The sequence below is a fragment of the Rhipicephalus sanguineus genome, chromosome 6 (genome assembly GCF_013339695.2).
Source record: "Rhipicephalus sanguineus isolate Rsan-2018 chromosome 6, BIME_Rsan_1.4, whole genome shotgun sequence".
NCBI classification, from domain to species: Eukaryota; Metazoa; Arthropoda; class Arachnida; order Ixodida; family Ixodidae; genus Rhipicephalus; species Rhipicephalus sanguineus.
Window position 1 is genome coordinate 156,563,109 of NC_051181.1, and position 59,402 is coordinate 156,622,510.

The 59,402-nt window shown below is 44.3% G+C and overlaps 1 pseudogene; it reads left to right on the forward strand.

The window, feature by feature from the left end:
- Positions 1-15,095: 15,095 nt before the first annotated feature.
- On the forward strand, positions 15,096-19,374 carry LOC125758890 (uncharacterized protein K02A2.6-like; annotated as a pseudogene).
- Positions 19,375-59,402: the final 40,028 nt, after the last annotated feature.

Here is a 59,402-nt window from a genome sequence, read left to right on the forward strand (position 1 = left end):
GGCGTTCAACACTCGCCCGTTTCCAACAGATACGAGGCTTGGTCACACGTTTTTCACTATCATTTCTTGGGCGCGGAGACTTGTGGAGACAGCTTGCCATGAACTGTGGATAACCTTAACCCGTACGTAATCACCAACGACGAAGCTGGGTACCTTGGCTCCACGTTTTTCATCGGTGTAGCTCTTCGACATCCTTTGCTTGTTTCTTACGCGCTCTCGCAACTGCTCAATCGCCCTTGACGGGTCCGCGCTGAAGCATTTGTCAGGCAATCCACGATGTCGAGTCTTGTGCGAGGTTGGCGTCCATGAAGAAGAACAGCGGGTGCCACACCAGTAGTCGCGTGAGGCGTACAGCGATATACTTGCAGGTAATCAAGCATGGCTGTTCTTATATCACGGCGTTCAAACAGGGCTAGTTGAATATATGACTTCAGCACCCTATTAAACCTTTCGGGTAATACACAGAAGAGTTGTAATGCGTTATTGCGCGTTCTGTGAGAAATTCTTCAAAGCTTGCTGAAGAAAACTGTGGTCCATGATCGGATACGAGACCACGTGGGTATCCTTCTCGCGCAAAAAGTTCAAGTAAAAACTTCTTTACTGTAGAAGTGGTCGCATCTCGTACGAAAGCCACTTCGGGCCACTTGCTGTGATAGTCAATAACAGTAATGGCAAATCGGCAGTCGGCTGAAGCTTGCGTGAAAGGTCCCACGATGTCGATAGCAATCTTTCCCAGGCTCTGTCAGGAAGAGGAACGGGTTGCATCGGCGCTGCAGAGGTACGTGCAGACTTGTCACAAGACTGGCAAATACACACACGTGCGACAAGTTCTTCAATGTGGCTATCCATGCATGGCCACCAATAGGACTCTCTCAGGCGCGCTTTGGTACGACTAATGCCTGGGTGTGACTCGTGGGCCAGATCCATAAGACGCCGTGTCACAGTCGCAGGCACGACAATCCTGTCACCCCGGCACAGTATATCACTGACGACAGAGAGTTCAGCTCTCACGTAAAAGTAAGGCAGCAACTCTTTGACAATGCTTTCTTGTCAGGCCAGAAGTAGTCGTGAAGTGCTTAACTTCACAAATAACCTGATCATTGGCACTTGCTTCTTGAAGTTCTTGCATGGTAACTACTGGAGACAAAAGACATATAAATTCTTCTTCGGATGTATCGCGGATTGAACTCTGTACGGGTAACCTGGAGAGCGCGTCGGCCACGACGTTTTCGCTGCCCTTCCTGTATTCAACGGTATAGTTGTAGCAGAGCAACCGCGAGGACCAGCGCGCAATCCTTAATGGTCGGTGACCAGTGCCTTTCGTCGAAAGGAGCGTAACCAAAGCCGCGTGATCTGTTTCGTAAGATGAAAGGTCGTCCCCACAAGTTAAACCGTGCCAGTGTTCGCAAGCCCGACGCAGGCAAGGGCCTCACGTTCGCCGACTGAGTATTTCCGTTCATGCGGTGTGAAGTGTGCGTGAGGCAAATGCGACAGTTTGCAGCGAGGTTCCGTTATCCTGCTGAAGTACAGCACCTAGTCCATATCCGGAGGCATCAGTTGTAACGTACACAGGTAAGTGAGGATCAAAAACATGAAGAACTTCGCAAGATGTAAGCAGAGATTTCAGCCGCCTCCAACTGCTGTTTGCTGCCGCACTCCAAACGAAAGGCGCCTTTCCCCGAAGCAAGGCACGCATTGGCTCGACAACATCAGAAAAATGAGGGATGAACTTGGAGTAGAAGCCTGCAAGTCCAGCAGCGAGCGAAGTTCGTTATGGTTGTAGGTGATGGTGCCTTGGTTATCGCCTTAATGGATGACATCAACGGAAATAATCCTCTGGCGGTGACAACGTGGCCTAGAAAAGTCAACTCTGCTACGTCAAAAACACATTTGTGGTTGAGCCTGAGGCCAGCATCAGAAAGACGTTTTCAAAACAGCGCGCAAATTGCCCAAAATGATCCTCTCGGGAGTGCCCATACACGATGATGTCATCAATGTAGAATAGGACACATTTGCACCCTTTCAGGATCATATGCATCATTTTCTGAAAACGCTGAGGGCGCCAATGCCAGTCCGAAGCAAACCCTCTTGAAGCGAAATAGGCCGTCATGCGTTATGAACGTGGTAAGGTCACGGCTCTCTGGACTGAGCGGTAACTGGTGGTATGCAGAAGCTAAATCTAGCTTCGAGAAGCGCTGTGCCCCAGCCAAGCTGTTCAGGAGTTCCTCAGTTTGCGGCAAAGGAAAACTGTCGACTACTACAGCTTTGTTTGGCTCCCGTAGGTCAACGCACATGCGAATCGAGCCATCTTTTTTTCTGGCTACAACAATAGGTGAGACCCACTCTGAAGAGTCGACGCGCTCAATGATGCCCTGAGCTTCTAATTTCTGAACTTCGGCCGAGACTTGCTCGCGAATGACGAGTGGTAGGCGTCTCGACTTGCTGGCCACCGGTTGGACAGACGCGGCGAACTTTGACCTTGTGAGTAAAACCTTTCACAGTTCCCAGCTCTTTTGCAAATAGGTGCTCAAACTCGGACCGTAATTCCGGAGGTAGCACAGGAGTTTCTTGCGTCATTAGAAGACACCTGAGAGGCGACCCGTGAATCTTCATATCCAGAGCCGCGGATGCCATCAAGTCCAAGAATGGTTGTTCCTCCAGGCACAACATAAAGTAGGACAGAAGTGCATCGGCCATGGAATGAGGTCGTAGCAATGAAACATCCTTGTATAGGAATTGCTGACTTAGAATATCGAGGAGCTGGACGGACGTAGACGTCAGTGGAACGCTTTGGAAAAGTGGCGTTGTTAAATGTTCTTCGGCCAAGATCGAAAACCGATGATCCTGTGTCGATCAAGAATGACACAGAAATTCCTTCAATTTCCAACGCTGCGTAAATTCCCTTTTTACGGCTCCAGATTTGACAGACACTTAGGTGGTCGTCTGGGTCAGCTGTGTCGTTATCTTCGGCGACATGCTGAACATGTTTCTCACACTTTCGTAGCGACTTGCACACCTTTTCAAAATGGCCCATTTTCTCACACTTTCGACACTTATGTGCCTTGGCCCTGCACTGCGAGCTATTTGCAAGGTGGGCCGTAGAACCACAACGGTAGCATTCCTGCTCTTTCTGAGATCTGCGACACTGACTTTGCATGTCATAGCAAGTACACGTGCTACAATGCCTTTCTCTCTGATATGAAATATTAGCATCTTTTACACGATGAACTTGTGATTCATTTTGTGCAAGTTCTCTTGCTTCTCTAGTCGCTTGATCGTGCTGTTTCGCAATGGTAAGAGCCCTAGAAAGCGTGAGAGACTCTTCCAGCAGAAGGCGTTCACGTACATACCCACTTGTAGTTTTCTCAATGAGCTGGTCGCGTATCATGTCGTCCGCCAAGTCACCGAAATTGCATGCTCCTACGAGACTTCTCAGCGCGGTGACGTAATCAGCCGCAGTCTCACCTGGGGTTTGCGTACGTCGACGGAAACGGTGACGCGCTGCAGTGACGTTCACCGTGCTCTTGAAGTGACCTTCCAGCGTCGCGATGGCGGTGGTCGAAGTCATCCGGGCTTGGAGACGACGCCAATGTTCCTCCCGCAGCGCTTGCAGCCATAAGGCATGGGTCGTCCGTTGTCGTCAGTGTCTGGAAAATGCGCTGTCCTTCCAATCCCAAGCAGTTGAGCAGGATCGCCTTCCGACGAATAGCAGGTAGATCGGAGGCGCCCGAAGCAATCATGTAGTTCTTGAATGCCTGAATCCATTGCTCCCATGGGATGTCCGGGTGTCCAGGTGAAGACAGGAACGGAGGTGGAGGTTGTAGCCCCGAAATACTCATCGTGGAGGAAGTCTCAGCTGAGTGTCAAGCCGGTAGCACATGGGTTGGTGAATCTTCGTCGCCAAAATATGTTATATCGTGCATAATGATTAGGACAGCATTAGCGAAGACATCACTGTTTATTCTATCTTCTTGCTTCTCCCTGAGGCGGCCGCCAAGCGCGTGCCATCTCACAGCGCCGTCGTCGGTAGCGACGCCTTATATAACATTAACCTCACCTCATTCTGTGCGACGTATCGTACAACCGTGTGTGATGATCTTTGGTAGATGCAGCGCAGGCGAGACGAGAACGAAGAATTAGTTTCGTCATCTTCATCCCGTGTGTGCTGCATCAACCAAAGATGAATGCATACCAACAAGCTCAAGTTTCCATTGTTACTGTCGAGTGATGGTAGATGTCCGCGGATGTCCTCCTTAGCGCGTAGCTCCGAACGTGCGCGCGTGTTGTGATAACCCGCGACACACTTCATGCCAACTCGGAACATTAAGGTGTGCCTAAGGTTAGAACGACAGAATGCATACCAATAGCTAAGAGAAGCAGCTGAGGTTGGAACAAGCCAGAAGCTTAAATGGGATGATGAAATTGTGAAACTTGCAAGATTAAAATGGAAGCCGCTCCCGCAGGACCGTGCAAATGGGAGATCATTTTGAAGTCCTTCGTCCTGTAGTGGACACGAAATAGGCTGCTACTGCGCATGAAGAATAAGAAAAAGGAGGAGGAGGTTAATAACGCGTAAGAGCTCAACTGAGAGAAGATGAATAAACGTCAACGATATTGTGATACCGTATAGGCTCAAAATTCATCGGTGTAAATCTTAGACCAAATTCACAAAGCGTATTGTTCTTAGGTGCCGTTTATTTTTTAATGGTCGCTTTTACTAATGATAAGTTCAACAACACAATTGGTTCGTATAGGACGTTATATACGAGCAGTGAGATTGTTTTTGTGAATGCAGGTCCCATTGTGTGCTGCGGTTTACTTCTCGCCGGACCATAGAGAGTTCACGTTATATCGAAACTGTGTGAAGAAAGCAAGGTACTAATGTGGGCTAGACGGTTGCGGGTATTAGGATATGTGTTTTATACGCCACGAACATAGACGGGAAATACATGCGCGAAAACTTTGTTTTTTTCCTGAAGATATTACATCACCTATTGCCTTCTTCCCCATTCTCAAGTGGAGGGCAGCAAATAGCGCACATTCTAGGTTAAACTCTAAGCCTTCCCCCTTTCGTTTGGCTGTCTGTGTCACTAAAACCTAGACAAAACAGGGTCCTAAAAAACAAAAAAAAAACAAAAAAAAAAACAAAAATGTGGTCGTAAAAAAAAGTCGGGCAGAGAGCAAAAACTACAATTGATCGCTTTACTAAAGCAAAAGGCTGAAATGCTTTTCCTATTTACTGAACAGCTACGACTGAACCAAGCCCATAGTTAGAAATTTTTTGCAGGCGAGGGGGGTGGGGGTGTTGGCTATTTTAGAAAAACACCCAGTTTGATAATTACTTTTGGTAAGACAACCCCCTTTATCAAAATATGGGGGGGGGGGGCTAGACCCCCTGCCCCCTCCGCTCCTACTACTGAACAGCGTTTTTCAATTTCGCGCGGATACCTTCGTCCGAAAGACATTCACTTTCTTGTGTGTAGAGTCGCTCACAGGAACAACTCGCGTTTTTTCTTTACTAGCGTTCTGGGAATTTCTGAAAAAGGCCATCGAAATAGGGTTGAGCGCGAACATAAAGGAAAAATAACCCACATAATAAACCCCAAAAAACTATCTTTAAAAAACACCCGATAAAAGGTGCATGCTCTTTATCAGCGATTTGGGCCTCCCGAGACCTTCATGCAGCTCAAATATTCATGCACGCCATCGGCCAAGATAAATAGTAGTAAAAAAAGCAGCAACCGAGAACGTGAGCCGATAAGATACCTCGCCAATATTTATTGATCCAGTCACCCACTTCATAAAGGAGAATCGCGGAGCCGTTTCCATTTGTTTCTGGATATTTATGGTGAAATGAGAAAACAAGTTATATAATCATGTGTCCTGTATGCCTGCGCTCCGTGTAGATTTTTAAAAGTTTTTTAGTGGTAGAAAAGGATAGAATAGGTGGTCACAACGCGTGAGCGCATCAGAAGTGGAGAAAATATTAAGAATAGAAAATAGAATTTCTCCAGATGAGTTGCCTGAGTCACCCCCCCCCCCCCCCCGCCCTCTCCCTTGGATGAAGAAGGGCCTCAAATGGAGGCCCACTATAGAGAAGGGCCAAAAAGAGAGGCGGTACTTTGTTCCTTTGCGCGTGTACTTTGGTACGAAGAAGCACGCACCAGCAAACAAACCAATTTTGTTGGGATTACCGTTCACCTCAAGAGACGAACATTTGTGCTGTTTTTTATATGTTCACTTCGTCTGAGAGCAAAGAACGTTGGATGAGCTACGAGTGAAAGCTTGCAACACTCCCGTGTGTGGCGCCTTCTGATCCAAGCTTATTTAAAAGGGCACATTTTCTTTTCATTCTAGAAGTGCATGCAGTCAGCGTTGGAACTCAGAGGCTGCTGCTGAGAGCCTTATGCAGATAACGCATGAAAATATTATGGCAGCGACGCTGAAAGTCATTGTAGCTGTCATAGCCGTCATATGGGGTCGCAATAACCCGTATCACTAATGTCTTACTTAAGCGTAAACCATGCCGTCTCGCCTTTGAAAGCTGAAGAAATGAATGCATTCACGTTTACCTTGGTGGTATTCATGTGAATTGGAAATGGCATTACAAACTGCATAACATGTCAAAAATATTTAAGCTGCATTTGACCATAGATACTCCCCAAACGTAAACCATGAAATACCTACTGACAGTTTCCGGTTCCGAAGACGGTTGTTGCACTGAACAAAGACTAGTGGCTTGTACTCAGATTATAGGAAAAAGAAATATATGGCACTATCTTTTGCGACTTGTGTATGTATAAAGAGCTCGTATCAATTTTTCTATTCGTATATCTTAAGCGCAATAGTGAACATTACATGGTGGGCGGAACTATAACATAGAGGTGTTACACTCTCGAACAAATTAATTTTGGCGCTTTTTCTGCTGCTAGTTCAAATTGCATGACATCAGAGTTGAGCTTTCGAAGCCAGGGAGGAAAGAAAGCTCACGATTGCTTTTTTTTTCGCGTATTACTTCCTCCACGTCTTGAAATCGGCAATCTTACCATTAAATACTAGAAATACGAGAAGCACAGAACGATTACATACTTAATTTGCGCCGTTGAAAAGTTGTTCACGTACATGGCAAGAAAAATGACAAATTTAATAGGAATCGCTTAAGCTTAATCATAACTCGTTTAGAAATGATTAGCAAACAAACAAACCAAACTTCTAGCGTCGAACTAAAGTTCATTAAGGAATCTCGCAAAGGATGTCCAACATGAACACCGATAGTTTAGAAAGCGTGAAGACGCTTCTGGTGCTTTAAAAGGTCTGTCAGCCTTATCTGTCTTCCGCTAGAATTTCGCCGCGCGGGACATGGATGTCGCCAAACGAGCACCCCTAATTTAGTTAATATATTCCTTAACTTTTCAAAAGTGCGCATGAAAAAAGAAATGACCCACGTGTCTGTTCGGAACTTGTTAAAGAAATCAGCCTATCTATCTCGAGCAGTTAGATGATTACGCAAACGAAGCTGGAATGATGCCAAGCGGAGTATCTTCGATCTAGCTGAAAACAGCGTCGCCAGCGCTTTGTAATGGAAACAGTGTTCAGTGTTGGGAGAGACTAAGAAGAGCGTTAGCGACTTGCGTGTTTTAAAGAAGCGCTTTCTCCCTGGTACAGTAGACTACACTGGAGCTTTAAAGTTGTGAGCTGCGTGAAAGCATATCTTCGTACGTAGCGTAGGAGTATTAATGTTAAACAAATCTTTTGTTTTTATTTCGAAAAGGAACATCCGCTTGCCTGAAGCTACCTCGGGTGCTCAAACCTGGATGTGCCCTCAGTGGCAGCGTCCGAAATAGTGCGTTGGCGATCAGCTCATGCAAAATCGAATAGTTGTAGCCAAATAGCTCTGAAGAAAATAGCCCGTTTCTGTTACGAACATTTGACATGCGTTAATATAGCAGTCGCCAAGTGGCTTGAACAGGATTGCATAAGGAACGCACAACGATGGTAAGTATATTAGCTTTCACTATGGCATGTATACAACAACAACAACAACAACAACAACAACAACAACAACAACAACAACAACAACAACAACAACAACAACAACAACAACAAAATGAAGCGGGTACAGCGACGTGATGTGATCGGAGAATAAAGCCGCGATGAAAACGTCGATGACAGCACAACGACTGCACGTCAGTTCCGCACCTGGCGTCATTGGCGTAGCCAGGGGAGGTAGGGGGGTCGTTAATAGACGGGGGTTTAAACAATCCGAAAATTTTCATTTTAGAATGTACATATACACCCACACGCACGAGCCCACACAAAAAGTGGCTGACCCCCCCCCCCCTCAAAACAAAAAGAACAACAATTCTGGCCACGTCACTGCCGTCGTTCAATCATGGATAGGTACAAACAACAACAACAACACGAAATTATGACAGAACAAATAGTATTTCTCCATGAGGGTATAAATTGCACCACGTGTGGGAGTGATAAAGCAATCTCTGAGAACAACAGAAGCGTAAGAAAGAATCACAGCGGCCCAATCTGCGCAAAGGTCATCGCATTCCCCTCCAGGAGACTTTTTCCATATTGGCAGCACATCTTGGCATTTTGGCAGAAGCATCAGGCAATGCTCAAAGTATCTTTGGCTAGTCCCACTTAGCGGTACGGCCAAGAAAGCGTTTTGCGACGAGATATACCAGAAGGATAGAGGAAGAGTCAAGAAATCGCTCCATCTTTGTCACCGATGACCGATGCAGCATAAACAGGAGTCCGTGTCAAGACGGGGCACTCAAGCGAGCTTAGGGTGCGGTATCCTCCGCTTCCGACGCGAAAAGTTCGAGTGGTTCTGTCGTCAACGGGGTACGTTTCACCTCACTTGTCACGCAAGCCTTGAAAGGTCACTGAAATCATGGCGGCGACGTCCGCTCATACAACACGAATGTGTCACACGTAACTTTTCGATATTAATACCTTGCGTGCGCAAACCTAATTTTAGCCAAATGGAAGACGTTACTTGCCCAAATCGTCAGCTATACTCCTTACGTCATACAGATAACGATCGAAAGCATGTCGCGGTATCGTTGCACATGTTCTTTCAATGTCTCGTAACTTATTGTAGATATGCCAACATTTTAACAATAGGAAATAAGTAATGTCTCAAGCCCGGGGGAATGCTGATGGCCTTCTCATGAGACGAAACCGCGTAACAGCAAATGCGACACACAGATCATCGCGAGTATGTTATGGGGCGAAAGATAGTCCCGTTATCCACGCTAACTTCCATGACATTAGTGAACACTGTAAGTCTGGACAATGCGGTTATAAATAGCCGTACTTTCATTTTAAAGTTTATGGTCAAAAGGAGTCAACGTGAAAACTCTGTTTTCTATAATGAGTGTTTAACTGCTCCGGAAACGCTGGCAACGTCTTTCTCCGCTACCGCGCGTTAATTAAACGGCAGAACAGTTACATAAACCGATTTATTGCTGCCTGCCTAGGGGACTAGTTCAACTGCGAAAAAGAAAACGAAACAAATTCACTTATAGAGACCACTTCAAAAAATAAGTTAGCACGATGCTCGTCTCTTGACATCGTTGTCTTTTTTGGGTAGCTTTTTCTCTCGGAACGTTTGGAAATTCACGAAAAACGTAAAGAAAACAATCATGGCTTGGATGAAACATCGGGCGAAGTCTAAAAACTTTAAAACGTGTTCCGAGAACATTTGAGGCGTTCATTCTTAGGTGTTGCGGTTCTATTGGTTTCCAAAAATATCTCGAAAGTCGTTCCGAGAAATCCGACAGCAACCGTTGCCTTCACCAGATAGAACGAGACAAAAAGGTCAAAGGAGCCTTGAAGACTCCGTGGAACCAAAGCTTGGCTGTATGACAACTTGCCATTAAGTTTAAAGAAGGAGAGTCAGTGCTGTACTTATATTTTCTCAGTAGTTCCGACTAGCATTCTTTCACATCTTGTCACATTAAGTTGCGAAATTATTTGACAAGGATGACGACAGAAATAATATGACAACAAAAAATTACCGTTCGTTCGTCCATTAAAGCAGCTATGAAACATGTTCGGAGTTAAGTTTTATGACTCGAGCCAGCAAGTTCGCAGAAAAGGGCAAAGTTATTTCTCTGAAAAGTGTATAATGGACGAGCACTGTGCAGAAAAAAAAAAAAACGAGACGGTAATATTACCCCATATTTCTGTGAGTTGCAGCTTGAAGAACCGGCATATTAGCGAGAACAAGAAGAAGCACTCACACGCGCTGATGATAGAAAGGAGAGCAGTTATCTCTAGAGAACTCTAAATAAGCTTTCTCTCCTTTTTTTTCTTTTGTATGCCTGGACGCTTTCCTGCAATTCCCTCTTCTTCGTTATTGCGCTTCATTAGCGCCCGTGCATAATTAATTTCGTTCTGTGCAATCGTCGGCAAACATACAGGCACAGGTTGCCGCTTTTTAAGGGGAGACCCTGTTCACTGCAGTGTTATACGGCACTCCAGTATTATTATAGGGGGGGCATTCTGGCAACCTATATGATGCAGTAGTATACAGCCAGGCCTGTAGTAAGAAAAGGGGGGTGGGGGTTGCATTAGTGCTGCTTCAAAGAGGTGCCTTCCTAATAATAGGTGTTTTCTTCAAATAGTCAAGGCCTTCAGCCAGTGCCACCTCCCCCCTCCCACCCCTTCGTAAGAAATTCCTGGCTACGGGCCTGTATACCGCACTACAGCATTATTACAAGGAGGCAACCTATACACTACAGTATTACACTACCTAGAGCTCAGGGGTGCAGCCAGAAATATTTTCGGAGGGGGGGGGGGGGGAGGGGTGTTCAACCATACTGTATGTATGTTCGGGAGTGCATTTGTATGTGTGCGTGTATATGTATGCAAGCAAAGTTGAAAATTTTCGGGGGGGAGGGGGGTTGAACACCCCCCCCCCTTGCTATGCCTCTGGTTGAGCTGCATTGGTCAATTACGTAGACAGAGTGACGAATTTTAGATTATATCTTGCTCAAGGTCTTTTGTATTCCTACAGAATACCACATAGATCATAAAGTTGGGTGCGTGTAATTTCGCACTATTACACACATGCATCTATAAATCGCTCCCCTTAAACCTGAATGACCATGCGATTTTAAGTTAAATGAGGTGTTATTCTTGAACGAACTACGATCCTATTAGAACGCACGCCGTAGAGGAAGGTTGGGGGGGGGGGGGCATTTGTGATTACATTTGTGACCACATAATTAACGTGAACGTAAATTGAAGTACGGGAACGTTTTCATATTTTGTCCCAATCGATACGGATGAAAGGAAAGAAGACAGCGAAAATTCTGCTTGCTACGCTACACAGGGGAATGGACGAGGGGATGCTGCAACATTGAGAAGATAGAAATGCAGCTGTCCATAGCCGGGATAGAACCCGCGACCTAGAGCTCAGCACGAAGAGCATAGCTCACCGTTTACAATGATTTTTAAGGCGCAAAGCAGGACAAACACAAGAAAGGACACGGGACGGAGCGCCACTAACAACTGAAGTTTATTCGCAGAAATTCACATATAAATATATGTCGTCCTCAGCGCGTGCGTAGAAAGTTGTATTGCCATCAATGGGGGCGGGATAAAGCATGTTCAATGAACTTTTTCTCTGATTTGTACAATACTATAGACGTGTCGCTGACGCACATGTCACCTTTTTCATCGATAAAAAATGCTTCCATTAATTCTCTGGCAGTTTGGTCTGAGCTTTTAGCGATAACCCGCACGTCAGTAAATCGCGGTCCACAAGGACCGCGATTGTGGACCGCGATCTACTGACGTGCGGGTTATCGCTAAAAGCTCAGACCAAACTGCCAGAGAATTAATGGAAGCATTTTTTATCGATGAAAAAGGTGACATGTGCGTCAGCGACACGTCTATAGTATTGTACAAATCAGAGAAAAAGTTCATTGAACATGCTTTATCCCGCCCCCATTGATGGCAATACAACTTTCTGCGCACGCGCTGAGGACGACATATATTTATATGTGAATTTCTGCGAATAAACTTCAGTTGTTAGTGGCGCTCCGTCCCGTGTCCTTTCTTGTGTTTGTCCTGCTTTGCGCCTTAAAAATCATTATGAACGTTCACCAACTTGCCCAACAAAAAGTTCTCCTCACCGTTTACACTATATTTTACTTCGTGTTCAGGTAGTGTTCACTGTATTCCCTTTTATCTTTTTCTATTACAGCATCCCCTTCCTCTATGAAAGGTGGCGAATAAGTGACATCATCAGGGTAACTGGTACTACACTTCTTTTTGCGTTGTGTGCCACTTACGATGGCACCAAATGAGATCTTCCCTGTTGCCGCTTTAGCGTCTGTCCAAGCCCTTCCAAAAACTTAGAAAGAAAACTGATCGTTTCCTCAGGGTAAAGGAGAAGCAAAGGTTGGTCAGGAGGAGCAGATAGATTGACAGGCTGTGCAACCTCCTTTCAGGCTGGACAGGCACCTAATAGGGTGTCAGCGACGGGCGTTGAATAAGAAGAGCAACGAGCGGTTGTATTTACTGGCACGTCCACTGGACAAATAAAGGAGTTTGTTTACAGCGCCCACGAACAAAGCCAGAGCGCTTTTGCTGATAGCCCTTACATTACACGAAGCTATACACGCATTACGACACCAACATCCAGGCTGAAACGGACACCTCGAGAAAAAAAAAAGAAAGAAAGGAAAGATAGCATGGGCAATGACGTTCAGCTATAGGTTGACCGTCCTTGAGAAGAACAAAATGCTTGTATGGACAGGTTCCTGTGAGAGCTACTTAGCGGTTGTAGTGTAAATAGGGTTCGCATGTCGCAGAATATTCTGATGTAAAGGGATGCGAAGTGACAGGAAGGATTGTGTAGCGTAGGAACCGTCCCTCTAATTATGGTCGCCTTAACCACGCTGTTATGGGTTAAGGGTGGCGAAAGAAGATGGTTAGCGGATAACTCTCGGCTTTCGTAACTCTTAACCTTGTACAGCGTGGTTGAAGTGACTTCGTTTTGAGAGACACTCGGATGTCGATCATGCAGTTCATTCGCTAGGCGGTAAACATAGTGCAGATATCTCCTAATAGCAAGCTTGTAGTCCCTACAGCGGAATTCTAGCGTAATTACTGCGAGAATGCGAGAATTCGCATGGTTGTTGCCCTGGGCTACAGGACCACACTTAGCAGCCCGAGCTTAATCAGGCAATTGTTTCATATTCTTTTCGACAATGCTTTCCACCCGACTGTCATGCTTCATGTGGAGTGTTACGATGTACCTTCCTTTTTCCATTCTCTCTTTCGTCCTGTTTAAGTGAACGAGTACCGAGAAAATGTCGAGGAACAACTGCTATTCAAGCTTTCTTAAACATTTCCGAAGAAGGCCGAGAAAGAAAGATAAGTTTATTCACGAAAAGCAAAAAAAAAAGCACAAAATCCAGGCTTCCTCGCCTAAACAATCAACGAAAGCTCAGAAAATGGATCATTTAAATTTAGCTATGAGTTTTCTCCGCTAGACCATATTTTATCTCCTCAAAGTTGGGCATTGAAATTAATGCGGAGAAGACCGATCATTGCAAAACACAAACAGTTGGCGCGTTCTTCCTGGCCATATCAAGCTTTGTCTCACGGTAAGCTTGGCCTTTAATGTTGCACGCCTTGCAGAAATTAAATTGGAATTTATTTCGACTGCATCCTGTGATCATAAAAAAATATTCAGGCAGCTTCACGCTAGCGGTGCCAAGCCCGAAGGAAGTGCGGAGCTGGGCGACCTTCCTTGTTTCTTTTTATTTCTTCCCCTCTTTCTTTCTCTCTGTTTTCCCATCTCATTTATTGTCTCTCTTTCTTTCTCTTTTTCTCTTTCTGTCTGTTTTTCTATCCTTTTTTTTTCTGTTTACTTATTTACATTTCTTTCTTTTTGTCTCTTTTTCTTTCTGTTTCTCGCTCTTTCTATCTTTCTCTATCCCTTTCTTTCTTTCTTTCTTTCTTTCTTTCTTTCTTTCTTTCTTTCTTTCTTTCTTTCTTTCTTTCTTTCTTTCTTTCTTTCTTTCTTTCTTTCTTTCTTTCTATTTCTCGCTTGCTCTTCCTTTCTTTTCCTTTCTCTCCCTCTATTTATTTGTCTCTCAGTTTCTTTTTCTGTCTTACTCTATTTTTTCTGTCTCTTTTTTGCGTCTGTTCTGTTGTATCTACTTCTCTCCGTCTTTCTATCTTTCTTTCCTTTCTTTTTCTCTAGTTCTTTTTCTTTCTTTTTCTCTTTCTTTCTGTCTCTTTGTACTCGTTCCCTCGCCCATCGGAGCTACTGCATCCCACGCCGGACATATCGGTGCACGTGTTCTGGGAGCAAAGCAGAAGACGAGGATGTAGAGGAAGAAGATGAAGAGAGAGCGAGCCGGTTCATGATGATGATAATTTTTGTTCGCGACTAACGGACTTTCTCCGAGCCTAAACAGCTCTGCTGTTAAAATACTTTTGTTCCAGAGATAACGGTGGAGGAAAAGCCTAGGACAAAAAAAAACTGCCCTTTTAGACCTATGCTCAGTACAATATATGCACGAGAAGATTAAATGGGCATAAGTTTTTGTGAAGTATGCTCTGTGAAGCCTATCGTTATTTCTCGTGTGATGCTGGCTTATGTTGCCAACTGATGATCAACTTGTGTATATTGTAATATGCTTTGTTCTGTTGTATGGCGCCAGGGGGCGCCGCCATTTGATATATATAAACACCCTCGCTACAGCCGAGGGTAAGTTGGGCGTGGTGTGGAACTGTGTGTGTGTCGTTCCTTTTCGGAGCACCACAGGTGCTCGGTGCCTTTCCATCGCAAACACTACAATGGCGCAGTCGACATGCGTTTTGAAAGCCTTCCACCCTCCGCCGCTCGCCAACGGCAACCAGCAGCCATGAAGCAAATCATCGGCAACACCAGATGCGGCGATACCCTTTCGGTCCGCTTGCATCGCGCCCTCGCTCTTCGGCAGCCCTCGCTCGTAGCGCATCGCCGCTTATCGCGCCGCAGATAGCGAGCCACCGCCCCCAGGAAGGTCAGCGAAACGCCAGGTGATAACGTAACGCCACACAGCTGCGACATGGCCGACTTGATAGGAAAGCCGCCCGGGTTTTGGAACCATCCGGGAACACCAACAGTACCGTGGACGCGGTGGCTTGAAGATTTTGAAACTTATTTGCTTGCCGCTGGCGGCGAAAGTTTTTCCGCGGAACGCAAAGCCGCACTGCTGAAAACACTGCTTGGAGCCGAAGGTCAGAGGCAGGCACGGGTTGCACTCGCCGCGGCATCGGAAACGCCGGGATCAACCAAAGACGCCTACTCCTCATTGGTGCAAACGCTAACGGCCAAGTTCAGCCCTCCAGAGGCAGTAGCCACAGCCAGACTCTCGTTTCGGAACCTCACGCAAGGCGAGTCTCCACCCCAGGATTTTCTCTTCGAATTGCAAGATACAGCTAACCAGTGCGACTTCGGTGAACTGAAGGACCAGATGCTGCTCGAACAATTACTCATTGGATTGACTTCTACGCGACTACGGGAACGGTTGCTTGTCGAGGAGGCCACGCTTACGTTTGAGAAGGCCGTGAAGATCATCAACGATGCCGACCGCGTCCAGCGTCGCTTCAAAGAATACAAGCCTGAAGTGCTTGTACAGCTAAACACAGCGCCACATCAAAGTTCGGCGCAGCGCCGTCCTTTGCCGCGGGTTGTCACACCTTCTACCGAGCCTCGCCCTTGGCAACTCGCTGCACCTTCGTCGACGTGTCAGCATTACAACCGGCCACCCCAGTCTGCAACTGGCTGCCCCAACTGTGGCTATCAGCATGCTCCTACTCAGAACTGCCCCGCGCGCGGCAAGGTTTGCTACCAGTGTTCCAAGAGGGGACATTTTGCCACTGTGTGTCGCAGCAGACCCTTCGCGCGGTCACCACCAGCATGGCATCAGCAAGCCTCCGGTCCCTCCAGGCCTAGGCGTTCGGATCACGCCGAGTCTATGGCCCTGTCAGACACCCAACCGGACCTCCGCACACCGGGATTTTACGCCGATGTTGAGGTGAACGGAAAGCCTTTATCCTTATTTGTAGACACTGGCTCGTCAGTTTCCATTCTGTCTAAAGAATTGTTTACGCGTTATTTTATCAAACCATCAGGTTCTGATTGCAGACTGGTAGCTCCACCTAAAAAACTGAAAGATTATTCAGGGACTATCGTTCCACTTCTCGGGTGTTTTCAAGCTCTGGTAACGTTCCGAAATCGCACTACTGAGATACTGTTCTACGTTGTAAGCAATGGACGATCCCTTCTTGGTATTGATGCAACCCACAAACTTAATATGATTCTTGCAGGCGACAGCCTTCAATGCTGCGGCACCAGCACATAGCCAATTCCAGTGAATCCCGAGTTTTCTGCGGGCGCACCGGCCTCGCCTCCCCGTGAGTTGCCACGAGTGCCATCTAACACATCGCAAAACATCACATCAGGTACGGTGGGCCACCTACCAGACAGATTCAATCATTTTGAACACTTGTTTACTCCCGGCCTTGGCCTCGTACATGGTGTCACCCATCAGGTCAGGATACGTCCTGAAGTCTCACCACAACGCTTAAAGCTCAGGCGGCTGCCTCTCACATTGCGCGAACCAGTCAAACAGGAAATAGAGAACTTATTACGACAAGACGTCATAGAGCGCGTCTCGGCGTCAGAATGGGTGTCTCCCATTGTTGTTGTTCGCAAACAGAACGGAGCCATTCGAATGTGTGTGGATCTGCGCGCACCTAACCAGGCCATCATTGTTGATAGCTTCCCGTTGCCTCATGCAGAAGACCTGCTGCAGTCTCTTCAGGGTGCTAAATGGTTTTCAAAGTTAGATCTCGCCTCGGCCTATCACCAGGTAACACTACATGAGGACAGTCGCGACTTGACGACCTTTGTAACGCATGAGGGCCTTTTCCGTTTTAAGCGAGTGTGTTTTGGGCTCGCTTCCGCTCCTTCTGCGTTTCAACAACTCATGCACCAAATTCTGTCGGGCTGTTTTGGTGTCAAATTTTACATTGACGACATCATCGTTTTCGGTAGCACGCAAAAGGAACATGATGACAATCTGGGAAAAGTTCTCACTCGGATTGCTTCCTCAGGGTTAAAGCTAAATGACAAGTGCGTCTTTGATGTCCAAGAAGTGTCATTCATCGGACACAAGATTTCCGCTCAGGGCATATCCCCCCTTGAGAAGAACGTTCAGCAGGTTGAGACCTTTAGCCGCCCTTCCAATCCGACCCAACTGCGCTCTTTTCTTGGGTTGACGGAATATTATTCCAAGTTTGTGCCACACATGGCCCACGTAGTGGAGCCACTTCGTCAGTTGCTGCGTAAAGATGTCCCATTCAACTGGGATGTGGCTGCTGAAAATAGTTTTCAGCAGGTAAAAAGTACCTCCGTGATGCGCCCATTTTATCACTGTTTGACCCAACTCTTCCTATTGTGGTGTCCACAGATGCCTCGGATTACGGGCTTGGTGCTGTTTTGCAACAGACCGATGGAGAAAACACTCGAACTATTCAGTTTGCTTCTCGTTCTCTTTCTCCAGCTGAACGCAGGTACTCCACGGGCGAAAAGGAAGCTTTGGCTTGTTTATGGGCTTGCGAAAAGTGGCATGTCTACCTCTGGGGAAGAAAGTTCACACTTTTGACGGACCACCAGGCACTGGCTACTTTTTTGTCTGAAAAGGGCTCTGGGAGGAAACCACTGAGAATAGGTAGGTGGACAGCTCGTCTTCTCAACTACACATTCACCGTCCAGTACCGCAAAGGCGAGCAGAATAAGGTAGCAGATGCCCTCTCTCGCAACCCCCTTGACACTTCTGAACCCTCCTTTGCTTTTGAGGAGGAAGTAGTCGCCCAGGTTGAGGCCATGATATCCAAGCTTGAAGTACAACAGGCCACGACCTGTAACACAGCACTGAGACAAGTCATGGAATATACGACAAATAGCTGGCCCGCAAGGAAGCAACTTCCTAAAGAACTTCATCCATACTATGAGGTCAGAAGCGAACTTTCGGTGGTAGATAGCATCCTACTGAGAGGGGACCAAGTTGTCCTTCCCAGCCAACTACAGAAACAAGCGCTCGCACTCGCGCATGCCGGACACCCCGGCATAGAGAGAGTGCAAGACCTGATTCGCTGCACATACTGGTGGCCAGCTTTTCGCAAACATGTCGAGCAGTGTGTAAGCGACTGTCAAATTTGCAACAGTGCTGACAAGTCGGCCAAAAGTCAACAGGGGCCCATAGAGCCGACCGAATACCCTCCCCGACCCTGGGTGAAGGTGGCTGTAGACATAATGGGTCCATTTCATTCAGCCCCTCAAGACTGTCGGTACGCCATAGTCATGGTAGACTACTACTCGAAGTGGCCCGAGGTGATGTTCACATCATGTGTAACCAGTCAATCTGTAATAGGCTTTTTAACCTCAGTTTTTTCCAGAGAGGGACTGCCCGAGGAAATCGTCACTGATAATGGCCCCCAGTTCACCTCTGTGGAATTCGAAACGTATCTCACTACCGAGGGAATCAAGCACATCAGATCTTCACTTTATTTCCCTCAATCTAACGGGCAGGTTGAGCGGTTTCATTCATTCAGTGTGCCCTTCAGGAACAAAGGCCTCTAAAAAGGACTGTTCTCGACTACGTCGCAATATATCGAACCATTCCGCACACTGCAACTAAGTTGTCTCCCTTTTACTTGCTGCGTGGTCGCCAACCGCGAACGCGTTTGCATATTGTAGGTTTCTCCGCGCACAGTTTTCATGAGAACCCATATAACGAGTACCAGGAACTGCGTCAGCGTGTTGAATGCTATCAGCGTAAAATGCAGGAGGATGCTAATCGCAGACGTCCTGCCTACCACAATTCCTTTCAACCTGGTGACCAAGTACGGGTGCATCAGAAAGGACAAGGAAAAGCGTCCTCCCAGTATTCACGCCCTAGGGTAATTTATTCCAAGGTAGCCCGTAACACTTATCGTCTGAATGACAGCACTACCTGGCATGCATCAAAGCTCTCCAAGAGCACACTGAAAGAGCCCCCAACACAGTCACCACAACGGTACGATTATCCGATACCGATACCCCAAACAGACAGTGTGCCACCTTCGTTGCCACCTCCTGTGCCACCCACTGTGTCACCGCCTGTAAGTCTGCAGGTACCTCGAGACACCCAAGATGCGCAGCTTCGGCAAGACGTGGAGTCATCAGAGTCCCGCCAACGATCGTCGTCCCTCACGTCACGACATCAACCACTACACCGATCGGCACGGCCTCAGCGAGAGCGCCGGCGTCCACAGTACCTGGAAGACTACATAGCGTAATTCTTTTGTTAAGGGGAGGAGAAATGTTGTATATTGTAATATGCTTTGTTCTGTTGTATGGCGCCAGGGGGCGCCGCCATTTGATATATATTTAGTAACGAAGAAGAACAATGTACATGCTGCGGGGGAACTAAGGAAACGATGGAACATGTACTGATTGAATGTGGCGATATTCACCCAGGTATACGTGTGGGCACGAGTCTACATGAAGCCTTGGGTTTTAGGGACAACAATGGAAAGCTGAACACGTCCGCGATAGAAATAAGTAAGAGACGGTTAGAGTATTGGTGGCAGAAAAGTAGAGATAAAGAACAAAAATAAATAATGGGGGAAAAATAAGGTCATTCTGCCTTAAGAGGCAGAGAGATGGACCGTGAATTTATATTTTTGGTATAATAACATAGATTTAATCAATGTAGATAAGGTATTAGGCCAACATGAAACAAGGAAGCTTTTTTTTTTTTTTTTTTTTTTTTTCCTTCGAGCCTGGTGGCAGACATGTCACCGCCCCGTTTTAAAGGGGACGCTCATAGCATCCATCCATATAAACACCCTCGCTACAGCCGAGGGTAAGTTGGGCGTGGTGTGGAACTGTGTGTGTGTCGTTCCTTTTCGGAGCACCACAGGTGCTCGGTGCCTTTCCATCGCAAACACTACACAACTGTTGGCGAATCTTGGCTTATGTTGGCAACCCGCTCTGATAAAAATGCAATGGAATGGTACATACACATTACAGTAATGCGTTCGCCCTTCTCATGCAAATGGCAGCCTGCAATGATAATTCCTCTGTGAAAAGTTGACCTCAGTTTTTTCAACTTCTACAAATAGTTTTTTTTTTATTGCTTATAAATAGAGCTGAAGTTATTTTTTTTTCTTAATAGCACTTTTAGGTCGGCGTAACCACGTGCAAGAGAGCGTCATCATTTGGAGAGACGACTTACGTTTGGCAATTTTGTGCACTATCGGCAAGAAAGAGACCACAGACACTGAGCTAATGGTAAGCTAAGCATTCATGCTGCGTAAAGTTTCTTTATATCTCTTCTGGTTGAAATATTTTGCTACACAAAATCGATTTAATGAAGGCACTATCGTGTTTAACGAGACGTTAGACGTGGGGCGCCTCGGCAAGAGCTTAAAATATTATTTTTTACCTTTTTAGAAATTTGCTGCCAGCTGATAAGTATCGCATCTAATTCGAGCGGGTCGTCGAATTCGCTTTATTAAAGAAATATAGCATGACTGACTGTATAATGATTAGATAATTATTCGCGTTGTAATTTCAAATAATTTCTTCATAGTACACTAAAATTTATTCTAACATTTCCGCTTGCTTTAAACTTAGTCTCCAACCCGCCGCGGTGGTCTAGCGGTTACATTGCTCGACTGCTGATTCGAAGGTCGCGGGATCAAAGCCCAGGCACGGCGACCGCATTTCGATGGAGGCGAAATGCTAAAGGTCTATTTACTTGAATTTAGGTGCACGTTAAAGACCCACAAGTGCTCAAAACTCTTGAGCCCTCCACTACAGCGTCCCTCATAATCATATCGTGGTTTTGGAATGTAAAACCCTCACAATTATTATTAAATTTGGTCTCCGGAACTTTGGAATCAATTTATGTAAATTTCATGCATATATAGACAGTCCATCATAATGCGTGACGCAAAGGGTGTAAGCGTGGACGACGACGTCGTGTTGGCAGGAGGCGTCATTTCTCCGCCCTAAAAGTACACGCTCGCGATCAGAATGGAGAACACGACCGCCGGCCGGAACGTGATCGATTCTCCAGTGTAGTCGGAAGCAGACGCATCGTTTCTCACGACCGATACTATGTTGGGAGTGTCCTCGAGGGGACCGACAGCGTGAGGGGACTACGCGTGTGAGGCTGGAAACTGGAACCGTGTTTCGAACGACCCGAAATGGGTCCCCTTGATGTCCTTTAGCCTTTTTAAATTCGCAGATGTGCGCGAAAACCAAGTATCTCATTGGGCCAGCCAACAGCCCTCTTCATTCTTTTATGGCTTCTTATTTTGTCTTATGCAAATCAACGGTCGTCGTGTAGTATAACGGCTTGCTTAACGGCTGTGCTTCGTTCCGTATCACATTTGAACAGCCATGATCTTAAGTCGTGGAGAGAAAACAGAGTACAATGAATGAGAGGTGAAATAAATGTCAGTGCTCACTTGCAACTAAACGTTCCTTTCTAATGCAACACATTTTGTACGTAAACAGATATGCGCGTGAACCACACTACGGTTGCGTATTACGGGAAATAGCCAATCAACCAGAACCACTGGCTAATCTTTCCTGTCACCAATCGTCTTTCTCTCTCCCCCTGTATCTCGTTTAATACCTCACTCGCTCGTTAAGGTGTCATGTGGTTTCCTTCCGAAAATTTCCTGCATTCTCACTGCAGTAAGAGGAATGTAGACAAGACACAAAGCTGAATTTCATTATTTGTTGTCAAAGACAAGGCTTACAAGCTTGAAAAGAACTGCCAAGAAGAGGAGGAAACCAGGCGCGGAAAGAGAGAGAGAGAAGGTGCTCTGTGTGTCGAATCCGCTTGTTGAGGGCCAGATCGCTCACACGTGCTGACAGATGTAGGTCACGAACAACAGGTGCACGCTTCCAAGACAAGCTCTGGAACTAATCCCTCGCTGGTCGCCACTGATGGGGGCAGACACGCACACCGAGGAGCCACTCATCCGCACGGGGCCACAACACTGCGCTAGGTTCATCACAGAGATTTTTCTTTTGGAGTTAGAAAAACAAAACTGCTGAGCATTCAGTGCCTACTTTTCCATTATTTTACCCCTTTCAGAGATATTAAATTGGTAGTGATTAGTTCGCTTGCACCTTAAGAGTAAAAAAAAATGTTACCAGGTCTTAATGATCTGGTTTATTCTTATGTGACTAAGTGTAACTTATGCGAAACTTCCACCGACACTGTGCAAACTGTGAAGATATTTGTTCCTGAATAACGTCTATACTTTGTTTTGCTCCTAAGTACAAACCTTTGCACACTAATCTACAATATTGCCGCAAAACTTCCCCACATGTTCCTCACCAGTGAAAAACAGCGCTAAAAAGACGGGACAAGAAAGGACACGAGTCTCGCCTTTTTAGCGCTGTTTTTCACTCGTAATCATGAACAAACCAGCCCAAATGCGTACCCTACTAATGTTCCTCACAATCTGAGAATTTATTGACGTCGTTCTGTCGTATGACTCTCTTTAAAAATCGTGCCAATGCTTTATAGCCGTGAAGCTTCTTAAAGTAGTCAACGACTCGTGGCCGCATAGTTTGCGTCATCATTGTTGGTTCGTTTGTTGGGCCTTTCGCCTTTAACAATGACCTTCCATGACCTTCCATGACATTCACGTTCGCAAAACGTATAATGTACAACGCCAGGACGATCGAGTTTCATATATTGACAGACCATATAGCGCTGGCGAGAAAGTTCAGAAGGCGCGAAAATCACAGTGCATAGTGTTTTCTTTTTTTCTCGTTCGTAATTCCTGCGCATAAAACGGGATAAAAGTGTTCTGCAAATGGAAACTGAAAAGAAATCATAGAGCCTATTCAATAGGCACACGAGTGCAATTTTCTTTTCACGTAGCTTTTTCTAGCCTGAAAAGACTGCTGCAAAAGAGATGATGACGTCTTTTCAATAAAACGTATCATAGTAAGAAAACGCGCATTTTAAACGTGAGGCCAGAATTGAATAATTGATTTTTAGGACTTTTACAGTTCTATTGTGTAGAATATATATTAATGTTGACCTTATTACACGTAGTCGATTATGGCTTTTTATAATAAGATATCCTCTTGAAAGTTTGCGTTTGACCACTGCAGGTTCCTTCATCTGTGAAAGTTCGAAATACCACAACGACTCCGCCTATCGCTCTGGACTGACTCTCTAGAACTCATTCGTCGCTTTGAATCATCGCTGAACTGCTGTAGGCAAGGGGGTCATTAAGGTCACAGCGTGATGACAAAAAGATGGCGAAAGAGAGAACACGCTCGTCCTTGGCCGAGCAAATGACCCGGATCCAATGAACAAAACTCTGAACATTGTGGCAACACCACTCACTAATGGATGCCTGTGAATAAAACATACATTTAATCAGTAATACAGCATAGGGCATCAAAATCTGGTTGTGAGAAGTTGGAATATGAAGAGGCGGTGGCGATTATTGCTAAACAATAAAGGTCATTAAGTCCTACGAAACTTGTAGGCATACCTAGGCATAACTCATGCGTATACTTTAGCGCCCCTTTTAGACAGCAACCTCGAGCGCCAAGGAAAGCTCGAATATTTATTGCTTCCCGCTGCGCCAAAAAAAAAAAAAAAAAAAAATATATATATATATATATATATATATATATATATATATATATATATATATATATATATATATATCGTGCTGCGCCGATGAAAGAGGCAACCTATTACAACCTCTTAATGCGGTGCTAAATCGCCAAAGTTTCACGCTTTGGCGGCCAGAAATGTAGCCAATAAACTGTAAAATGTTACTCGAATGTGCTAAAATTGTAGTCCTAAGTTGTTGCTTTATTATTTAGGTAACCTAGCCCAGCTAAAGGCCTTACATCATCATTTTTTCACACTATTGTCCAAAGATTCAAAATTTGGTCTTACTAATAATGCAGTATAACCCATAAAATATGCTTTGTCAGATAAACATTAGCCTTGGTTCACTCACAAAAACATCAGATTATTTTCTGCACCGGACATATCTGCACCTGTCTTTTTTTTGTAATTTCAGTTGTCTTCAGAGCAAGATTGAGCACGTTCATAAAATTTGTCACTGCGCACGTGCGCTCGTGTTCACGACAAGCGCTTACTTGTTAATCAACACCGCAGGGTACCGAGTTGGATCCTTCAGGCGGTAAACTGGCGTCATTTCTTAAACACGCACAGTAGCTGCTGCTCAGCCTTTCTACTTTCATTTAGAAGACCTCATTTAGCCCCTGAGTCAGTAAAAGGTTTTAACATGTTCATACGACACATAAAAGCATTTTACTTATTGTTTTACGAATAAACTGGATTTCAAAACGTATATGAGAGCACATCCTACTTCCAATAAGAGATATTTAATATTGTGGACTCGCTCTTGAAGTACTACTTGGCAGGCGCAATGAATAGCTCAATTGATATAAGCACGCGTACGAATGGTGCTTGATTGAACAATCAAATAATTCCTCGGTGCTACACCGACTACGACAAACGATCATGAAACATCTCGACATATATATTACAAGATAGTGTCCTATCGTAATTCGCTACGCTGTCTCCAGATCTCGGAACACCGTACACCTCTGCAAATAGAAATCGTTCGTATAGTTCTCCATTGCGTGTATGGTTATCCATGACTGTGCCTGCAGTCTGATAGTATTGCGTGTAGTTATAGCCAAGCAAGCGCTGGCTTTTCTGGTTTCTGGTTTGCCTTCCCTGCACGCCATTGCTGAAGCGGTTGCTATACCTCCGGAGGTCGCCATCAGAGGCTGGGTGCCGATGATTACTCGTGCTTTCATTGGCAGGTGACCTAAACACTGGTAGCGAAATAAGGCGCGTCTGTTCTTTTTTTTTTTTTTTACGCGGCCTGTCTCTTTCTTGATTTTATTTCCCTTCTGCGTCTGTCCTTTCTCGCCGTCCCCATTGTGCTGCGCTAAGCCTCCTTTCAGAAAGGCGCAAAGAATAATGACGTCATTAGAGCCGCACGGTTCGCTTCTCGACGCTTGCCACGGATCAGTACATTAGTGCGTTGGGGCGCGGCCCACGAAGATGAAAATAGAAGACCTTCACATGCTCCTAAACGCACCAATTCTGTGGTAGCGTCATGTTTAGTTAACGACAGCACATTTATCAGCGGCTTTCTTGGTTACCGTCAGACGGCTGCAAACAAGGTGGTCGCCAAGCCTTCATTGGTACATTTGCCATGCATCAACGTCCCATGCGAGTTTTTTGTAGATTGCTCTGCCGACTGTACGGTAAACTCCATACAGATGAGAGAGAGATAGAAAAAAGCCAGGAAATTAAGGGAGGTTAACCAGACGCACGTCCGCTTTGCTACCCTGCATTGGGAGAAGGGATGAAGGGGCGAAAAGAGGAACAGAATCACGCACACACTTGGAGGAGCACACCAAGTCTATAGGCGGTCGCGCGGATCTGTTGACATTAGGCATTTCAGTAGATTGAACATGCAGTATGATAATGATGATGATGGTGCAATATAACAAAAACGCCGACCCAAGTAAAAGACACAGTTGTGTTGTGCTAATTCCGTTGATGATAGTATGACTATTACCGCTATGTAAATCCTTTTCTTCTGAAAATATGCTTACCAAAATAAATATTCATTTTTTTTTCATATTAAGAAGAAAGTGTGTAAATTCTTAGAATTTAGCTTTTAAACTGGCAGAAAAAAATGCAAGCAGTGTCTCTAAAAAGTTAGCTAGGAGTCAACAAATGCGACGCAGCACAATAATAATAATAATTGATCGGGTTTAACGTCCCGAAATCACGAGACGCAGCACAAGAGACGCATAACATAACTTTCTAAAGGTTTCGAGGATGATCAGGATTAGTCAATCTAGCTAGTTAAACGGGCAACTAAAGAGAAGGAAGAAAACAGAAAGGGAGAAGCCAGGGAGGTTAACGAATCCGGTTGGCTACCCTACACTGGGGGATTGGGGAAGGGAAGCAGAGAGATGAGAGAGAGAGCGGAGGGAAGAAAAAAAAAGAGAAGCAATGAATTCACTGCAGCGTGCGGGATGTCACCACAAGTCAGAGTTGTTCGCACAAGCCCGTAGTCCTCAAAAAGCACAATAGTGCTTTCACTGCCTTGTGGGCCGCCGAGAGATGTGGACGGTGCTGTAGTAGCACCTGCACGGAAAGTGGCCAATCATGCAGTCGCCGCAGTGCTTTGGGAAGTACTTATCTCTCCGAGGAAAAACGAGGATAGTGGCATAGCAACTGTTCGACGTTTTCTTCGATGCCGCAAATATCGCATGCCACTGTCCGTCATTCCGATTAACGTTCTATACGCCTTCGTGAAAGCAACTCCCAACCAAAGGCGATAGAGAAGCGAAGCTTCGCGTCGGTGAAGGTCGCTGTTGTATTGAAGGGTTCAGTGAAGCAGTGTGGTATGCCCTATGTTGTATGCCCTATGTTGTATGCCCTATGTATGCCCTATGTTCCACACCGTCAGTGTGAGACTGCGGGCCAGTTGTCGAATCTGCCTCGTAGCGTCCGCCCTTGAAAGCGAACTTGGAACGATGGTTCTTTCCTGATGCGATGCGCGAGCAGTGTTACCTGCGAAATAATTTCCACTGGTACCACAATGGCCAGGTAACCCCTGAAAGTCAATATCGTGGCCTTTTTTTATTATGTGGTGGGGAAGTTGACGGTTTCATACGTCAACTGTTCGTGACATCTGCGTCGGAGAACTGACCGCAGGCTCTGTAATGCCGGTTTTGAGTCAGAAAACACAGCCCATTTACTTGGTCTATCAGAATCAATGAATTCTTGTGCACTGCACAGAGCCGCGAGTTCTGTCACCTCAGACGTCGTCGCATGTGAAGTCTTAAGACGCAGAGTTACCCCTCGTGATGGTATAACAACTGCACCACCAGAACTGGACGACGTAGTCGAGTCATCCGTATAGATGTGCACGTGGTTACTGTAGTTTTCGTGGAATAGGAGTAGGTTCAATTGTGTTAGTGCATGTGTCGGTAGGTCTGACTTCATCCGCACTTCGTTAGGAAGCGTTAGGTTAACTCGTGGGCGGCTCAAGCACAACGGAGGAAACAGTGGCTTTAGATCTTAGTATAACGGTAAGCCGAGGAGATTTCGCGCCAAATCTGACACGCCGTATTTCACCTTCGCTACACTTGATTAACGTTACATGCTTAATTCAACATACTAAAAGATTCGTTAACGAAGCACCGCAGCACTCTGAAACGACCCCAGGGATTATCGGGTTTAAGTATTACGAAACCCTCCATCGTGCTACCTTTCCACGCGTCCACATACGCACACACAAATTGATGCATTCGAAAGCAAATATCCCTAATTTCTCTTTCAGTGGGTGCGGCAGGCTTCAAACGTATATTGAATGCATCGAGCTCTCACAAGGTGTCATCGACTCAATTCTGCAAAATAAAACGAAAATAGGCATCATGTACATAACAATGGGCTTGAAATAGAATGGATTTTTATGAACAACCAACGAAGTCATTTATACTGCAAGCTTAAGCTGCTTATTTTTACGTGCCTGTAGAGCGTGCTCTGCCTGCAGCACAATGAAGCATTAGAAGAAGATTGCTTTGTTCAGAAAGTGTTTGTGCTGGTAATTTACGATCGCTAACATTGACCACATAAAGTGCGATGTGATGAGATGTATTCTCTGGTCACGACACATAGCTTTCCTCATTACCGGCTGAAACAGTGTTATATCTAAAACTTTTGCAAGCTTGACTTACAGTGCAGATAAAAATATCGACAAGGAGTAATCCTAACGGTGCGCCTGGAGCCAAAGCTGTTAACCAGCTCGTACATTAATAAACACAGGCCTCGTTCAAAAAAAAAAAGAGAGAGGGGAAATAGAGGAAAGGCAGGGAGGTTGACTAGATTATGTCCAGTTTGCTACCCTACACGTAGGGAAGGGAGTGAGGGGGCAAAAGAGAGAGAAAAAAAATAATGGCAACTTCGCACTAGCGGTGCCAAACCTGAAGGAAGAGCGGAGCTGGGTGGCCTTGTTTCTCTTTATTTTTTATCTTTCTTCTCTTCTCTTTCTTTCTCTTTCTCTCTGTTTCTTGTGTCTCTCTTTTGTACCTGTTTCTTTCTAGTTCTTTCTTTCCCTCTCTATCTATTTCCTTCTCTCTCACGCTCTTTCTATCTTTGTTTCACATTTCTCCTTTTCTTTCTCTCTCTCTCTGTACCTTTCTCTCTCTTTCCATAGTGCTTATTTACCGCAAGAACGACACCACAAGACAGAAGACGGGACAAAGTGCTTTGTCGTCTCTTCTGGCTTGTGGTGTCGTTTTTGCTATAAGTAAGCACTACGAATTCATACCAGCTAGCCCGTCAACGCATTGCGTTGAACTATATTTCTTTCTCTTTCTGTCTTGCTCTCTCTCTTTCGTGTCTGTTTTTTTCTATCTCTTTCTATCCCTTCCTATGTCTCTCTATTTCTATCTCTTTATGTCTTAATCGCCTTGATTTCTCTTTCTTTTTCTCTTTCTCTTTCTTTCTATCGCTTTCTTTCTTCCTCTCTCACTTTCACGTGTTTCACGTGCTCCACTTCGCCGAGCCGAGTTTTCGTTTAACGCTCGTTCCTGCTATACCCGGTACTGGTGCTTTCCCAATTCCTGTGGCGCATACCCACCTGTGGAGTTTCGCACGAAGGAGCACAAGTTGCCGATAGCTTAAACAGCTTGGTAAAAAGAGAAAACATGAGTGTGTACAATTCAGGCATGTACAGTTCAGCATATGTAAAGGCGATCACTAAATTATGTTGCCTTCAGGAACGGCACGAGGGCTCGTTCAATATGTCGGTAAACTTAGCGGCTAATGCCGTCGCTGTGTTAACACTGCATGCAAACAATTGACGACGCACGTGCCATACACACGGCAAAATTTATATTCGATAAAATTTTCTTCTGCACTTCATCTTCACTTGCAAACTGTCACTACGCGACAGTCCAAGAAGCACTGAACTGTTTAGTTTTGCGAGAAAAAGGCAAAGAGCAATGAAATGTGCGCGAAAGTCCCGGCGTGTACCGACGAGGAAGTACGACACTATGCGATAAAGTTGTCAAGAACAGGCACTTTCCTTGTAGTGAATTCATATCGGCTCATCTACATATTCTAGAGTACGCCCACTTAACGTAAAATAAGGAAGTTATTCAGTACGGAAGGATAGCGACGTCGTGAACTCATCTTTTTGAGTTTGCGTGTGCGTGTGAAGCACAGTTTGAGAATAGAAACACAGGAAGGAGCTTTACCGATGTTCGAATAATCCAGATTGCATCCCCGTAGTGTTATCGACAAGGGGTTTACATAGGAAGCAATACATTTGCCAAAAGCAAAAAATAGGGCATTGGTTTAAGAGAGCTCTACATAAACGTGTCGATTACAGTCGCCATGCTAATAGCGAAGTGGTATTAGATTGGAATCACCAAAGGTGATCATGATGGCGATTAAGCGCTTAATAGATCAGTTGATGTAGAAAGGAAGTCAAAACAAACTCAATTTTCATAGCATTATTAATGTAGTGCCAAATAAAATAAGTAAAAACTAACCATTTCTGCATTGTCGTCCAAGAACAGATTCTTCTAAACATTTTCAGCCTGGTCAATGATTCATTCTTGGTCACGATGATTAGGGATTCACGCAAATAATATTGAAGACGAAAACTTCCCTGCAAAGCCCTCGTGAAAATCTAAAAGCGCTAATGTCGTTTTATAACAGTACCTTCAGTGGTTCTGTTGACTTCTTATTAACCTTATGTTTTTTTCAGGCTTCTCAGTGCGTACGTACAAGCAAAAAAAAATAACAAAACATTACAGAACAAGTCGCCGAGTTTTTCAAAGGATACACTTAACGCTTCTAAAGTGACACACTGTATAGTCGTGTGTGTGCAAATTCTGCGCGAAGGTGCCGGCTGTAGTGGAAGAAATTCCTGAACACATGTTACCATATTTGTACTATCGTTACATGGCCGTAACTTCCTTTTTTTTAGAAAGTAACCGCTAAAAGGCATGCAGTTCATAACATATACCAGGAAACAAGTACTGCACTATGTCAATGTCATTCGTTGCTGTTGTTGCACTGCGCGTACCTATAAAAAGTACATTGATCTCTATGGTTCTTTCTAGTTTGTGCACCCTGAATGTCTTCGTAAAACGTTGCATGTGTGCTCAGTCAGCGCTGTTTACCTCGAATTATTTCTGGCAGCACCGTTACTCGAACGCCTGTGATGTGACTGCTTACGAACCCACTACGAGTTCTGTATATACAATTATTATGTTGCCAGGGTGGGAGCGCTTCCTTACGTTTGTGACAAATTACAGCAATCTCTTACATATAAATGACCGCACTTCCGCGTTCTGATTGCAACAGACTCGCAAATACTCGTCGTAGCAACAGGGCACCGACAAAGCAGAACCTGCAGTACACAAGGCTTACTCTATGCAGGCTGAAGCGCAAGTAAAGGAATTCCCGTTTCTTCGAAGTCGGATGTAATGAAGTTTTTGCTTCTGAAGAATCGACCGTCTTCTGGATGACTAGTTATCATGTTTTGCGCTAACCAGGACTGAAATATTTTCTTTATTTAAAATCCAGGGACATGAATAAGCATTTCAGTTTGCATACATCTGAGAACAATTTCGAGCTACAGGCCTGTTGGGCTGTATGGCGTTGGGGCGCTTCCTTCATTGCTTTGTTCTCCATCTGCCGGAAAAAAATATCATACATCATCCATGGAAGAAGAAAGATGATCTGAAGGGTCTGTGTATTTTAGGTCGCATCGCTATTAACTTGCAAGTTAGTGCTAATCACGTGTGAACGAAAAAGTTAACTGCTCCACACATGGAAGACATCGCCGGTTAGTAAACCTGTGTATTAGATTGCGTGTTGTCACTGAAACACAATGCGTAAATTGAAAGGCAGGAGCTCATTTTAGGTTCATTCGGCACCTAATAAAACTCTGCAAACGGCCACTTCCCAACTAGGAATATAGGAACGAAACGAGCACGTCCAATTACATTGATGTCTAAAAAAGCGTGCCGTACTGAATCTAATTTTGGACAATAACGCCGCGACAACCCCGTTTTGATTTTCACTACCCGAAATAGATACAGGTGTTCACTACGTTTAGGCTTGCGGACAAGTTTGCTTTAAAAATAGGGATACAACGCATTCTCGCCCATGGAAGAACGGAAGCAGTACACGAAAATATATTTCCTTCTTCACTTTGATGTAGCTCAATGCATGACCTGTTACAAGTTTGTTCCCTTAACTCCCCCCTGCATACACATATGATTGTTTCTGATGCCTGCTTATGCCCGTGTTGTCGCTATGAGGCAGTCGTACAAACTACTGTTGTCACTCTGAGGCAGTTACAATTCTGTCTCCCCTCACCCCTTCCCCAGTGCAGGGTAGCAAACCAGATATTTGTTTTCTGGTTAACCTCCCTGCCTTTCCACGTCACATTTCTCTCTCTCTCTCTCTCTCTATGAGGCTGTTGTGCAGTGTCGGAGACTACGCCTCAAGATCTAACAATCAGTGACCAGTGAGGACTAAGCTTCAGAGTTTTCTTTATTTTTGTTTTGGGCAACTCATACTGAGCATTCTTCCTTCGCTCCCAGGAAGACGTCGTTATTGATTGAAAGCCACGGCTGCTTGAGGCCACTCTTTTCCGTTAGCTCAAGCCTGCAGCCTGCACACTGTCCGATGCATTTGCCACGCTATGTTTATACAGTTGCATCTTTCTTCATCAAAGGTAAACGGAATCTCGGAAGTCATTTTTGTCATTTACTCCAAGACGCTCGCAATAGTCTGTTTTCTAAGCGCGCCCCGCCACGGTGGTCTAGTGGTTATGGCACTCGACTGCTGACCCGAAGGTCGCGGGATCAAATCCCGGCCGCGGCGGCTGCATTTTCGATGGAGGCGAAAATGTCTGAGGCCCGTGTACTTAGATTTAGGTGCACGTTAAAGAACCCCAGGTGGTCGAAATTTCCGGAGTCCTCCACTACGGCGTCTCTCATAATCATGTCTTGGTTTTGGGACGTTAAACCCCAGATTATTATTATTATTATTATTATTATTATTATTATTATTATTATTATTATTATTATTATTATTATTATTATTATTATTATTATTATTATTATTATGTTTTCTAAGCGCGCACCACTTGGCTTTTGTTGTACGAGGCGTCGCAAAACAGTCCGACATTCTGCGTACATTCCTGTTTAATACAGACAAAAGTTATACAGACTAAAGTTAATACAGACTAGACGAAGGCCTTGTCTGAGTAATATTCTGCTATTTGACCCACCCAAAGGGAATCTATCACGTAACTCCTATTTGTCTATTCCCCGATGTTTGCAGACGCTTGTACTGTGTCTAGATAAAGAAGCGATGCGTTCCTCGCGATCGAGACTGCTCACAATAGAGCAGACATCTGGCAAGCGTTCCTTAACCCCGCCACGAGACTGTCTCCACCATTTGCGCAACAACATTCGCTAAGGAAACGTACTCTTATTCTGCGAAGTAAAAACCGAAGCTGTTTCCGAAATTGCCCTTTTCCGGCGTCGTATTAAACTATGCACAGTGACTTCGAACAGAAAGCCAGAGTTCGACATCACTCTTTTACATTCGTAATTCGTAATTCGTAATTTTACATTCGTAATTGTACTGCGAACTGAAGGTGCTCGAATAAAACGAAAACCTCCAGTAGAATAATTTGAAAGAAATTTCTTGTCGTTTAAAAACTCCCCAGTGCTTGAATTTTTGGCTCGTACGCTATGCTTTTAATGCAGTTTAAATGCCTTTTATATTGTTTACAGCCTCGTGTTTCCAAATTTCGCGCTAACCAGATCTGTAGCGTTGAGCCGGCTAAACCACTGAGGTCGTGATCGACAAACGGCTTCCTGAAATACAATCAGAAGTCGTTCGTCTGTGTAAGTAGAGAGCTTGTTTCAATTTATTCATCCCTTTAAAATAAGCAAAAGACAAAGCTGCGATAAAGCTTCTCCTAAATCCTTCGCCGAGAGTGCGTATTCGGTTGGGAAACTGACCGAACACACGAAACTCCAAGGCTCAATTCTGCAAAAAACTATTCCCCTTAAAGGCCCGTCACCCACTGGGATTTCATTTGTTGCGTCTCGTTTATACATGTTTTTCTACGGCCATCAGAGTTACGTATTGTGCTTTTCCTTCCACTCCCCGAACTTGAGTGAGGTGATGAATTTTGGAAAAGCGGGTGAGGTTGAAATGGTCGCGGAGCCTTCCTAGCGCTCCAGATTTGATGAAAATGAAAAATAGCGTTTTTTCGCGAAGGAATTGCCATTCCAGGTAGGCACATAAATATTGGTTAGTTTAAACAAGAAATACAATACCGCAACGGCAATTCGTCAATATCGACTGCTAAAAAACGCAGAGTATATATTGTTTGGCTGTCATTTTCATTTCTCTCTGTCTTGGCTGTGAGAAACGCACTCTCTCTACTGTGCGTCTGTGCATTGACGTCTGTGACAACGTTGGCACGTTGAATAAACATGCCTATAGAGTAAGCTAAGTTGAGACTTTCACCAAAATATGGTCAATGTTAATAACCTTTCCAAAGGCTGCGTTACATAAGGTGACCGAGGCTTGTTTGTTTTTTCATGCGTGTTTATCTCGTTAGCAAGGAAATTACAAGAACAATATAGATTAACGCATTTTACCTTGCAGCGTTTCGTAAGAATTAAGCTGAACGCGACCGCTTATACAATGAACGACGCTCTGTTCCGTTTTATTTCTCCATACACACGCTGCCTGCATGCGTTTACCTGCTGAGAAAGTTCAATGTTGTCATGGAATATAAAATAACAAAAACAAGATGCACTGTTTCTAACTTTTAGGTGGCCTGACTTTTTTATCTCTGTTCTTTCACCTTTAATATGTATAGTTAATTCTGAGAAGCTTGTGCTTCACGTTTTCCACAACAGGTGAAACGCGGTTGCCCTTAAATATCATTAAATATCTCAGTAAGCCCCGCGTATTGTTCATACAACCACCGTCAAAGCTTTGCACTTCTTAATTGTATCCTTCACCGCCTTTAATATAACTCGCTGGCAATCATCGCAAATCCGACTTCAAGCAACAATTTCCGAGAAAGACGCCCCATTTCTTTTTTCATTAGTGGTCATGTTTATGAACCTCTATATCATTTCTCGGGAGCAGGGTGTTTGGTGAATGGCTTGTGAGATTAGGCCCTTCCCGTCGTCAGCTGCTGTTAGTCATCTGACCACAATTTTCTTCTCGAAATACGAGAGTACTATATATTAAGTGTGTAATACCAGGGCTAAGTGACAAGATTTGTGAGCTCGGGTCATATGACGAAGGCTCAGACACATCAGCTTATGAAGACGCACGTCGGAGACCAAGATGCCGGAGGAGGAGTCATGTGCCCTACGTACGCGAGACAGGCCATCGCGAAACAGGGTCATCGACGCTGTCGCTGTGTGCGTGACATATGGCCGGGTTTCGCTAAGGGGCATCCCTAGCAGGGACATTTAAATTATGTGCCTCACCATAGTTCTGCAGTATACCGTAAGCCCACATGCGAATCGAGATAAAACATGCACAGCTTGTTGCCTATAGCAACGCCTCGTGATTAACTGAGTCTTTAATGCTCACCCAGTGCTACAACAGCGATACAAGAATGGCGTCCGTCGGCGAGGCCATTATTTTAGTGCCACTTATTATGCGCCGAAATGACAGAAAGGTAAACAGTGCTTCAGCACTGCGCTGTCCTATATGCCGAAACATCGCAGTGTGATCGAGCCGCCATCAAACTCTTGTACTGCAATACGTAATAAATCAAGTGGCGCTGTCGTCTTTCCCGTCCTTCAGCTCTGCGGCGACGACCTTCTGCGTCATGCTGGGGCTATCAATGGTTTCTGTGCCCTAGATCAATCAGCAGCTTATGCTTACACCAAAACACGCGCTCCTGCAACATAACTACGCAGGCTTCGTGTCCTATATTAACATGCACTCTGCTCTTGATGTTTGCGTCGTGAGAAATAAGAGAACTTCCAGATGCCAAGGATCTGTAGTGAAGCAGTCGCGCTGGTCTTTTGTGCAGCCACCACATACGAAAACACTTATCAAACATGAAGACCAAATGCGCCCAGAATAATTATAAGATGCAGCGTGAGGATCGACTATTTGACATCTTTTAATAATTTAGTACATGTAAAAAACTGAAGATGATGTTAAACACGCTTCATGTTATAAATCTGTTTCTCAACAGCTGATCGTTCCCGCTTAAGTAATATTTTCGGAATGCTCTGGGTGCGCACAAGAATGGTTATCAAGACATCTAAAATGTTATCTCTTCAACACACCACGATTCATATGGCGACAATGAATCATATTTATTAACTACGCTTAAGCAGCCGTTTTTACGAGTATAGAAAACTGAACTTAAAAGCAGCCTTGCATTTTCTGTAGCTACGCCAGGGAATTATCAAAAGGCTACTTGAGTATATCATAACATGCACTATCGTTCACTTTACGGAACGAGAGATTCAGTAAACTTCACCGAGAAACTGCGTGAAGGCAAACTTCTCCTAGTTCAGACTGGTCGCATGCAGCGCCCCACGGAGAGCTTCAGCGAGGCCAATTACATAGAATTACACCCGAATTGCTTTAACATTGGTAAAATATTCGATGGCAATCAAAAAGTCAATTAAAGTAAAAAAGTTGTATCAGGCACTCGCGTCAACTTTTTTAAAATTTTCCCTGGGTGATGGTCACCGCTTATCAGTCTTCTGCGTCTTGTATGCCCTCAATGAGCTGTCAATCAAAAGAAAATTCCTTCAGTTGGATAGTTTGCTTGACAAACTTAGGGTTTATTGACCAGTCGATGGGGTTACTTTTTCTTTCTTCTTAGAGTAAGTAACAACTACATGAATTGACGTAATTACTAAAAAACTTCGCAAAGGTATTTAATTACTTGAGGCATCGAAGAGTCAACAAAGAGACGACAGTTAACGTCATATACGAAGCAAATGAACCATTTCTTTGAAGCGCTACGCCCAATGACATTATGAACCATCTAACTTTTGCGTCGGCTTTGAGCCTCCATCTCCCAAACTTATGTGCTCATAAATGATACTTCGCCCTAATGAGCTCCGCTAATGAGCAGCATGATAGCTTCGCTCGGGCTTGGCCCGCGTTTCCTAACAAGTGGCTTTGGTATGAAAATAACTTTAGCGGGCCACTGAAGCCTTCTTTATTGATTACTGCAGTTCTTTCCTTTCTACCTTAAGTCATGGCTTATTCCTCTTCGCATGAAGCCACTGAACCCTGGTCGCCATGGTTACCGATTATTTAAGCAGCAACAAATATTGAAACATGTATGACATCAGAAGGTTGGACGACCAAAGTTTTAAAGAAACGTTTTTACAAAATCTTCGTAATAATGGCCAGGGGCCTGGTTAATGCGGATGTCAGACAATATCGTTATTCTTATTTGAAGGTATCACCGCTAATAACACTTTTCTGTAAATTTATAACTGTGTATTCAGTGCACTTAGGTATGGCCGAGATATGGCTTGGAAACCGAGAAGATGCAAAGATACTGTGCTCTTATTTCTATGTTTCTTCTTATTTAAAACGACAACATTAAATGTTCAATACTAAAACCTCTATTCGTAAATCTGCTTTTGTTGATTTGGCTACAAATATGAAGATAAAATTAATTCGCATGGCTACATTTCGTTAGTTTTAGCTCGAATTCTGCAGCTCCTTTTAATCTACCCAACGGCAACATGGAACAAGTCTTTAGCGGTTCGTGAAAAGTGCACCGACTTCATCCGTTGCATTGTTGCCTGTTGGGGACTCCGAAATTGGCGAATAGAAACCATCACACTTAAAATATCAGGACATGTGTTGCACGAAACTCCGAAGAAATTAATCCGAAGCTTTATAGGCGGGCGATATCACAATGGCTATAGAGTGACGGGCCCTGAACTATCTTTAAAGGTTGCACTTGAATTTCCAGTGATAAAGGTGGTGGTTGGAAAAGTGTTTTTCGTCGACCTATTAGGCACTCGAAGCTCCGTATGTAGAGCTAGCCACATACAAGAAGTGACGAGGACTGGCTGTCGCCTGGCGTATGGACGCAGCCAATATGGTTATAAGCGCATCGTTGCTGCCGCAGTAAACAGAATTTAAACGGGAGAAACAAAAGTCCGCGTCACCGATAGGCCACAGGCTTTTGTCTGAATTGTCTTCAAGAACAGAGCCCCCCCCCCCCCTTCTCTTTTTTTTTTACTTCTATATAGGCAATTGTCACTGGATTTCCGCATCGCCCAATGTTTCTTTCATTTCACTTTCCTAGCACACTCAAAACTACAAACACCTCGGGTATCCGCGGGCCTAAAGGAGCACCTGAGAGGCATTCAAGCATCACCACGAATGACCGGTTGTGTTTTCTCATTACGAGAAGAAATATCTGAGCGCAGAAGAGCTGGAACACGAGTAAAGATACAAACAAAGGCTGGGGAAACAAGTGCTATGCTAGTTGGCAGCGAAAAGATCCTCCATACTCGAGTGGAGGACAAGTGGCGGCTTCGTTCACTTGTGTCGTAGACGTGCATGGGCGTACTGTTTGCCGAGCAGAGTGTTGACAAAGGGCTCGCTAGCTTTGCGCGATGGCCAGACGTTGCTGGAACGACGTCTCGATGGCAGACCGTCTCTTTCGTTTCGTCTCCCTGCTTCCTCGCTGGCTCCTTGGTATACACGCTTCCGCGGTGCGCGCCTCTTTAAATATACCAGCACACACTGACGAAGCCTCAGAGAACACCCACGTAGGAAAACCTTTGTGTGAAGAACATGAGAGCCACGGGCGTAGGCTGCTTTCGTAGGTGCTTGTGTAAGGAAATGCATGTCAACAGTACCAGAAAACTAATTTAATAAAATACGAAACAACTTAGTACAAAGTTTACTACGCTAACCCCATGATCAATGGCTTTCAAGGTCAAGTCGTTACGGATTTGTGGCCTTGTATGTCATAGTGAAACGTCGCCAAGAACTATTTTCCTGAACAGGTTCTCTTTTTTCGATGAAAAATTGTGCGCGTCAACTTTCGGTCATAGCAAATAGAGACAGAATAACTAAGCGCTAAGTTTTCGTCTTACGGGTGAAGTTTCTGTTTTGCCTTTAGCAACGATCAAGTTTTTTTTCCTTTCAGTAACACAGACCCACGAGCAAGCATTTAACACATATGAGCTGTTGCCCAACTATACCAACGTACAGGTAATCTTCAGTCGAGGTACTTCAGCCTCGCTCAATTGAACGCTTCGCAGAAATCTATCGCTCACGCACCAGATAGAGAAATCGTTTCTAATGAAGCTAAAAAATCTCTGAAAGAGGTCTTGCGCCTTGTTTGACCTCAGGCTGCGTCGAACGCAAGATGTTCTGCATGCTTTCAAGTCAGCCTCCTGCTGAGAGAAGAGCCCGAGGAAAAATGGTGCTTACTCCAACTCCTGGAGTTAAAAGGACAGATTCGCGAAGTTATTCGGGGACCTTACTTTTTTTTCAGTGCGTATAATTGAATTTTTCAGCGTGTACAGGGTTTCACAAGCATGCCCTAGAGGCAGTGACCTCAGGTCCTGAATTTAACGAGTTTTATTTATATTCAGTGCTTTTTATCGACGACCAGCTAACGATGACAAGTGTCAGTTTGCGGAGGCCGCGTAGGCGTACGACCCCTGGACAGCGAGCGGTCAGCAACCCTTCATAGAGTGAGTAAGCATAACTTCACAAGGACGTAGAAAAAAAAAGACAGACAGATACAGAACACTGTGTCTGTTTTCTTTCTACGCTCTAGTGAAGTTGCGCTTACTCGCTCTACCATGGATGCTAACCAACTGGCCCGCCAACGTGTTTTAGCCAGACCCTAATATTGTGTTCTTTCTTCTTGCCTGATTTGTAAAGGTTTCGTTTTGTCTAGTATATTTTCTGATATGCCACTCTGGTGGGGACACCCCCTACATTATAATCCACTTAAAATCACGCTAGCTTCGAGGAGCGTGGAGTTTGCGTTACGAAGCTTTGCAACCACTTTCACGTTGAGGCTTTGTACATAATACTCCATTCTAGAATGTGCGACTGCAATGGTGTAGGGATTATGAGCTCCTCTCCTGAGGATATTTGTCTGGCAACACGGCTTTTTATTTTGTGAATTGTGGACAAACCTTAGTCTGTATATTGAAATCACCCTCCTCCTCTGTGCTCGCTTTCTTTGAGGAGTGGCGCATCTCAGCCTTTCCAGATGCTGATTCGTTAATTTGTCGTTAGTGCTTTGTGCCGAGTCAATTTCCTTACATCGTCGGATGACAATGGTATTGCATGCTTTAGCTTTTAGCTTTAGTAGTACGGGGATTCTCTCGCTCAAACAAAACACATAAGCAGCGGCCGTATTTATTTTCTAGTGCAATACTTGCAAGAATGTCATCACTATGCGCTGCCATCTATTGGGTTGTGATATGTCCACGCGCCGTAGATAAGGACGACACAGTACAAAGAAAAAACGTAAGTGTTGAACTGCAACTCTAAGTTGAAGTTAAAAACTTACGTTTTTTGTTTGTCTACGTAGAGAGCGCTAGAACACCGCTTCCATCTCTCGTCAGCCCACAAGACAGTGAAGGCACTCTTGTGCTTTTTGAGGACGATGTGCTTGTGCAGTCGACTCAATTGTGGGCCGTCCCGCACGCTGCAGTGAATTCACTGTTCTATCTTTTTTCTTCCTCTTCTTCTTACATCCGCACTCCTCTCTCATCTTTCTACTCCCCTTCCCCAATCCCCCATTGCAGGGTATCCAACCGGAAGCTTTTTCTGGCTAACCTCCCTGCCTTCTGCCTGTCTGTTCCCCCCCCCCCCCCCCATGTGTATGGTATGCGCTCTACCATAAGCCACAATGACCAATCAACTAGCGCGCAAGTGCGCCATAAGCATGTTGTCTCGTAAGTTTTTAGTCATTTGTTTGCATGTCGCATAAATAGAAGCAATGTTACACTGATCATTGCAGCCACATCCAAGAGATGAAGGTGTATAATGCAAATGGTGAGCTCAGTGTGGTACCATTATTGTCAAGAAATTGGCTAATAAAGAAGTTATCTCAAGCCAGCAATCACGACAGCATTTTTCACTGATAAAATTATCTGGGAAATACACAATACAATTCTATAGTAACATCGGCTCTCGCAACCTAATCCAGATCTCTAAGTTTTCATCTTACGATTAATAATAAGTCGCAGCGAGCCTCAATCGCTCTCTATTGCTACTGTGAAAGCTAATGGAAGCACTAAGGAATCACTACTTCGGAATCGCTGACAAAGGCCGCGCAAGCAACAAACCGGCTGTAGCGTCGCCTGCTGTTGAATGAAATAGTAACGGCCCACGATGGGGCGACTGGACCGTGAACTTGAATAAATCTTTGGTTGGGCCTAGTTGGTAAATAACGTTTAAGGCGAAAACTTCAGCGCAAAGCAGGACGGACCACAAAGAAGATATAAAACCAGCACTGCCGGTGTTCTTGTCAGCGCCAGTGCTTGTCTCATCTCTTCTTTGTTGTTCGTCCTGGTTTGCGCTGAAGTTTTCACCTTAACTGGGCAGTGGACGAAGAATTAGATGGCAGTCGACGCTCCCAAAAGACAAAGAAGCGTCAAAAGAGAAATGGAAAGTTTGATTTTTTTGTATTGTGAACAGGAGAAGAGGCCCTACAGCTACGCTATAGTTAGCTCAGTATACCTCAAGAGCAATTTTTTAGTCGCCTTAAGGGCTTCCATCAGTGAAAAACCTTTCGCTTGTTCATCTTCACTGCTTACTGGTATTGGCGCGCTTTTCGATTGCGCGCACTGCGAAATAAACAAGACATAGAGAAGGAGGGTGCAAAGCAGCAATATAAAATTGTCATTATTGGAGCCAACACAGGTTATCCCGACCCGCCGACATGGTGGCATGGCGGGACCGAATCAGGTGCCTCGACTGCACATAACAACGTTGTCAAATAATTTTTCTCTTGCCATTCTACTCTCGGTCCATTGCTGCTAAGTAAACTGCGTGCTTTATTTGGCCGCAATGTAGCCTACGCATATTTCACGCGAATAAATTTTAAATAACAGTGAGCATGGCAGAAGCAGCGTGACTTAACGCGAACTTGGAAAAAGAGGGCGAAACACGCGGCTACTCTATTTGCTATTTTTTTATATCCATAGGCTCTGCTATTAGTCACCTAATGTCTCACCGTAGATTGTCCTTCTATCCCGCTTATCACAACCCGCGGCACGTCCTCGCATTCATACATTTCAAACCACCCTATTGTCGAGTACCTAAAACCTAAAGTGCCTTCCATTATCAACATGTTGCAGTCACATGACAAAAACAGATTTTTTTTTTTTTTTAATATGTGCGAAGTTTCTTACCAAGTTAGAACTATGGTGACACCTTTGATTTCTTTTGTTATATATTTATCCATAATATCACACCACTGCTATAAGGTCTACAAGAAAATGAAGTGAATTTGATGCAATATGTATATTTCCTCATCCTCTCGATCTCCATATATGCTGACAATGCAATCTTGAAGTTCCTATTGATTGATTGATTGATTGATTGATTGATTGATTGATTGATTGATTGATTGATTGATTGATTGATTGATTGATTGATTGATTGATTGATTGATTGATTGATTGAAGAAATACTGTTTTAAGCTTTCTCTGTACACAGTACACAGTATGTCGCTAGCATATCCGCTCAAAAGGAGAGCGAATCCGTGTCGACTTCTTATGCGCTGAACTGTGACAAGAAGACGAAAGACTTCATCTTGTTCCTCGTCCTCCACTTGAGCTGTAGTTTTGCGGAAAACTACAACAACAATAACGTTCAGCGAAATGGCATAGATACGGTGCTCTCTTGGGAAAAAGTGCTTGTAGAGTTTCTGATTCCGAGAGAACAGGTGCGCTCTGCTGGAAAGTTCTTTTCCTTCTTAATCCGGTCGTGCGTATATGAGGCAATGTTGCTGTCGTAACCCCTGCGGCGCAAGCGCATAGTGCTTCTGAGACCTGATCAGCCTTTGATTCTTGCTGCATAGATTGGACGTTACTCAACACTAGCGGGATTAAAAGGCAACAGCGTACAGCTGCCCTCCAGCAGTTCAACGCTCGGCGTGCACTAAAACTGAGCAGAACAAAAATGCAATGCTGAGATTTCGCGCTAATGTAGTCGCTAGTTAGAGTCGAGTTCCTTATGCAGTCATAAAATTCACAATGTACGGCGACATTACTGATGGTAAAGTCTGAAATCACGACTTTACTTCTGCCTGGGAACTGCACTGCGAAAAAAAAAATTAATGCGTCTTTCAGGCTTTCGCATGCTATACTTTTTTTCTCCTAAATGATTGTGTCACTAGCTTTTTCCCACCATATACTTAATGTATTCGCTTCAACGCACTTGATTCATGAGCAGACGTATATACTGAATTTGTGCTTTGCATGTTTCCTGCGTGTTCTGGGATCGCGTCTGTGGCAAACCTTGCATGCAAGATATGCATTACCCGTAGAGTCAGTTATAAATTAAACAAGTGTAGAGCTTCACAATCTTACAAATAAATTACATATGCGCCTTTCCTTATGGTAAGGGCGAAATTTCCCACCCTTGCAGCCGATAACTTGTTATTAGTGTCGTTCGCTCTCTTTTTTTTTTTTCACATGCTGGTGCAGTTCACCGACATAGCTTGAGCCAGAATTTGCCGCCTGAATCTTAGCAAACTGAGAACCTCAGGTTAATGCTCATTTAAAAAATTGTACGAATGAAGCATAGCTTAAGGTACATTACTTAATTAATGAACTAAGTGTTAATCAGTGGCTGTTAAGCATGTCAAAGCAAGCCCAGAAGTAGCAGGACTCTGAACCAATTCACTTACTTGTGGCTGTTTACCTTTAGGTAAACAGTAAGTATTACGATGTAGTTTGTACATACTTGAGAACGTCTTTTAAGATGTCCTTGCACAGTAGTGCAAGCTCGTCTGCGGTTTTCTCAAAGCGCGTGAACAACTTTGGGGGCAAAATGGAAACATAACATTGAAGAAAATATTCAACAACTGCAAAGTGTTACGGCGTAGTACCGAAAAACTTGCTTCATACAAGGAAGCGCACCCGGACCAGAATATATGCTGTATAAAAGTGTACCGGCAACTTCAATTTTCTCCCTTTTCGTCCATTTATCTCTTTTCCCAGTGCAGGGTAGCAAACCGGACGTGCGTCTGGTTAACCTCCCTGCCTCTGCTTGCTTGCCTCTCTCTCCCGTAATTTGCCTTATTTTTTAGGGAACTTAGCCAACGGATGGGTTTTTTCCAGTCAACTTGTCCTAAACGAGTGAAGAATTTCTCAAGGCAATCATGAAAAATGTTCACGATAATCGACATTACTTTGCCCCACCATTGTCCTTGTTGTTTGATATGTCTGGGGCCGTCACAGTTCCAAGTTCACGCCTCCGATATGCTATTTTTACCACTTGCTCGTATACGTAACCTTATTTCTGCGTGCGAAAGTACGCGCGAAAGAGCGTTAGCGGAATCGCGGGGTTTAGGCGCCGGCATTCCGAGCCATCGAGCAGCCAGGCTCAGTAAGCTATTTGGCGGTCTTAAGGAAGACGTATGCTCTGTTCTTTAAGCAAGACAAACAGAACGACCATTAGATTCTCCCTTCTAATGTACTTTTGCTGGCAAGACTTGATCTGCGACCTCTTAGTTTTATCTATTTTTATCTGCTCCGTGTTGTGCTGCTATAAGCCTGACCATTGCTTTAATTCTTTACCGTTGGATGCATCAGGTTAATGTGAAACTATTTGTTTACAGGTACCCTACAGGCTGTCAAGAAGGCCTTGGGGAAGAAGGGTCCGTAGGAGAAGGAGAGAGGGGGAGCACAGTTATGTGACCTGAAACAAGTGTTTTTTAAAAGTAGAAAATACATCAAAACCAGAAATTGATGTTTAAAACAACACAAAACCACGGAACAATAATACCGTAATTACACAAAGCATAAACATATAGATGCAAGAGGAGATTGCTCAAATGTCACATCATCATGATAACATCACATTGCAGGGGTAAATGTGCTATAATGGTCATTAAAACTCGTACACACAAAAAAAGTATTGCTGCAAAGATGAGCGAAGAACGCACTATTATTGTGTTTCTGTGTGTGTTTTCTTGCCTTGTCTCCCCCCCCTCCCCCCGACCAAAATATAATGTCAGGTAGAACACATGAAGTTGCTTTATAAGGAAGTACTTTCCTAGACTGAGTAGTTTAGACAGATGAATGTTATACAGATTCTTGCGTGTAACCTTGATTTGAATCAGTATTACAAAGTTTCTGCGATGTCTGGGAGGACAAAAGATATATAGGATATTTTAGTCCTGGTTCCATCAATAAATAATCCCCCCTCCCCCTAATCAATTGCAAAGGCCATCCAAACGCTTGACTAACACGGCTAACGCAATAATGTAATCGCTGGAAGACTGTTTTTATTTACTTGTTTCAACGCAAGGGGCATGTTAAAAATATTCACTCGCCAAAAAAATGTTCAAAAACGTTCAACCAATAAATGTTAGGTTAGTAAAGTAATGGGACACTATCCGGTCTCTACTATTAACGAGCTAGCACTGCAGGGCCGTAAAATATGCCTTAATCCTTAGCGTAGCGTTTCACATCGAACCTTTAACGTCTGTTCTTTCCGTCGCCAGCGTTGCGTAACCCTCCGGTCGCAAACTTGTTTTGTCTCTCTCTCTGTTAACGGCTCTCTGTAATCCATTCTGCGGGTTATTGACCCCCGGCCTCTGTAAATAAGGCTGGGCACTCCAGATGGACGATGTCCAAAACACGCGTGATATATCATCACCAATTGCTTCGAGCATCTGCTATCCCGAGCCAATGCCCCGGTAAGCTGATACCAACGGGCCATCGAGCATCCCCATCAATCCTGGCCATTCTTGTCCTTCAAAACTCTAAATTCAATTGAGCAGAACTAATTTGATTTCTTCTGCTCAGACGTATACGTCCTTCGGACGAGAGTGCAATGACGCGCGTACGCATGAGAAACAGGAATGTCCGTTGCAACATTGCATGGTGTCATATGCATTGCCTTTAAAATACAGAGCTACTTGCGGTTGTTTCAGCTGCGCGGAGCGCGAAATATTTTTGTGAGATGACGAAAGGCGAAGCAGAACTCGGCTGCTGGGTTATGAAACAAGTTCTGAATAAACTGAGTTCTAAAGAAACCATAAAGCAACTGTCACTGTCGGCGATAGCTGACCATGCGTTTGACCAAGAGCGGTCATACACTTTGCACACAACTCGCAGTGATGTTAAATGTATTTAGCCGCAGTTGAACAGCGTTGTAATACATTGCTTTCCCCACTTACATCTCTCCTAGCCTGCAATGCTCCACCCTCTACAGAATCCTTATTAGACCCCTCATATTCCCCATCTCCTATGGCCCGATCAGTGACGTCGGAAACCTTGGGAAGTACCCGTCGAACCTTGTCGACATGCTGAAATGTCGAGCAAACGCACGTGACAGAGAACACCTCTGTGAAAGAAAGGCTAGTCCTTGTCAGTAAAACGTCAACTTTTGGCAGACATAACAAGAATAACAAGGAAAGTACTGAACCCGACAGACAGGCCTCACGAAGCTTACGCACTCGCCGGTGAAGCAGGTTTGCTTAAAAGGCTTCAGGCAGGTATTGCGAAGCAAGTTTTGCTTCAAGGACCAATATGTGTCAATCATTGCCAGCGTTCTGGTCATCTAACGCTATAAAAAGAACAGGCGGCAGACGTAGCGACGTGTACATGCGCCGCGCCTCTATAGTGCATCGTGAAGGAGCGAACTCAATAACTTATTTGACAGGAAACACGTTGTGATTTTGGGCAATATAAACGAGACAACGCGCCTTCACGCTTACCTTTGCCACGTATGTAAAGCTCGCTATTTTAATAAAAATGTTCTCCTGGAAGGGCTGGAAAGTCGCATTCAGGCTAGTATCATACAAGTGTCTTATAGGAAGGGGGATAGTTTTATGAAAATCGCAGAAGATTGGGGTTACAGCAAATAATGATGCCGACGCTTCAGAGGAAGGAGTGCCGGGCTTAGATGAAAAAAAAAAAACAACTAAGGACGGAATTGCCATTCAAACAACGACCCTTAAAATGGTAATGCAAACAAGGCAGAAGTTCAGGGAAAGATGAAATCTTGAAGAGACGAAAAATTCGTGAACACGGGGTGTAACGTTTCGAGAAGCGCACGTGTCTTCTTGCTGCCTCGAAGAAGACAATACGACATGTCGAAACACTGGCTCCAGGGACAACCCCTGTTTTTTTTGTTTTTTTTTTTTCATCTCTAAAATGGCAGTCATACGAGAAAAATATTACTTTTTACGATAAGGTTTCAATTAACAAATTTGACAAATACGGAAGTAAAGAAATAAATAATTCATATTTAATGGAATTGAGCATGTCACGACGATTGGAGGAACGAGCACTCTCAGATAACGACATGCACGCTCTAAATGAAATAACGGAGAAAAACGTGTTTCTGCGTTATTCTCAAAAACCCTCAGGTCTCAAGAATCGTCATTAGACTTGCATAGCACACACGCGCATGTCTGTAATTGTCTTAATAGAACAGCTGAAATAAACCAGCTAAACAAGATAGCGCACGGGCATCATTAGTTGATAATAATATATGACCAAACGCACTTGCAGCTTCTGTACCTACGCCCTTTACACAGTTAAGCTTTACACACATACAAATACACATTTTGTAAAACATGAGTTGCCTTGCCTTATTGAACTAGAAAGATGCTGCGCAAGCACAAAAAGAAAGCTCATGGCAATCACGCAAAGAGCGGGGAGAGAAGTGCCCCAGATAGGGTATTGCAGGAATGAACTTTGTTTGTCTGTTAGATTTGCTTGCTTGCTTGCTTGCTTGCTTGCTTGCTTGCTTGCTTGCTTGCTTATTTGTTTCTAACAGTGACCTAAATGAACCCAGAAATAGGTATAGAGGGTGAACCCTCGGCGTATTTCTTTTTTTCTTTACAGACCCTGGCTATCCGCCGTACTATCCGCCGTACTCCAACTTCGCGCACCATATCTTCCTTCGAATTCATTAATGCAGTAAGGTGGCCCTTCCGGCTAATTAGGCGTTCGGTTCAATTCGCTTAATGGGCCGCCTCGTTTTCACAGACGGCGCGATCACCGCCGCTTCCTAGAAAGCGTCCTCATTTGGCGTCTGCCCTCGCGCAAATGCGGGCCTCGGGCCAAGCAAAATGATCCGCATCGAGCAGCCGCATGCGCAAGCGGTGCTGCTTTAGCGGTACGCAGCTCATGCATCGCTTCATTACACCTTATATATCTCCCTGACCATGTCCGCGCGGTTGCAGTTTGTGCAAGTTTTTAAATACCTAAGGTCAACGTGGAAAGTTGACGGACCGCGGGTTCTGAAAAATAGCAAAATATTGACGCAGCCTCAACATGCTGATTAGTATATTCGATGCGCCGCGGTGGTACAGTGTTTACGGCACTCGGCTGGGCACTCGATGGTCGCGGGTTCGAACCCGATCGCGACGCTCGCATCAAGATGGAGGCAAAATGCTAGAGGCCCGTGTACTGTGCTATGTCAGTGCACGTTAAAGAACACCAGATGATCGAAATTGCCGGAGCCCTCCACTGCAGCGTGCCTCATAATCATATATGGTGGTTTTGGCATGCACGTAAAACCTCAGATATTATTACAAGTAGTAGTTTCTGAGGTATTATGCCTGCAGTAGTACGTATATTCTGAGGATAATCCAGACAATGAATTATCTCACAAATTTCGCTGGTTACTGCACCGAACTACTCTAAAATACGGTGTTTTCCTAAATTATGCAAGCGGTAAACTTTTGACGACCGCTGTGTATGTTCAATCGTCGCTGTAGCCTTAAAAAAAAGTAACTTTCTCGTACAGCCTGAAGCTTTTTCGGCAAGCATGCATCTCATTTACCACGTCGCTATAGTTTATACATCTATGTTGTTGTAGTCTACATAGCTACCCGTTTTCTCTTTTTATTCCGTGCTTCGTAAGACGAATGCGCATACCAGTGACCGCGATCACTACTGTTGAATATTGATGAGCAATTATTTAGCCGGTGCTCCGAACATGAGCAGCGAGCAACGTTCGAAAGTGGAAAACTTTACTTCGGTGTAATAACGAATCTCCCGACCGACATATCTTTTTGGGCGATAAATTACGAAAAGAAAGGTTAGTTAAACTTTAGCACACATCGAGCGGCAAACTTTATTTTAATTTCTGTCGTTTATCAATCGGTGGTGACCTAAGAACGATTAATTGTATTTTCATTCGGCGTAGTTTCGAACTCATATGTAAATGCGGATGCACAGAATTAATGCCGGTCTACGTCTTCTCTTCGTATTCGTTGGAACGTGCCTACTTTATTTCCTCTCGCTGGAATTACGTATTGCGTTGGTGAAAACGAAGCGATGCACACGGTTCTCCTCGTCCTACGCGTCACTCAGGCCTCTGCAAGTTAACACTCACTCCCGTTCTACATCACAATTATTCAAATGATAGTGGCCCGTACATAACGCCCCCGTGCTTTCTTCGGTCTAGTGGTGTTGACACTGAACACTCGCTTCGCGAAAAAGAGATTCGACGACATTAGGCTTGGCGTGATCTAGGCGGGTCGGGGTCATTACTATAAAAAACGCCGAAGCGGCTTGTTTTCCTCCAGAGTTCGCGCCGTTTATGTTGAAGCTCATTCATTAGATTTGTCGAAACGGCGTCTCATGTTATTGGACATACACGGTTTTTTTACGTCGTTGTGTGCACGGGCGTTTCGACATGGTTTCGCGAAAATGTGACGCGTAATCGCTAAGCAGTAGGTAAATAATCCCTCGCATGGCGGATGTTGGTACATGTTGGAGCAGTCTCCTATTGCACCGCTGAACAAGAGTGAACGAATAAAAGGAAACTAAGGCGCCGGACGGGAGATGTATGTGTTTGTGTGTGTGGGATGGAGAGGAGAGGGGGGGGGGGGGGGGGAAGGGGTTTAGAAAAACAAGGTTGCATTGACTATAAACCAGTAAGGTGAAAAATGAACATTCACCAAAACTTTTCAGACTATCTTCTGCGACAAAGCTAGCATTATAAATAAAACACTATTTTTTATAGAAACTTCATCAGCAGGTGCAGTATCACCTTTTAGTTACAGGCGACAAGTTTGGCGACCGTCCTCAGCAGGAAGAAAGAATCCTGCGCTATGAAGAGGACTTTACCTCGCAGAAGAAGCCTTCAAAAATTCCACTGCACTTTCTACGTTAAAGTGGTTCATCTCAACGACTACAATAAGAACGTCCTTCTTGGATGTGTGTTTGTGCATTCTTTTTTTTTCTTTATATTTCACTACTGACTCTGTATTCATTCCAACCCCCATTTCCCCACTCTTGTGCAGGGTAGCAAACCGGTTGCTAGTATCCAAGTTAACCTCCTGCCTTTCCTTTTCATCCCTCCCTCTTTTTGTCTCCCTCTGTGTATGGGCGCTTCTTCGATATGCCTTTCAATCACTCTGCTACGAGCTGTATTATGTGTGTTCAAGGAATAACTAGATACAGGCGAAGGGGCAACGTCATCATTCATCCACCACTGCGTAGCGGCCGTCGCAAAGGCAAGAAAAACTATATATCACTATAAAATCATTGCAAGAAACGGAGACAGAGAATAGATCACGGGTACACAGCGCAAAACTGTCAACTGAGATTTATCGAATAACGCCCATATATGTACTCGTGCAAATAAACACGTCGTCAATATCCAAAAAGGACATTTCATTGATTGGCTAGGGCTCAAGAAATCAAATTCAGTGGCATGCAGCATGCTTTCTGTGCACGGAAATACCCAAAAAAACGTGGACGGGTAGCTCAATTGGTAGAGCATCGGGAAGCGTTATCCGAAGGTTGTAGGTTCGGTCCCTGCAGGCGGCAAGTTGTCTTTTCGTCCCCTTTACTTTCTTTACATTTACATCATAATAATTACTACGCTACAGCTAAAAACTACACACAATGTACGCTATACTTTCCTTGGCTTCATTGTGTGTTGGTTTCTTTACTTTATCTGGGTACGCCAAGTAGATCTAGAACCATCATAAGCCTCTGTTTGAGGAGGCGTTGTTGTTTTGTTGAGGTTGTTCTTTTCCTTTCTTTTTCCGTCGTGGTGCAGTGCCGCTGCAGAAACAAGTATCGTCTTCATGCAGGAACACGGATGAATGGCAGAGAAAAAACAAAGAAAAGTACTCCGGTGTTTCCTTTTTTTTTTCATTCGTTCGCAGCACAATTCACATGTGGAGCAGGAGGAAGCAAGTGGAATGGTGCTGCTACAACCAACCTATCCGCTCTTACACTCGACTTCGACGAGGAACAACGCGGAGCAACAACGCGGCCGACTGATTACCATAGCAAATCAAGGGCAAGACGGCGAGGCGACGAGTCAGCACAAAACGGAATACGTTTACAGATTCAACGCCTTTCGGTTTACAAACAAACAGTCACTGAAAGCTTTTGTTGTCTCGGTGCAGTGGAGTTCAGCAAAGGCACACACGACAAACGGGCGTTGCTCTTCAAGATTCGGCTTAGGTTGCAGTGTGGTGTATCATGTGTTTGCTCAGTCTCGAGAAGAGAACTTAGATACTGGCCTTTATTTCAGGTCGAATCTCATATATGGCTTTGTCTACATTCTCTCTTTTCTTCATTGAGGACCAAAGCACTGTACGACTATATATTTTTTTTCTTTCTTTCTTTCTTTTTTTTTTTTTTTGGCGAGCTCATTCATAGCGTGTTTCCTTTCAGCGGAAGCGAGTAAGTAATGCAGCGCGTAGCTGGTGGGCGTCGGAATTACGCAGCGAAAAAAAAAAGGCCGAGAGTTGTTTCTTCAGTAAATAGTGTAAAAAATAGATGTGCGACGCTGCTCGGAACTTTCGAAAGAAAACGGAATGTAATGGCGATATATAAGGATTGGCCGTGTTTCTTCTTAGAAATGAGTTTGCAGAGTCATTTCGCAGCGCATTAATGTGAGTTAGAATGCGTTGACAACATATTACAAATCGTAGAGACTTACTTTTTTGCTTATAATTGATGTGGCAAATGTTTCGAGTTTATCATTTCACGCACGCGAAAAAGCAGCACACGCAAACAAATATGCATCATCCTGGTCGCGAAGTATATTTCGAATACTTTCAACGCGCTATACAAAGCACGTTACTTTCTTCATGCTAAATCCGGACTTTTAAGACGTGTCAGCTGTTATACTTTGTTTATACATCCATGTTTTTGGTGGGTGTGAAAACACTAGCGTACTTTTCGCCCTCACCGATTTCGCCGCATGTAAGAGAGATAGAGAGAATAAGGATGAAAGAAAGGCAGGGAGGTTAACCAGGGCTGAGCGCGGTAGGCTACATGTAAGAGAGAGAGAGAGAGAGAGAGAGATAAAAGCGAAGGAAAGGCAGGGAGGTTAACCAGGTTGCACCCGGTTTGCTACCCTACACGGGGGGAGGGGGAAGGGGAGAAAAAAGAATAGAGAGAGCAAGGAGGAAAGAGAGAACAAGTAATACGCGCACACACATCAGTGTTCACCACACACACAGAGACAGTCACAACAGAGAAATATGACATCGGTTCCTCTGCGGTTGTCTAAAAGTATACGCGTTAAAAAAGGCTTGCGAGGACTGGCTCCAAGGAATCCAGAACTTGTAGAGTACATTGAGCTGATGGAGTGGTCAATCCGTTGAGGAGAGTGCGCATCGTGGTCATGAGAGACCTCAACACAGCGAGGACTTGTAGGTTTTTGTCGTGGCAATCATCTGTGGACGATGGTGTACATTGCGGGCCATTCTGCATCGGCTCTTTATGAGCGCGCAGTGGTGGCAGTGAGGGCCACGCGACATCCGCTGCCGCTTTTAAAGCCTCTGCGTCTTTCCGGCTCTCCGATTGTGATGCAGTGGGCGGTGGTGGTGGTGGCGGCAGTGGTGGTAGCTGTCGCTTCAGAGAAGTCTGACAGCCTGTCGGAGTAGGAGATCGCGTTGTCCGTCCAGATTGGGCAGCAGTAGTCTTAGACCTTCGTCGCCGACGCGAGCGTCGTTGTCTATTTCTCACCACATCAGCAGCCTCTTTGTGCGTTGAGCCGTCCCGTACCATCTGTCTCATGACGCTCCATTCCTTTTTCACCAATGGACAGTCCCTTGATGAGGCTTCGTGTGGTCCATGGCAGTTGGTACACTTCAGGGCAGTTGCTCGGCAGGATTCCGCATTGTGTGGCTCTGCACAGCGGGGGCAAACCGCCACGTTCCTGCAAACTCCGCTTACATGACCCACTTTTTGACATTTACGGCACTGGAGTGGTCTTAGTGTAAACGGACGGACCACGTGACGAAAGTGTCCCACCTTCACGTGGGATGGCAATATGTCTCCTTTGAAGACAGTCTTTACGCAACGCGAGTTGCCCAGACGTGAGACTTGGACGATGTTGCTATGGTCACTAACTTCCTTGATGAGCATTGGAAGGTCGCCACAAGGAATGGAGATGTCGACATCGTATATGGCACCTACCACCATGTCCTTGTTAAGTGGAAGGTGAGCTCGAACCTTGATACCGTCGAAGTCTGTGACCCTGGTCAGAGCAAGCAGAGATGCATGGTGTATAACGTCGATGGCCAAGACATTCTTGCGGGGGTTGACTCGAACATCCTTGATTTCGTTTGGAGCCAGAGACTCGAGTTTCCTCGAGATGGTCTGCCGATTCAGGTGTCCCAGATTGTCCGATGGCGTAACTGGCACAAATAAGACGGTGTAGTTCGTTGAAGCCACCTTCGGCTTCACAGTAGATGCGGTTGAAGCTGGTGAAGCACCCATAGATCTTCGTTTTGGTTTACGACTGTAAACAGGGGTGAATTCATCGTCAGAATCGTCACTGCTCACCGAATACAGTTCGGTGGACTCGCTGTCGGCGTCGCTGAGTTCGCTGTTCCGTTTCCTCGAGGGGCCCGCCGACGGCGGAGGCATGCCTGGAGGGTGTGCAGGCCAGTCTACTTTAAGTGTAGCCAAATAAAATACCGATGGCTACGCGTAAGAGCTTGGCTATTGGCCTATAGTGTGTCCAGTGGTGTGCACTCTTGCGACTAAAGCTAGTTGGTGAAACACTGCGGCCAGACTTATTATTTGCGGAGATAGACAACAAGAAAGAGACGGTGGATTAGAAAAGAAGTGACGTTGAATGAAAAAAAAAAGTACTTGTTTCTGACATTCCATTCCGTGGACTTTCGCATAACTAATTTAGATTTTTCCAATCCAATTAAGTTATTTTGGCCAAAATTTCTGACAAAAGCACTTAACGAAGATAAACAGACAGTTTTGTATGTTGCGTAAAAAATACTGACAGCGTATACGTCATAATGGGATGTCCGAAGACGGAGTTAAAAAGTTGAAGCAACGCAATTTTCAGTATAACACAAGCATATGTTTCTAAACAAAATGCACAGAAAAAAAACTGTCGAAAACTGCATTTGAAAGCGATGTGCTTTGAGGGAACCGTCGGTTCATTTAAGATCAGTACATAGCGTCAGTTTTCAAACGCACTAAGCCGTGGGCCCTAGGATTTACAGAAAATCGATATTGGTTTTCCTTTCTGGATTTTTATAAGAATAGCAGAAGTTATCTGTGTCTTTGCACAGATAAAAAAAAGTGCAACAGCCTCAATAAGAAAATTTGGGAGAGCGATCCCGTGCTGCGCTTATTTTAGCTATGGCTAATAAGTGCGTATGCAATAGACGAATACAAACTTCGCAAAGGCAGTACTGCGAACAGAGGCAATCTAATTTCATCTGTCTTGAAAGGAATATTCAATAAACACGATGAGTAGAAAATTGACAGGACAGTAAGCAGTTTAAAAACGAGGAGATAAAATATGTAAATGTTGTAGCGCCTTCCTTTCCATGGGCGATGAAAAAACAACATTTCATCAGTGGCTATAAAATGCATCTGAGTTTTGAGACGACGCTCAAATAAAAAAAAGTTGTTCCAAGCCTGTAATCTGAGGGGAATTGAAATCGGGACAGATAATAATTTTGTATCACACAAAATGTTCTCAGGAAACTTCACATTAATATGACTGTCCCCTCGTGTCACGACCTACCAGATCAAGAAGAAATTCAGTTTAAAATCGAGACCATAATAGAATAAAATAAAATAACTGGTTAATAAGGCTGTGACAGAGAGGCAGGTCTGAAATGACTAATTTCGAGAAAGCATCGCCTCATAGTGCCGAAATTTTAAAAAGATTGTATTTTCTGATTCAGTTTATCGGAACATTCATAAATTGTCATAATTCCGCTAAGTCCCTTACAGAAACAATTTCCAGGACATGTTATTTCTGTCTTGCGGACTAGTTGATCGTAAAGTTTAAATGTTGCTGATGCTTTAACTGTGGTGTATTAGACGGTGTTGCGCGATGACGCGACTTCATTGATTGATTGATTGATTGATTGATTGATTGATTGACTGACTGACTGATTTATTTATTTATTTATTTATTTATTTATTTATTTATTTATTTATTTATTTATTTATTTATTTATTTATTTATTTATTTATTTATTTTAGCGTCCTGCCAATATGCTGTGCGTTTCATCTGTTTCATCATCTATCTTTTCTGAAGACATCAGCATTGAGCGGCTGGTGGCTGAGAAAAAGAAAATTCGTCCAACAGAACTCAACAGAACTACCAACAGAACTTGTTTGGTAAAGAACTGCAATAACACCCGAACACAAACATCCACAGCAATGGCAACAAAATCTCGCTGAAATTTGTTTAGTCACGTTGTCCGAAGCGACATCCCCGACGCGATATTACAACACCATTTCACAGATTTATGGAGGTCGCAGACGCTGTTGTAGTAGTTTCTGCTGATTTTTTCGTTATCGTGTGATGCGGTTCCATGCAAACCCTCATGGCGAAGCTTAAGTGAAATAGGCAGCTTTTCATTACTTACGCGGATATGTGAGATTAGCGATAAAGGCAGGCTGAGGCGCATCGCATATTCACAGCCCAGCCGCTGTTCGGATGGCAACGAACATTCTGAGTTGCTTTTAAATTATACTTTTATCTGCCTGCCTTAGTGATACGATAGTAATATATTTTAATTTGTTATCTAAACATCTTGCCATTTTCATATGAAATATCGCAATACGTTCATCGATCTTACATTGTTTTTATCTCATGCGGCAGTTTACGAACCACGTTCCACGCTGCGGTGTCAGGATTGGTTAGGCGGCTAAACCTCTGTGTAAGCGCTTGCCCTTATATTCACATCGCTTCGTTTTAGAGGCGTTACCAAGACAAATAAATTTGAAACTCTAGAATCAAGGTCGTGTACAAAAGAAAGATAACATGGCGCAACGTCTCCGCTTCATCACGGTCTTTGTTATTTGCTCGCGGAGCATAAAAAAAAATCAAATGCCTATACTTCCGTGTAATGGATGCTTTGTCGTTGGACTAACTTTCAATTGGCGCACATATAAAAAAATAGCCTGTAACCTTCCGCATCGTTTGACGGTTCTGACAATGAGAAGGGTGTCCTAGATCGTGCGAGGTTGTGCGTGAAAGAAAGAATTGAAGCACAGACAACGATAAAAATATGTGCTGGTGCTTACAAAGACAAAGACCGAGTGAGTCACACAAATAAACACATATGAACGCTTCCGTATGTGTCTAGCCCCTCATCTCTTATTATCTAAAGTTGTCGCAACTCTGAAAAGTTTGACCAATTTCTGAAGCAAAGGTACCATAAAATTTGACGCGTCAGGGCAAGGAGTGTCGGTTCAATAAAAAAATATCTGAGCTCCTTCACCCTCTGTCTCTCTTCACTCTCCCCGATGGTTCAGCAATGGTGACACTGTGTTGCTCACCATCAGGTAGCGGGTTCGATTCTCGGCAGCAGAGGTCCTATAGATAGAGATGGATTGAAAAGCGGCTCGTAAAGTCGTGAGCGCAAGTGATTTTTGCATCACTAAAGTTTGCCACAGGAAAGCTTGTTGTGCTATTTAAATTGATTCATTCTTAACATACGCACTTACTTACCCAGTGCCCACGGAATGTGTGGTGTTGCCAGGCACCATGCGCAGCCCACGATTAAAGAAGCCCTGTACAAAATAAATGCAGTCACTCAATTCGCGATTCGCGCGTAACTAGAGTGTTTGGAGTAATATTGAAAGTATTAGAGTTTATTATACCAGCTTTAGTATATAAATACGCGGCAGTGGGTATTGGGGCCGTTTATTCGTTCGTGCCCTTGTACGATAGCAGTCCACGTCCTATTCTCACTCTGCACCTGTAGCAGAATGCAGTGCTGTCAGCCAGGCAAGCTGCACATTTAATGAGAACTAATGAGTGGGAAATAAACTTGTGTTTGATGATCAGTTTCGAGGTCAGTACGAAAAATAGAAACACATTTCCCGAGCTAAAACTGGGACAAAAATTCTTGGCGATGTATAGAAGCATTTACGAGCTCGTCATCAGGGCAACATATACGCAACATTATTTATTAATCCTCCAAGCCTGTGTAGTTTACATACGAAGCTTACCATATTCAATCGTGCTGGCTATGGCACCCCACTGGCTATTGTTCTCAACTCTTGGCTACTCTATTAGACTTCCTGAGGTCATCGCGGATGAAGGCGATGAAGGCAGTTCTCGAATACTTGAAGGCATCAGGCATGCACCGGAAGACCGATGGCGATGTCTGACTGTGAGGTGCGTTTCATTGTGCGCGCGTACTCTCCCTCTCTCTTTTTCTCAACCTCTACCTCTAAAACACCCCCATCCCTTCCTCCGATGTAGGGTAGCATACCTGTTTTTCTAGACTGGTCAACATCCCTGTCTTTCCTCTCTCGCCTGTTCTTTTCTTGGCTACTGTTGGCTAGTTGTGGCTAGCTGGTGGCTACGTATGGCTAATGATGGTTGCACACTCTAATAATAATAATAATAATAATAATAATAATAATAATAATAATAATAATAATAATAATAATAATAATAATAATAATAATAATAATAATAATATAATAATAATAATAATAATAATCAATCAATCAATGATTTATTTAACGTGCCCAGGAACAACCGTAAGGTCTTTGTGCTGGCGCACGCAAAAAAAAAAAACAATAAAAATAAACAATACAATACAGACAGTTTTCAGAAATAAAAGAGCAAAAACACGTAGACAAAGAGAAATGAACACAAAAGGGGAGGAGTAAAATAAGACAACACGAGAAATATTGACGGGGCATAGAAAATTAGATTGCATATATACAACTATGTGGAAAGACTGAGAAGGGAAGACTTTGTACATTGTGCCACACTATGTCAAAACAGTGCAAAGCACGGATAAAAACCATGATTGTGGGCTATGAAAAACGTCAAGATCAAGAAAATTAACATTATAGAGACTTTGTATTCTGTGAACGGTAGAGTGTTGGAAGAAGCAGGCGGGTACATGAAACGGTCTGTTCTCTCTGGTTAACTTACGCGGAATTCGAAAATTTACACAATTGAGAAGTACAGGGCAGGATATGATACCGTGGACTAGCTTGTAAAGAAATAAGAGATCAGAGCGATTTCGTCGGCAGTGAAGTGATGGCAGTGATAATAATTCAGCAGTACTTGAACGAGATCCAGAGTCATTTTTAGCAAAGCTATGGTTATATATGCTGAGGAATTTTTTCTGGACTCGTTCAATGGTGTTACCGCTGGATTGAGCAATGCCATTCCATATCACGGACGCATACTCAAGTTGCGGCGGGTACATGAAACGGTCTGTTCTCTCTGGTTAACTTACGCGGAATTCGAAAATTTACACAATTGAGAAGTACAGGGCAGGATATGATACCGTGGACTAGCTTGTAAAGAAATAAGAGATCAGAGCGATTTCGTCGGCAGTGAAGTGATGGCAGTGATAATAATTCAGCAGTACTTGAACGAGATCCAGAGTCATTTTTAGCAAAGCTATGGTATATATGCTGAGGAATTTTTTCTGGGCTCGTTCAATGGTGTTACCGCTGGATTGAGCAATGCCATTCCATATCACGGACGCATACTCAAGTTGCGGAAGACATATTGCCGTGTACAATTTGTGTAGGGCCATGGGAGACCTGAATTCTCGAGATATTCTACAAACACATCCGAGAGAACGAAGGCCCCGCATAGCAGCACGCTTAACGTGAGAAGAAAAGTTTAACGCGCTGTCAACAACAACACCAAGATCACTGATTTCATAACCTTGCATAACGGCACAGAATTGACAGAGTATTGAAATGACACGCTAGATGTTTTGCGAGTGATAGACATGAATTTTGTCTTCGAGGTATTCGGAGAAAGGTTATTACCGTCGCACCATTCGGAAAAAGAGCGCAAGTCTGACTGCAGCAAGCGACAGTCGTTAACTGAATGAATTTCCTTAAAAATCTTGATGTCATCGGCATACAAGAGGAAAGAAGAATTACGAATGGCAAAATAAACACCATTAACGCAAATTAAAAATAGGAGTGGGCCTAATACCGACCCTTGAGGGACCCCACTAGTCACTTTATACAAAGAAGACGTTTGGCCATTTACGGCAACATAACAATATCTATTGAGCAGATAGCTCTGCAGGAGATTCACAACTGACAAGTCAACATCAAAGTGCGCAAGTTTAACCATAATCAGCGTGTGGCTGACTACGTCAAAAGCCTTGCTCAGGTCACAGTAAATTACGTCAACCTGTCCTCTCTGAGAAATAGGTGTGGAGATCTGCGTCATGAAACTAGCAAGATTTGTGGTAGTTGAGCGGCCAGCGAGAAAACCACGTTGATTAGGAATAACTGAGTTTTTCACACTAAAAGACAATATGTCGTGAAGAGCGAGCTCGAAGATCTTTGATGTGGCACATAGTAGAGAAATCAGGCGATAATTAGAAGCATCTGTTTTAGAGCCCGACTTAAATACTGAAAAAACACGAGCAGTTTTCCACATGCTGGGAAATGTGGAAGTGTCCAGGCAGTTATTAAATATCGTAGTTAGTACTGGGACAAATATACTACCATAAGCTTTTAGTATGGCGGAGGGGATGCCATCTTGCCACATGAA